This window comes from Dipteris shenzhenensis, chromosome 1, assembly GCF_047967505.1.
Source record: "Dipteris shenzhenensis isolate YYH24624 ecotype China chromosome 1, Dip_SZ_1.0, whole genome shotgun sequence".
NCBI lineage: Eukaryota > Viridiplantae > Streptophyta > Polypodiopsida > Gleicheniales > Dipteridaceae > Dipteris > Dipteris shenzhenensis.
Genome location: NC_141596.1, coordinates 51,652,636 through 51,724,724, shown reverse-complemented (window position 1 = coordinate 51,724,724; position 72,089 = coordinate 51,652,636). Strand labels below are relative to the sequence as shown.

The 72,089-nt window shown below is 41.1% G+C and overlaps 2 protein-coding genes across 2 annotated transcripts; both read right to left on the bottom strand.

Moving 5' to 3' along the window:
* Window positions 1-27,707: 27,707 nt before the first annotated feature.
* Window positions 27,708-42,374, bottom strand: LOC147906004 (peptidyl-prolyl cis-trans isomerase FKBP42-like). The gene is made up of 4 exons (XM_087382642.1): window positions 42,304-42,374; window positions 41,751-41,922; window positions 28,669-28,821; window positions 27,708-28,399 (listed from the first exon to the last, which is right to left on the bottom strand). The coding sequence occupies exons 3-4, from the start codon at window positions 28,807-28,809 to the stop codon at window positions 28,073-28,075; spliced, it is 468 nt and encodes a 155-aa protein (XP_087238768.1). The 5' UTR covers window positions 28,810-28,821; window positions 41,751-41,922; window positions 42,304-42,374; the 3' UTR covers window positions 27,708-28,072.
* LOC147906003 (peptidyl-prolyl cis-trans isomerase FKBP42-like) lies at window positions 41,737-43,533 on the bottom strand. Its single transcript, XM_087382912.1, has 5 exons — window positions 43,446-43,533; window positions 42,664-42,753; window positions 42,367-42,487; window positions 42,136-42,214; window positions 41,737-41,922 (listed from the first exon to the last, which is right to left on the bottom strand). Exons 2-5 carry the CDS (start codon window positions 42,728-42,730, stop codon window positions 41,737-41,739), a joined length of 453 nt encoding a protein of 150 aa, XP_087239038.1. The 5' UTR covers window positions 42,731-42,753; window positions 43,446-43,533.
* Window positions 43,534-72,089: the final 28,556 nt, after the last annotated feature.

The window sequence follows — 72,089 nt, the reverse complement described above, 5'->3', positions numbered from 1 at the left end:
CTATGGGTAATTAGCATAATAGACTATCAAGCAATAGATTGCTAGAGGAGGATACCCTAATGCAGACGATGAATTTATGTTCTTGTGAAAATGAGAGGATATCTACCTATGGATTAGTATGTCTCTCAAGAATTGGTGGCAAAAATATTCCATTTACCACTTATTCCACCTCCATCGATTAAAGCCGCAAGAGAATGTATAGATGACATGCTTGCTAAGGAATTTTGAGATCACGAGTGTTTGTTATGAATGCATAGCTACTATAAGAAATGGTGTTAGTGCCATGCCCATGAGGTTGCAAGTGGACGGAGGATTCAGTAGGAGATGGAGGAAGGAATAGGAAACCGAGGATATGAGGAAGAAGATGGACGAGCACAAGTGTGAGGTTTTCGGAGTGAACAAGGGGTATAACTATCCTTAGCTGATTCTAGGGCTCAGAGCTGCATGGCGACTGATGCTGAACTCAAGATATCACCAGCAGTTAAGTGACCATCACAACAAGGAGTGCACAATCTCGCCAGTGGATTCTGTGCACCTACCCCTATCCAAGGAATGAGTACCTCACGTGTGACTAGGAATGGGCATTTAAGGTGGCCTTCATGGTGATATCTTTGCAATTGGAACCCGTTCATTGGCAACGGTAATACCCACCATCCCTATAGATACGCCAAGTAGAAAGAAGTCGATTCACAATACTCAAAGATCCAAAAGGGTCTTGACCACTGCATCTTCAGCTTCCTTGCATGCGGCCCATGCAGATGTTGAAGAGTAGGACCAAGTGTCCCTTCTTAAAGAACTTATTATTTGATGCCAAGTCCAATCAAGTCTCTTTCTTTGTGCTTGCACTACCTATTTCAAGTAGTAACTTTCCATCCTATCTTCCTCCAACTTCTCCAGACCATCAAGTCAAAACTCCATGGACTCCTACAAAAGTAGCTTGTCTTCGATTGCAATGCAGAGGCTCAGAACAACATATTCCAATGGCATGATAGCCTCCATCCTGATTGCCAATTTGAATGGTGTGAGACCTATGGTGACTTTGAATGATGTGCGGTATGCCCATAATAACAAAGTGTATAACTTGGTTGTTCTGCCATATTGCAAGTGCCTTGAGCAAAAGGGACCTGCAATAAATTGCCACACCCGTGCAATTATTCCAAACACAACTTCAATAAATTCTCCCAAATACCACTTCAATCAATTTATGCATTCATGTGTAGTTAGGGCCATGAGAGGGTTGAGTGGGTGTTTCCAAATGGGAGAAATGGAATCTACAAGGGATTACCAGAATTTGAGCGACTACGTTTGAGCGAGACCAAAGTTGAGACCAAAGTTCGAATGGGCCTACACTTTCAAATTTAGCACTGGAGTTCATTTATCAATTTTGAAAAGTAGCAATCATTGATATCAAGCCCTTTTCTCTTGGGCAAAAAGTATAGCCATGTTTACACCTGCCTAGGAAGGACCTCGCTTTCGTTATTCGTGGATAGTGGTTTGGTGCAAAGCAGGTGTAAGTTTTTATGTATATCTTGCTTCATTATAACAAATGTTTGCTTGGAAAACTTGACCATTTCCAAAAATTCTCTATGAATTTGCAACTCTAGAGGTAAATAGCAATAGTTTCTTGCCCTACCTATTACATGTATACAAATCTTTGCTCTCAGACAAAAAGCACCATACTTGGACAAGAAGCCGATCAAAGGGATTTGCACATGTACAAGCAAATCAAAAGATTTATCTCACATCTTTATTGGACTGGAAACATCCTTAGTGGATATATTAGAACTATAGTATGGCTTCTATGAAGTAGTCTCCAAAAATTTGCTAATACACCCATGCACATATTCCAAATACCTACTACCAGCTTTGCAAAATGTCTCCTCTATGGTCTCCAAATTTAACCAAGTCCATTGCTAATACTTGGTTGGCTTTGATGATAAGCCAAGGCCTGGAGCAATTCAACCTTTGTAAGTGCAGCTTGGTGCATGAACTCATGCACTTTGTCACTCAATCCCAAAACATCCATGACGACAAAGTAGATGTGTTTGCACAGAATGTACATCCCTTTCTTTGCATCTTGTTGCATGAAGTCCTTGCAAGATGATCGTGGAAACTCTAATATTGTCATTGTGTATGTAAAGCCTTTAGCAAAAGAACTCTCTGTACGCACATGAAATAGATGCATTTCATTTGGAATAATTTTTTTCTCTTGTAGAATTTCAACATTCAAACACTGAGCCTTCTAAATCCTCTCTTGAAAATCTTTACTCAAATTTGATCTCCACTATACTATCTTGTTATCCCTTTGGCCTGCATAAACATGACTCATTGCTGCAACACTCCTTGGCACGTGTGCTCCCTCCACATGCAGACTATCATCCTCCTCAAGCACAAAACTTGCTTGTTGCAAGTGCTCCTTTTCATGTGTTTAATTGGAAGTCCCAATTGCGACCTTCCATACCCCAAGTGAATGACCAAGCACACCCAAGATAGACTAATCAACACACCAGGTATGGGCCACAGAGGTATTGCAAAACCACACAAATTGCTCTTTGATACAATTAGGATGTTGTCTTCTACCCTTGAAGCAAGGTGCGGGGAAACCTGCACTCCCTCTTCGACCCATTATGTTAAGGCATTAATAGTTTGTGGGGTTATCATGGGCTTACAACAGATTCATAGAGGCGCAAGTACCCACAACCCTTCGACCGATGATTGCGACCCCATTTTGTATATCCATGGGACCAAGTGTCTCTTGATCATTCTATGCAGGTTCACATATTCGGATTACACATTGTGTCTTTCCTGTCTTTCTAAGTGCTGAGTATGATTCACATGTGCATGAGTATGCATGCAGTTTATCTTTCCATAGCGCCTATAGCTTAGGGTATTACACACTGGCCACCACAACTAATCATTAGTTTCCTACATGTGGGTTGTGCATCAACCTTTATGGCGCACCATTTGTGTCAACATTGCCGGGCGGGATGGCAGGTGACATGACCACGACTTGAGGTTTCAGTGGTGGCTTACCTGCAAGCTCGTGTGACCCAGAAGTGACAATAGATCAGTGTTGTGCTCGAAGAACTATTTGCAAAGAATACACGACCACAACATGCCCTATTTGATGATCACCATTTTGACATTGAATTAGTTCGTTAGATTTTGTGGCTTCATGTGGAAGGAGACCGTCTGACCCATCAAATTGTAGAATTAACCCATAGCATAAATATGAATGAGGTCGCAAGGACCTTTGAACCCCTTAGTTGTGACAAGAGGCTGCCCCGTTAGCCTATCGGTCCCTCTCCACCGATGGAGCATTATGGGTGGAGCGAGATGTTTGGCAGACTCCACAAGATGCTAGCATGGGCATTCTGGGACCTAATGAAGCCCAATTTGAACTAGAGCACCCTGCAAGAGCATGCGAGGGCACCTTATTTAGTGTAAGCCGATAGATGAGTGCGAACGATGCCATTCGTCTCTTTCGAATGGGGTTGGTGCGTGCTGAGCGAGCCATCTTCACCAACAATAGGGCATGTCTCATCAGTGGTGCAAGGTTTGTTCATCACTCCGCCATCTCTGATGACAAGAGAGGGCTAATTCCATAGGTACTAATTGTTCTGGTTGCTCTGATCAATCCAGTCATGATGGTAGCATAGTAAACGTGAAGTACACCAAGTTTCAGGGGAGAGTTCGCAATGATCCAGATGCACATGTCTGACAATTTGATGACTAACTATACCGTAGATTTCGTTGAAAATATATAATATATACAAACCCTTTTAGGGTTAGGGTTAGGGCATCTAACCCTTTATTTTATAGCACTCTATGTGTTAGTGCTATGCACAATATTGAACACATGATGTTGAGATGGTTTCTCAACACGTTCCCTCAAGATCAACATCATGAAGTAGGCCTTCCCTCAAGATGATGATTCTGGGGGATCGAAGAAGGACTGAGCATTACATCCCATCACACCCCTTGAATGGGAATGTACTTCCTTTGCAGCAAACCAAGAGCTCCTCAGTGCTTCTCAAAAAGATATTTGCCAAGTGGTTTGGTAAAGATGTTTGCAACATTTCCTTTACTATCACAATGTTGTACTATGATGTCACCAAGTAACACTCTTTCTCTGATGAAGTGCTCTTTGACATCAATGTGCTTTGTCTTGGAGTGATATACTAGATTCTTGGCCAATACTTGAGCCGATTGATTATCATAGTATATTGTTATTGGCTTTGATTCATCAAAGTAATATGTTTCTGACAATAGTCTTCTGAGCCATATAGCTTCACATGCACCTGTAGTGAGTGCTCTATATTCTGCTTCTATTGAAGACCAAGAAACAGTTGGCCATTTGTTTAAAAACCATGATATAGCACCTTGACCGAGGAAAACTGCATATCCTTGTGTGGATCTCCTAGTCTCATGATCTCCCGTATAGTCATTGTCACTGTATCTATGCAACCTTGGATGACTTCTATGTATTCTATTCCAAACTATCTTGTACCTCTAAAGTATCTCAAGACTCTTTTGGCTATATTCCAGTGAGACTGTTTTGGATTTGCCATAAACTGTGCAAGTGAACTTATTGCATAACAAATATCTAGTCGTGTGATAGTCAGATATATAAGAGATTCGATGAGCTGTCTATAGTACTTGTCATTGATGGTAGGCTTTTAAAAACATTTTTTAAGTTTCAAACTCTGTTCCAGCATTCATTGGACACAAGCCACACATTGGTCATCTCCGCATATTTGGTTGCATAGAATATGCCCACATACATGATGATCATTGCAAAAAATTGGATGTGAAGTCATGCAAATGCATCATGGTTGGCTATAGTGAAGAAAGAAAAGTATATACGCTGTACGATCCCATCAACCACAAGGTCATTATCTCCAAAGATGTAATCTTTGATGAGGAATCAAAATGGAAAACATCAAATTCTCAGGATATCGACACATCGATTACTTAGTCACCTACAGAAAAGGTTGATGAAGAAGAGCAAGAATTGCCAGAGACACCCCGAGAAGGGAAACAACAATGTAGACAGTCTACTAGAGAAAGAGACCACCAGCCAGATTGACATATTCTTAGAAAGGCAAAGCAATTTAGATCAAAGCTACCAATGATTCTCTTATGAATACCATCATGGCTACCAAAGAGCCAATGTACTTCGAAGACGTAGTTGACAAGCCAGAATGGAAAACTACTATGAATGAAGAAATAGAAGCTTTGTACAAAAACAACACTTGGGAGTTATGCGACCTTCCACCAGGAAAGAAGGCCATAGCAAACAAATGGGTTTATAAAGTAAAGTACAATCCAGATGGAAGCATTGAGACTAGTTGCAAAAGGATTTGCATAGCAATATGGTCAAGACTATGATGAGACTTATGCTCTAGTAGCAAAGATGGATTCCATATGGTTCTTGATATCACTAGCGATACTCAATAGAAGGAATGTGTACCATGTACATGTCAAGAATTCTTTTCACAGTGGTTACCTAGATGAAGAAGTCTACATGCAACAACCAGCAAGTTATTTTGGACTAGGAAAAGACAATCAGGTTTGCAATCTCAAGAAAAGTCTCTATCGCTTAAAGCAAGCACCCAAAAGTTGGTACAACAGAATCGACAAGTATTTTGCTAATTTGGGATACATGAAATCCAATGCAGATCATACTCTCTACTACAAAGTTTAAGGGGAAGAAATTATTAATGCATTTTTGTACGTAGATGAACTAATTGTGATCGGAAGTAATGATAGCATCAAAAAGTTGAAACGAGACTTATCTTTAGAGTTCGACATAAAAGATCTTGGTCTTGGAATTGAGTTCTGAAGAGACTTAGACAGCACCTTCATGAATTAGCTAAACTATGTTGACAATCTCTTGAAGAATTTTCATGTGGCACATTGCAAGATTTCAGCCACTCCCTGAGCATTGCTCTAGCACTATTTGCTAGAGTACCATTCTTCCTTTTAGCTCTTGCATTTTGATGAGGAGTATCTCCATAAGTAAATTGTCTTTGAATGTCATTACTTCTGCAAAAATTCATGAATGCTGAAGATATGTATTCACCTCCTCTATCTGATCTCATGACTTTGATCTTTCTGCATGTCTGGTTTTCTACCATGGCTTTGAATTCTTAAAATTTGGAAAAGACTTCAGATTTCTCTTTCAGAAAGTAGACCCAATAATATCTACTGTGGTCATCGATGAAAGTCAAATAGTAAAGTGAACCATTGATGCTGCGGGTCTAGGCATGACCCCATATATTTGTCTGAATCAAATTAAGAATACCTCGTGCTCTAGAGGTGCTTCTACCAAAATTGGTTCGCTTTTGTTTACCAAAGTAGCATGCTTCGCAAACTTTTCCAAGAAACTAAAGTTTCAAAATTCCAATTGCCATATTCTCATTTTCGAGCTCTTTCAAGCTTTTGAAATTGACATGTCCATATCTCTTGTGCCATATTGCGGAAAGTGGCATCTATTGTTGCAATTGAACTGACATGGCATGCAAACTTGGTACTGAAGCTAGCATTCTGAACAAGCATCCTTCCTTGACTACTTTTCCTACTAGCTGATATCCTTTGAATTTGCCTCTAATCGTGCATTCATCTCCATAAAAGATGACTCAATAGTTGTGCTTTGTCATTTCACCAAATGATAAGAGGTTCTTGTTGAGCTTCGAAACCCTTTCGAAACATAGAGTAAATCTTTCACCAATCCTTTCGTACCACTGAAATTATTCATAGGGATAATGCCTTTCCCTTGAATTGGATTTGGTGTGTTATCTGTAGTGTAGATACCGTTCTTCTGTCCTCCTAATGGTTTCATCTCTGTGATCCATTCTTGATGTTTTGTCATATGAGATGATGCGCCACCTCGGGGGGGTCACTATGTGTAAACCCTCTATATCACGTGCGTTCAAGGCCTATTTGTAAAATCCCTTATTTGTAATTTTTCCATTAATAAAATATACCTTTTTTCTATACAAACCTGTCAATTTTTTCAAATTCATTTAAAAACTCCCTTATGTAAATTAATTTTTGTAAAATTTAGATATTAAAAATATCATTCTATTGAACTCATGTGATAGGGTTACATATGATGAATGATCCCCTCGAGTGTGGCACTATCTATATACCAAGGATTTTGATATTCTTGATTAACGTTATAACTGCATTCCCCTTTTGAATTGCAATCAATGTCAAGATATACTGTTTCAATCTTCTGCATGTCCTTTCTTGCAAGAAACATATTCTCACGTTCATTGGCATAATGATTGTGACTTGAATGTCCACCATGATGATTTTCTCTTCCTCAAAAATTCCCTCAATTGTTGCTAGATTGACCACCTTGGTCGTATTGCTTCTTGCAGCAATCTCTTTCATAGTGTCCAAACTTATGACAGTAATTGCATTGAATGCTTTATATGGTGGTGGATGCATTCCCTCATTCTTGGTATCTTCCTCTATTGGAATGAACTTGGATTTTAACGTTGATGTTGCTGAGGATGCTAACTTTGCTTATGACTTTATTGTTGATGAAGACCACTTTGCTGAAATTATCTACCTCTACTTGTGCCTCTGCCTCTGCTTCTATCTGAGGATGTGAATGCTTGATCATTGGAATGACCTTTGTGTACATGAATGGCTTGCCTCATGAGTTCTTCACCAAGTAACACTCATTGTAGCTCTTCAATTGTTGGAATTTGTCATTCAATGGTAATACTCTAGACTAGATTATTGTATCCCTTTCCTAGCCTATTTAGAATGACTTGAACTATTTCTATGGGATTCATGGTCTCTCCTCTTGCTTGTGCGAGTTGATTGTTGTAATCCTTGATCTTGAGTACATAAGCATGATCAGTTTCATTGCTGTTGTAGAAACTTTGGTTGATTTGGTTTCTCAGTGTGAGAATCCTGGAAGTGATCCTAGACAAATAAAGAGCTACAAACATATCCCATGCTACTTACAAACATCCCAGATGAAGCTAACAAATAACACATGTGAGGAGCCAAGTGCGTACATTTGAGGGCTCCATTCCTATGAAAAACTAAATGAGTTCATGAAATAGTGCAATCAACAACTACCAAAACAAGGATGACTCTGACCAATTCACAAACGGTAATGTCAAAAACTATCATGATAAATCATCTACAACAAGAGCAACAATAGAGTTTTATTAACAACTATCTAATGAAGTAATTTTCAAGGCTTGTGAAAAATATATTAAGGAAGCTAGACATCCTCCATGTGGGAAAAAATATTACTAATTACAACACTACCATTTATATAAACCATCCATGGTATTTTTGAAAAATGATTTTCCTTAAGTATCTCTTGTGACTACTGTAAATGATTGCTATCAAACCGTAGTTCTACTTTTTCCAATAATGTTTTAATAAAAAAATTATGCACTAGTTTTGTATATTTTAATAATAAATAAAAATAAACTTTGAAAGCTACTAAAAGAGAGCATGACTTTGAAAGTAAAGACTCTCATCATGCCAAATCACAAGAAGTATGTTAAGGTATAACTGTAAGAAAATAATACAACGTCTGTGCTCAACAGATAACAGGATCTTGTATGCAAGAGAGAAAACAAGATAGTATGGAGAATCAAAAATTTGATTATTGTAGAACTGATACAATAGATGGCGCTGCCTCCCAACCGTGCACTCCTGTGAAAGAAGCTTCGATGGCGTGCTGGAAATAGTAGAAGACGGAGGCTGGATGTTAAGGAATCAGGGTTGCTATAGCCAGTGATGAAATGGGCTTCACGGGCTTGCTCTTATATAGCCACCAGTCATAGTCGGTTAGGCTCAATTGGGTGACCGACCCAATCCGCCCAAAACGGTCGACTGGGGGTCGGTCCCGAAATAGGCCACCGACCATATGATAGAACCGGTGCGCAAAACAGAGGCACTAACCTACGGTCTCCGTTCGGCCGGGATCATCTGAGGCTCCAAACGGGCCCCGCAACCCGAGAGTGGGCTGCCTCGAGAAATGCTCTGTCTACTCTCAGTGCGGTCAATCAAGGGATGCCTTCCCGCACTTGCATGTAGCCTAGTTGGCAGTGTGCCAACTCTATCTGAAGCCATCTAGCCATCAGGCCACACATGGCCCCCATCTGGTGTCCAAACCAGGACCTACCGGGATAACCGAGCTACTCAAATGCCTTCTCCTCATATGGGGGGCTTACAAGTAGAGTTAGCTGGTTCCTGCATAGTTACACGACGAGAGTGGAGCATTGATATCTAACACCCCCCCTCAATGTCCACATGCAAGTGAACTTACTTTTTCAGCCCAATGCCAAGTCGATGAAGATGCCTCTCCAGCAAGTCTCTTCCAAGAGCCTTCGTGAAGATGTCCGCAGCATTCTCTGTAGTCGGACAGTACACTAAGTCGACCTCTCCATCCATGATGAGCTCGCATACAAAGTGATATTGAATCTCAATATGTTTTGTGCGAGCTTGGAACACCGGGTTCTTTGCAATCGCCATGCAACTCTGATTGTCACATGATAATTGCGTAGGCTTGTTCTGCACTGCACCCATGTCCCCCAAAATCCTCCTCAACCACATTGCCTCGCAAGAAGCAAAGCATGTAGATTTGTACTCGGCCTCGGTAGAAGAAAGAGCAACTGTGGGTTGCTTCTTGCTGACCCATGACACAACTCCAGATCCAAGTGAGAAACAGTACCCTATCACTGATCTCCTGCTGTCCACGTCTCCTGCCCACCAATCCGAGTCACAGAATCCGGTCAAGATGTTGCCCTTGGTATTTCAGCACCCGCATCCTTGCCCTCCAATGGTTCTCCCGGGGCTTATTGGAAAATCTGCTTAGTACACCAGTCGCAAAACTGATGTCCGGCCGTGTGTTGCACAGGTAAATCAAGCTGCCCACAAGCCTTCTGTACTTCGCTTCGTCCACCAGTGGTGATGAATCCTCGTTTAAGAGCTTCGTGTCAACCTCCATAGGGGTACCAACTGTCTTGCACTCAGCCATGCCAAATGCCTTCTCTCCAGCATACTTCAGCTGTGAAATGAAGATCTGTTTCGGCTCCTGCCAAACTTCAATCCCCAAACAGAAATGCATCAGTCTGAGGTCTGTCATTTCAAACTCTCTTCCTAGCAAATGCTTCGTCTGCGAGATCTTCTCTTCATGGTTCCCTGTTATGACAAGGTCGTCCACATAAAGGACCACGATCATACACCTGCCTCCTTCTCTGAAGATATACAAATTTGCAGTAGATGGGCTCCTCCTGAACCCGTTTTGCAGAAAGTAGGCATCAATTCACTAGTACCACACTCGTGGAGCCTATTTCAACCCGTAAAGTGCCTTCTTTAGTTTGCAGACTTTACCTTCTGAACCGAGGATCTCAAAACCTGGTGGTTGTTCCACGTATATCTCCTCCTTGAGATCTCCATTCAGAAAGGCAGATTTCACATCCATTTGAAACACGGGCCAACTTCCCTGGGCAGCTAAAGCCAAAACACTGCGAATTGTGGTTAGTCAAGCTGTGGGAGCAAAAGTATCTTGATAATCAAAACCATGTACCTGTGCAAATCCTTTTGCCACGAGCCGAGCCTTGTACTTATCCAACATGCCGTCAGACTTGTACTTAGTCTTGTACACCCACTTGGTTCCGATTACCTTGCGTTTTGGTGGTCGATCCACAAGGTCCCAAGTGTTGTTCTTCATTATGGATCCATACTCTGATTGCATAGCCTCCATCCACCTATCATCGCCCTGTGCCTCTTCAAGACACTTGGGTTCATCAACACGGATCACTTCTGTCATCAAAGCATAGTTGACCAAGTGTTCCTGCGCCCTTCTTTGCTCCTCTAATCTCTTGGACTAGCGGTGTTCAGATGGTTCCTCCTCAATGGTTGGAGGTTCTCTACCATCCAAAAGCTGCTTTACCCACTTCGAGAATGGCCGTTGCCGTTGTTGTTCTGTAGGCTCTTCTTCATCTTCTTTGTCTTGAATCCTCCCAAGCACCATTGTGGGATTTCGGTCTGCTATTGGTGGGGGTACTGGATATCCTGGTCGTGGTTATTTGGGAAGGAAGCATCCTCCTCCAATTGATGCGGCTGTTCTGAGAAGACCACAACACGACTTACAATTACCTTCTTGGTAATAGGGTTATAGAGACGGTAACCCTTCGCCTCTTCACTGTAGCCCAAGAAAATACACTTCCGGCTCTTCGGTTCCCATTTGGTCCTGGTAGCATCAGGGACATGCACAAAACAGTCACATCCAAAAACTCTGAAATGTGCAGCTGAAGGTTTCTTACCAGAAAAGGCTTGCAATGGAGTCATCCCATTCACAGCCTTCGTGTAGCTACGATTCAGGATGTAAACTGTAGTGTTACATGCTTCAGCCCAGAAAGTCTTTGGCAAATCTTTCCCTTTCATCATACTCCGGCCCATTTCACAGATGACGCGCATCTTGCGTTCTGCTACTCCCTCTTGATTCCGTGACTTTTGCAGTAACATTCGAATTCAGTCGATGTGAACTCTCCACCTCTGTCTGATCTCAACTTCTTCACCTTCCTCCATGTTTCTTTCTTCATTACATGCCATTCCTTGAACCTACTAAAAGCCTCATCTTTAGTCTTCAGGAAGTATATCCATATCCTTCTACTGTAGTCATCGATCAGCGTCATGAAGTAGTAGGAACCACCCAAAGCTTCTGTCTCCATCTTTCCACAGAGGTCCGTGTGAACGAGCTCTAGAGGAGCCTTTGCCCTGCTGGCCTCTTTAGCAAAGGGATGCCGATGCTGCTTGCCCATCATGCAAGCTTCACATACATTGGGCAGATCTGAAATTTCTGGTAGGTCTGCAATCATTCCACTTTTATGCATCTCCTTCAAAGAACTAAGATTTAGATGACCAAACCTCTCATGCCACAACTTAGTGTTCTTCACATCCGCTCGAGCACTGAAAGCTGAGAGTTCGTAAATGTTGTTGCGCCATGTACCTTTACCAATGACCTTTCCTTGAAGATCGAGGATCTGTGCACCATTCTTATCGAATTGAACTTTGAGGTCTCGATCCATGATCGTAGAAATGGACAACAAGTTCCTCTTGATATCTGGCACATAAAGAACATCGGACAACTGTTTTACAACTCCATTTGACTTGAGAGCAATCGTACCTTTTCCTTTTGTTGGACATTTTGCATCATTTCCGACTGCTACCAGGATGTCATTCCCTAGCAGCTGTAGAGAGGTATACCAATCCTTCTGACTGGTCATGTGGCACGATGCACCACTGTCGATGATCCACGGTTGATCCACGGTTCATCCGCAGGTACATGAACTGCATCCATGCAAATCTCCTCAATTGTGACGAAATATCACCAAAACTCAAAGCTCACAGCTCTACTGGTACTGCCTGCACGCTGTTGTTGGACTCTTTCTTTACTCCATTCTTCTCATCTGCAATCTTCTTTCGACACTCATTCTGCTTGTGCCCTGCCTTGTTGCAATAGAAGCACTTGATCTTCTTCTTTCTCTTTTTATCATCAGAAGAAGATGGGTTACCAGAGTCCTTACCCTTACCTTTCTTTGATCCGGTCTAGAAAGCCGAATCTTCTCTAGTCCTCGTCTTTTGATGCATCTCCTCCTCCAGAAGCATCGCGCTGAAATCCTCAAAGTTGAGGGGCGGATTTCTATTCTACGTATTCAACGCCGTAACAAGACCATCGTACTTTGGTGGGAGAATCCGTATGCACCTTCGTGCTAGATTCTTGCTAGTGATGGTGATGCCAATCATAGTCATCTGATCGCGCAGATTCTTCACCCTGGTGATGAACTTCTCTGCCGCTTCAGACTCAGACAACTTCTCGTTCGCGAGTTAAGTCTCTAGATTCTAAATCCGCGTCTGATTCGTGGTCTCGTACTGATTTTTCAAGACCGTCCATGCCTCCTCTGTTGTGGTGACATGTTAAATTAACACCATGATGGAATCACTAACACTGCAGACAATAGAACACAGCGCATCTGCATTTCTTCTTGTCCACGCGAGAATCTCATCCGCAGTTGGTACTATCTGTTGTCCTGCATTGGTTGGATCCGATCTCGCAACCAGCCTCACATCCACCCCAGTAGCAGTGTCCCAAAGCTCGTATGCGCTTAGGATGGTCTTCATCTTGAACTTCCAGAGTGGATAGTTAGAGCCGTCCAACTTTTTGCTTTCGCCGAACGGTGGGATTCGCAGTCTTGCAGGCTGGGCCATCTCTCACAATCTGCTCGCAAACAGAAACACACTACCAAATCTTCTTGCTAGAGTCCAGGCTCTGATACCATGTAAGAAAATAATACAATGTCTGTACTCAACAGATAACAGGATCTCGTACACAAGAGAGAAAACAAGATAGTATGGAGAATCAAAAATTTGATTACTGTAGAACTGATACAATAGATGCCGCTGCCTCCCAACCGTGCGCTCCTGTGAAAGAAGCTTCGATGGTGTGCTGGAAACAATAGAAGACGGAGGCTGGATGCTAAGGAATCAGGGTTGTTGTAGCTAATGATGAAATGGGCTTCACGAGCTTGCTCTTATATAGCCACCAGTCATAGTCGGTTAGGCTCAATTGCGTGACCGACTCAGTCCGCCCAAAACGGTCAACTGGGGGTCGGTCCCGAAATAGGCCACTGACCATATGATAGAACCGGTGAGCAAAATAGAGGAACTAACCTACGGGTCTCCGTTCGCCATCCGAGATCATCTGAGGTTCCAAACGGGCCTCGCAACGCGAGAGTGGGCTGCCTCCGAAAATGCTCCGTCTACCCTCAGTGCGGTCAGTCAAGGGATGCCTTCCCGCACTTGCATGTAGCCTAGTTGGTGGTGTGCCAACTCTATCTGAAGCCGTTCGGCCATTAGGCCACACATGGCCCCCATCTGGTGTCCAAACCAGGACCTACCAGATAACCGAGCTACTCAAATGCCTTCTCCTCATATGGGGGGCTTACAAGTAGAGTTAGCTGGTTCCTACGTAGTTACACGAGAGTGGAGCATTTATATCTAACAATAACCACATATCTTAATTTCTAGTCTCACATCAATCTTTTGTTATGCATGCTTTGATATACAATTTTGAAAAATGAGTTTACTTAAGTACTTCTAGTGGTATTCTTAGTAACTTTTGCAAACCTTAGTTTCATTTTTGTTAATAATACTTTATGCAATAATTTTGTTATTTATTATAATCAATAGAAATTCAATTTTAAAAGATTATGGATAGGCTGGTCATGCATTGTTAGTTCCTAGTACATGTATGTATTTTCTAAATTCATAAATAATTTATCTCATTTATCTATTAAGGAGAGGTTTTAGTTATTCAGAGGAGAAATTTGAAATGTTCAATTAGGATGCTTTTTTGAACGTGGCCTTCCAATTCTTTGTTTTAGTTTTAATTCATTTGCCTCCCAGGGAGTCCTCCTCTAATTTCATGTGTGCTCCACCTTCACTATGTGTCTCTTTGTCCTTTCTATCTTTAAAGGTATAAAGCTTGTACCTTTTGTAGTTATGCCTTCTAAATAAAACATTACTTAATATAGAGTGTCAGGTCAAATTTTCCTTGCCAGCATGACCATTAGGACAAAAAAATTGCCTCTCCAGATTGTTGACAGTTCAATTTTCCTGCATCTTCTAAAGCTCTTGTGTATAAGTTTGGATCACATTTTTCTAAAAGAGTATCTTATTGATGAGATATGATTTTTCAAAGCCCGAAAGTTTGAATTTTTTAGAAAGGGACTATAGGCACCATTGAAAAAAAATGCAGTGCTCGATTCACAATTCCATTATTATCAATCTGATTCCAATAATATATTCCCCAATATCCCTATCTCCCTTTGGCTTTGTCCCCCACATTGAAGCATCTATTTCCCATAGACTCAATGAGAATTTGAGTATAGATTGAGTCTATTGTTGCTGAGAAGTACCTTGTATCTTTCGCTTCTTGATTGGATGAGATATGACCAGCATTACGATATGTTACTGACTTTGCTTCAAGTTCATTCTTCATCACTCGCTTAGCATGAATGACATTACTTAACATTATCCATTAGGTAATTTTCTTTTAGCTCAACTTATATGAGCAAGATCTAGATTCGTATCAATAGGATACAAAAGATATCCATTGCTCTAGTTGTCATGCTTGAGAAATAATCTAAGAGCTAAGGAATGCATTGTATGAAATTTTAACCAAATGAAGAGATGCAACATACAAACAAGCTACCCTCATAAGAGTAAATGGATGTAGGAGCTATAGTTTGTAGCCCAATTATGAGTAGAAGCTAGATTTGTATCAGTAGGAAATGAAAGGTATCCATTGCATGAGTTTGCAGGTTTGAGAAGGAATCTAAGAGCAAGGAATGTAGTGTATAGAATTGTAGCCACATGAAGAAATGTAGCATACAAACAATATATCATTGCAAAGTCAAACAAATCTAGGAATTGAAGTCTGCAAGGAAATATGGGGGAATAAAGAGAAGGATAAAGCATAAAGCATATCTTGCAAACAAAGTCAAACTAATGTTTGACCTAAAATGTGCAAAGAATTTATCCTAAGAGGTATTTTACAATTTGCTAGTGTCAATAACAATTATCAAAATTGTCTCGAGATTTACTAGTGATATATTTTATATAATCATCTAGATATATTTTTTACATTGGTTTCATTATTAAGAAAAAGTTGAAAGTTTTTTCTTCTATAAAAACAAAAGCTCAGTATATATGCCAAGATTGGAACTAAATTTAGAAAAAGAGATAATATTAGGCTTTAAGATTCTAAATTTATAAATAATTTCCATGAAAGTTCACCAAATTTTTATTTAAAAAATCTAGATACTTTAAAATTTAGCCAGAATATATATTCATAAATAGCTTGAGTTTAGATTCTAGGCTCTAGCTAGTTGTTGGCATGTTACTTGTAGATAACCATAAAAAACTAAACATTCATTCAAGTTTGTCACTAGCAGTCATCATGATAATGTTTGAAAATTAGTGGTTCTATATTGTAGTTCTTATCTTCTTGAGTCTCAACTCTAGAATTTCAATTGCTCTCAAGTCTTGGCTCTCCACCCTCAAACTCGCACCAAGCCTCAAATATTACTCTTTAATCTCTCTAACATTTTGATATCACGAGCAACACCTCATACTACCTTGCAACTTGCTCTAGTAGCCAGTGTCCAACATCCAAAGGTATGGGAGAATTTTGTGAAAACTTTGAATTTTTTATGCCATGAGATGTCTTTAGATAATTTTAAAAATTTTGCATTAATGCACAATTGATGAGCATAAATTTTGCCTTAAAATAGCATGAATATTAAATGAAAATGTGATGATTGACAAGATTGCATTAGGAAGTGTAGGAGAAGCTACCACCAATAAATGTCATATTACCATCAAAATACATGACAAATATCAATTAAAAATGCTTGTGGGGATTCTTCATCATTTAAACTCGTCCAAATTCCCATGAATTTAATGGAACGTGTTATATTTCACATCTACCCAAATGCTCTAGTATGTAATAGTCTTGTTCTTCATTGATACCTTGATTACATATGGGTATTTGGTTAAGTCAAATAATCACCAAAAGCCTCTGACCATTTATGTAGTTAAACTAATTCTCCTTCACTAGTAGCTATTCTACCATCTATATCCTCCAATATAGAGAGAGCATTGAGAGAAATCCCACTAATATCTTGAATCCCTATTATTGGATCATTTATCCCACTAACCTCTTCATTTATTTTCCTTTGTGCTTTCTCAACATAGTTTTATACCGACCAGTAACGTTAAGTTGTACTCACATTCAACACAAGAAATCTCTTAAGTGTTAAGAACAATAAACTTACACATAAAAAATGTTCGTTCTCAATACCCATGACCATGTCAGTAATTTATGCTCTCCATACATGCTTGAATTTAATGATGCAGAGCCCTTTTGTGCAATCCTTTTCTTCTGGTAAATAACTACCTATGCCTAGGTGATGTCAAGAAAGCCCATTTAATAGTACTCTAAACATATAAATATGAACTATACTACATTGCAAATTTTGAGTGATGCCTTATCACATTAGCTTAATTACATCTACCATGGTCCATATAAAGAAAATTTTGAATATAGCCTTTGAATTCACCTATTGCTAACACTTCTCTCGAGCAAGGAAATGGCTCGAATTTTACTCCTTTAGATTTGGTTGTCTAATATCAAGTAGGTAAGCCTTGGGTATGATTTCATCTTGATCACAAATTGTTTTTTATACACAAATGGTTGGTAATTTTATCACTACAAAACTATTCTCATCACAAACAACATTAAAAATGGCACACAAGTATGAGAGCATCAATATGTATTCATCCAAAAGATGCCACTTCATTGCTTCCATATAATACCACATCTAAGCCCTCTTCTAGTGTGAATATATATAACAAGTTTAAAAATGTAAAAATATCTTCATCTAGTGCATAAACACAAATGGCAAGAGATGATCTATATGAGTAAATTATTTTTCATAACTATGATCAATGCATGTTATCAACACTTGAAATGTGTTAATTGATATGATTAGTTAACTTATAGCACTTTAACATATAAATATGATAATATATTATAATCTCAACACTAGAAAATAAGACATATCTATTTCACCTATGCATACATAAAAGAATCAAGGATTCTATATTGGTCTCTCATTGGTGGATAGACCTCCCTTGGGCCCCACTACCTTCCACTTGCATCCCTCTTGCTTGCACCACCTCTTGGGGCATTGACTCGTCCCCTTAAACTTTTGGATGGTCCCCCTACCCTCTTCCTTCTCCATGGTGGGCCCAAATTCGTGTGGAATTCCCCCGCCCCCCTCCCTCAAAAAACAAAAAACAAAATTTTGGAAAAGTGTCCCCACCCCCCCAAACACCTCCTAGGAGTCTTTCGAAACTATCCCCATTCACTCGCAACCTTCTTCTTAGCTTCTCCTCTTAACCTTCTCTCAGCCTCCTCCTCTCAAACTTTTTTCTCTTTGCTCCCTTTCTTTCTACAATGGTGGAGCACTCCCCTTCCCCTCCCCTAGACCGAATCGATCTCTTCAATCTTGTGTAGGTCACATTTTGAAGGATGACATAGATTTTTGGATTCTCAAGAGTTCAGGATAATATCTTGGGCTACAATGCAACATTATATGATAGGTCCGTTCAAGGTTTCAAGAAAGGACAGAGCAAATAAAGGGAATCTTTGGTAGGGTCGCATTGTTGGGTTTTGTAATACCAAAAGGGACTCAAGCTGAAGGTTTAACTTTTGTTCTAGCATGATAGACTGGGTTATTTGCCAAGTCTATACTACTCATGTTGTCACAATAAATGACAACTGGCCCATCTGTAGACTGATGCATATCATAAAGTAGCTTATGCAACCAAGCTACCTCACATGCAGCCATTGCTGCACCCCTGTACTCAACCTCTGTCCTCCACAAGGCAACTGTAGGCTGTTTCTTGTTCCTCCAAGTGACTGCAACACTCCCAATGGAGAACACGTATCCACTGGTAGATCTTCTATCAGAAATATACCAACCCAATCAGCATCAGTGTATCCATGCAACTGTATCTGAATCCCAGTCTCATAAAATAGTCCATACTGCAATGTAGACTTTACATACCTCAGTATGCATCTAGCCACATCCAAATGTGGTTTCCTTGGAGCCTGCATAAACTGACTTACCAACCCAATAGCATAGCTCAAATTTGGCCTGGTAATAGTCATATAAATCAAACTTCCTACTATGCGTCTATACATAGTAGGGTCTTCCAGAAGCTCACTTGCATATGTGCTCAACTTCACATTCTGCTCCAAAGGAACTGAAATAGGCTTATAGCTTGTCATCCCATATTTGGATAGCATGTCCAATCCATACTGCCTCTGTAAGAGCCATATCCCACTTGTGGATCTAATCAACTCAATGCCCAAGAAGTAACACAGCTCTCCCAAAACCTTCATCTCAAACTTCTGCTTCAATAGCATTTTCACATGAAGGATATCTTCATCACTATCACCTGTGATGATCAAATCATCAACATAAATGACAAGCAGCATAATGCCTTTCTCTCTTTTTCTCACATAAAGTGAGAAATCTACCTTGGAAATATGAAAGCCAATAGTGACAAGATACTGTCCTATCTTGTCAGACCATGCTCTGGGTTCTTGCTTCAAGCCATACAAGGCTTTCTTCAACCTGCAAACAAACTCAGGATGAACAACATGAACATAACCTGGTGGCTGCTCCATGTAGACCTCTTCTTGCAAATCACCATGCAAGAAAGCATTCTTTACATCCATCTAATATAAAGACCATCCCTTTGATGCAGCCATAGCAATGACTGCTCTTACGATTGCCATCCTTGCAACCGGACTGAATGTTTCTTCATAATCAATGCCATATGTCTGTGCATACCCCTTGACAACTAATCTTGCCTTGTATCTGTTCACCGAACCATCTGCATTGTGCTTCACCTTATAAACCCACTTGCAACCAATTGCATTCTTGTCTTTAGGCAAAGGCACCAATTTCCATGTAGCATTTGCTTCCAAGGCATCCATTTCTTCATCCATGGCTTTCTCCCATTTTTCTTTTCCCATGGCTTGCTTAAAAGAAGTGGGTTCTGGTTCATGTATCACTTTGACCATATAGGCATAGTGAATGGCTGTAAATCCATCATATTTTAGCTTATCCATAGGATACCTAGCTCTGGTAGACTTGCTTAAAATAGGCTCACTACCAGGTGCTCTCAAAACATCCCTTGTCTTCCTTACTCCAGGTGTAACAACAAAAGGAATACCCAACTCATCATCAAGGCTCTGTTCTGAGCCACTGGATTCACCATCCACATAAGAGGCATTCACATCAAACATGGGCTGATCTACTTTCTCTTTTCCTTTTCGTGATACTTGCATACCACCATCTGCATTGCTTTGAGGAGATCCTCCTGATCTCAATCTGCCTGTCCATGGCAAAGTATGTGAACCACTGCTAGAGGACACTACAGGTCCACTAATATTTTGTGATTGCTGCTGTGAATTCTGTGCAGCATTACCATTTTGTGCATCTACATCATCAATCACATTTACTGGTTCATACTAGCTGCTCATCTCATCAAAAACAACATCTCTGCTTACTGTAAACTTACGAGTAGAAGGGTTATAGCATCTATACCCTTTCTGCTGCAGAGAATAACCAATAAAGGTGCACTTTCCAGCTTTTGGATCCAACTTGGATCTCAACTCATCTGGCACATGAACATAGGCAATGCAACCAAAAACTTTCAAATGAGAAATATCTAGTTTCCTACTAGTATACCTCTCCTCTAGCGTCATGCCATGTATTGCCGCAGTGGGAATCCTGTTCATTATGTAGACTGCTGTAGCAACTGCTTCAGCCCAATAATAATATGGCAGGTCTTTTTCGTTAAGCATGGCACGAGATACCTCTCCAATATGCCTGTTTTTCCTTTCTGCAAGTCCATTTTGATGTGGGGTATGACTGCATGAATATTGATGCTTTATGCCATGCTCCTATAGTAACCTTGCAAACTCATTTGACAGGTACTCTCCCCCTCCATCTGACCTTAGGCATTTCATTTGCAGGCCTGTTTCTTTCTCAACCATAGCTTTAAAAGCTTTGAAATGCCCAAACACTTCACTTTTCTTTTTTATAAAATACACCCAAACTTTTCTGCTGTAGTCATCAATAAAAGTGCCAAAATAATGACAGCCTCCAATAGATGCAGCTTTAGTAGTCCACACATCAGAGTGGATTAATTCCAATGGCCTCTTACTCTCTTGAACATGTCTAGGAAATGGTTTCCTTGCCTATTTTCCAAATTGACAGGCTTCACATACCTTATGCATTTCTGCAACCTTGAACTTAGGCAATCTTGCAACAATATTTTGGGCCTACATTAATTTAAGTCACTATACATTAACATGACCAATGCGTTTATGCCAGATATTTATATCTACGACTACACCAGCCCCATGTGCAAACATTGCTGCACTCAATTCAGGCATGTCTGCATCCAACATAAACATCATGCCCTTCTTCTTCCCTTTTGCTATCAAGCGACCTTTATTTTTCATATCCTCAACAAAGCATCCATAAGGATTAAATCTGACCTGGAAGCCCTGCTCAACCATTTGATCAATAGAAACCAAGTTCTTGGTGATATTCGGGACATGAAATTTTTCAGACTGGTATTTCTTTTTCCCATCCTGCATAGACAAAGGAATTTTACCCATCTGCACAATAGGATGTGCAGTATCATCACCAGTCTCCACAAATCTTGGTCTTTCCATTTTCCTTGCATCTTGCATCCATTCTGCATGACCTGTCATGTGGTTTGATGCACCTGAGTCAACATACCACACATCATTGCTTTCTTCTGCACTTGTCACAGAATTGATCATGTGCTGCTCTATAAACAAATGCTCATTTCTGTCATCACACTATCTACTAGAGGATGCATAATTGCCTTGCTACAATTTTTCAGTCATGATGTCATTCTGCTTTTTATAGCAGTCTTTAACCATATGACCCATTTTACCACAGTAGTAGCATTCAACATTGTTGTTTGTGTTTTGGCCTCTCTGCCATCCACCATGACCTCTTTGGCTCCCCCTGCCTCTAAAGTTACGATGTCCTCCTCCATAGGACTAGTTTTCTTGAATTTGCTGCATATTTTGATTTCTGCCACGGCCTCTAGATCGGCTTGCCCTACCTCTGCCTCTACTCCAAACAATCCTTTGTCGTAATGCTGACCATTGCCACCCCATCCTTGCCATGTCATACTTCTCTCTCGATCTTCAACCCGCCAGCCTCTCCCTTCTCTACCCCTCTAACCTTCAGACCCTTGTTGGCCACCCCATCCTGCTCAACTTCCAAGCATGGCGTCGGGTCATCACAAAGTCCACCAATTACCCACAAGACGATGACGTGATGCAACTAGCCAAGCCTGATGAACTCATCCCATGGGTTTGCACTCCCGACGGCCTCCAAGCCGATATCAACTGGATGCAGACCTATGGCCAAGCCTCAGTAGCCCAAACGCAAAGTCACCTAGTTGCCTACCATCCCCTTGGCATAATCATTCTATATAACTGGGTGCTGTAAAGCTCTCCAGGACTCTCTCGAGTCCTTGGTCAACAATTTTAAAACAATCCACATAGCATATCCTGAAGAAGTCACTGAGGCAGAGGGGCAGGAATCCATAGCAATTTTTAAGTCCACCACCCACCCGTCAAAATCCCACAATCGCCTCCTATTGATCCCACCCAACCCCCCCCAGCAAACCACCCATGCCATCCCGCCCCAACTCCCCCGCACAAACCTCCCCGTGTACTCCTCCAATGCCTCCAACACAAGCTTTGCATAGCAGGGGACCTCCCAGTCCATCTCCTCCAACACTCATGTCGACCTTTCAGAGGAAGCACTCAACACGCTCCTCAAGCCGAAGAATTTTGTACATATGCCCACCATCGACTTGTCACCCACTGGGACTGTTGAAGAGGAACCCATGCCTATGGACAACAACGGTGTCCCTCCAACACCCCCCTCCTCCCCGCCCAAAGATGTTCAATGGTGACCCAATCTGCAGTCCTTCCAAGATCTACCCAACAGTGCCCTAATGCATCACTGGAAGAAGCAGATCGAAGGCTCTCGCCTCCACCTCTATTAAAGTATGGAAGTTCGCCCTCTTACCCAATTTATTACCCAGTCCTTCAACGATTGGCGGTGAACCCATCCAAAGCGCACTAATTAGTGTGACTGTAGGTGACAGTAATTAGTGTGATCACCCAGTGTGATCACCTACAGAAAAGGGTGATGAAGAAGAGCAAGAATTGCCAGAGACACCCCGAGACGAGCAGCAACTCAGACAGTCTACTAGGGAAAGTAGACCCCTAGGAAGATTGACATATGCTCAGAAAGGCAAAGCAATTCGGATTGAAACCACCAATTATGCTCTTATGACTACAACCATGGCTATAAAAGAGCCAGAGTACGCAGTTGACAAGCCAGAATGGCAAATTGCTATGAATGAAGGAATGGAAGCATTGTATAAAAACAATACTTGGGAATTATGCAACCTTCCACCAAGAAAGAAGGCCATTGCAAACAATTGGGTTTTCAGTAGCAAAGATGGATTCCATAAGATTTTTGGTATCACTAGCGACACTCAGTAGATGGGAATGCATATCAGCTAGATGTCAAAAATGCTTTTCTCAATGGCTAGCTAGACGAGGAAGTCTACATGCAGCAACCAACAGGGTATGTTAAACCATGGAAAGAGCATCACGTTTGCCATCTCAAGAAAAGTCTCTATAGCTTAAAGCAACCACCTAGAAGTTGGTACAACAAATTGACAAGTATTTTGTTAATCTTGGATACATGAAGTCCAATGCAAATCATACTCTCTACTACAAAGTTCAAGGGGAAGACATTACTATTGCACTTTTGTATGTAGATGATCTGGTTGTGATAGGAAGTAATGATAGCTTCATCAGTAAGTTGAAACAAGGCTTATCTGCAAAGTTTGATAGGAAAGATCTTGGACTTATGCACTATTGTCTTGGTATTGAGTTCTAAAGAGACTCAGACAGCACCTTCATGAGCCAATAGAAATATGTGAATAGTCTCCTAAAGAAGTTTCATATGGCAGATTGCAAGATTGCAGCCACTCCCATGGAACAAAGTTTGAAATTTACTAAAGATCCAAGCCTACAGTCAATGACAAGTACTATTGATATCGCATTGGATCTCTTATATAACAGACTGTCACAAGGCCAGATATTTGTTGTGCAGTAAGTTCACTTGCATAGTTTATGGCAAATCCAAAATAATCTCATTGAAATGCAGCCAAAATAGTCTTGAGATACATCAAAGATATAAGAATAGAATACAGGGAAGTCATCCAAGGTTGCATGGATAATGTGACATTGATTTGCAGGAGATCATGAGTAGGATATGCATTTTTCTTGGTTGAGATGGTTGTCAAACAAGCAACCAACTATTTCTTTGTCTTCAACAAAAGCAAAATATAGGGCACTCACAACATGTGCATGTGAGGCTATATGGCTCAAAAGACTATTGTGAGAGATAGATTACTTTGTCTCATCAAAGCCAACAACAATATACTGTGATAATCAGTCGGCTCAATCATTAGCCAAGAATCGAGTATATCACTCTAGGACAAAGCACATTGATGTCAGAGAGCACTTCATCAGAGAAAGAGTGTTAGTTGGGGACATCACATTGCAACATTTTGACAACAAAGAGAATGTTGCAGATATCTTTACAAAATCACTTGGGAAAGAGCTTTTTAAGAAACACCAACAAGCTCTTGGTTTGACCCAGAGAAGGGGTGTGATGGAATGTAATGCTCAATTCTTCTTCGATTTCCCAGAATCATCATCTTGAGGGAAGGCCTACTTCTTGATGTTGATCTTGAGAAAAGGTGTTGAGGAACCATCTCAACATCATGTTATCATATGTGCATAGCACTAACCCAAAAGAGTGTTAAAAAGGAAAGCGTTGGAGACCCTAACCCTAACCCTAAAGGGGTTTTTATATATCCTTTATTTCAACTAAATCTAGTATACAGTTAGTCATGAAGGAGTTGAATAGTTGAATGCAGCCTTCAATGGTCTCCCTTGGAAGAAGGTGGTCAAGTTATTGGAAATGAACCAAATAGCGTGATTAAACCAAAGTGGTTGTGCTGTCTAGGGGAGAGGGAGGAGATGGGGGAAACCCTAGAGGAGGGATTAGAGGAAGTATGGGAGGATTAGTGTGCTTGGTGTGTGGGGTGCTTAAAAATAGAGTGTAAAGGAAAAATTACATGGGGGGTACATAAAGGAATAATTCACAGTTGGGAAAGTATACGTGTGTGTGTGCATGCATGCATGTGTATGTGTGTATGCACGTGTGTGTGTGTGTAAAGAAGTAAGTCTTTGTATGTAAGAGATGCATTTACTAATCAAAATTATTGGGTGTGTGCGCGCGCATGCGTGCATGCATGTGTGTGTGTGTGTAAAGAAATAATTGTTTGTGTGTAAGAGATGCATTCACTAATCAAAATTATTGTGTGTGTGTGTATGGCCCACCCCAACCAAAGGGTAAGACCACATGGTGGGAGTAAGCCCACCATGTGGAACTTACTCCCAACCTACTGACAATAAGTGAATAAAAGTGGATCTATATGATAAGTGTCAAAATGAAAAAAACTTATGTCTGTACCTATGGCATTGGTTTCCTTGCTTAATAATCATCTTGATTTGTACTCTTGCTTAAGTTATTGTTCAATAATGGTTGTATAGGCAAGGGTTGGGATTACTTTGTCATGGAAGGCTTAGGTAGTTGATTTTTTGTTCCTTTATGTTAAGCCACACATACACACACGAGCATATTGTGACTTTAATAATTGCAAAAATGAAAATGTTAAAGTAAAGAATAGTAGTGTTATGATACATGTATATACTTACAATGTGAAGGAAACAAACTAAATTTACAAGATCAACCATGTACAGACGCTGAACCCTCACCTCCAAGCTTTTTTTGTCTTTAGAAACCCACCTTTTCAATGCCTCTCTTTCTTTTCTCTAACGTGTGATTGCATTAGCCTAAACCCTTGAGCAATGCAAACATCATTGTCATCCTTCAAATATTGTCATACACAAGATTGAAGTGATAGCTTTGGGCTAGGAGAAAGTGATTGCTTGATTGGATGCAGCCACACTATACCTCAATTGTGAGTTTATCATAGCAACTTTCTCTCTCTTTTTTGGTACCTTTGAGTAAGGCAAATACAAATGTAGATTCAGTCCGATCTAGTGTCCTTGAAGCCCATCTTCTTTGCCAATCAATTCGAATGAATCCTTGCATATGTAAAGAGTCTACTGGACACAAAATTAATGAAACAAATATCATCCCATAAATCTAGCCATTCTTCAACTTCGAGCTATTGATATCATGTATTGGGTCTAATCGGTGCAATCCTCTTTTTCACCATGTTCTGATCTGCAACCACAAATTAGACAAAAACCCTTTGCATTTTCATAGCCATGAGATGACTTTCCTTATCCCTAGTGCACCACTTGGCAACACCATATCAAGGGCGACGCTCATTGCACCTATCCAAGGGATATGCATGAAGCAAACTAAGCCCTTCAAACCCTTGCAATACCAAGATTTACGATTCTTTTTCTCTAAAGGGTAAATACATGAGATTGAACCTCTTGATTAACCTGGAGATAGCCTTTGTTTACCCGTATCTAGTAATACTCACATTCGACAAACAAACAAAGCATTGCATAAGAACTTGCAAAGTATCACCATTCTTGCATAAGAACTTGCAAAGTATCACCATTCTTGTTTCTTGTCAACCTCATCCAAGGAGTCATCAACAAGAGACCTTCTCTTATGTTTATCTTTCCAATTGCCAATTTCTTTTTTCCCCTTTTGCTTTTGTTTTCCACGTCCATTTGGTTGCCATTACAAGATTTCACCACAGTTAAGTTTCAAATTGAATTGGCATGGCTTAGACACTCACTTAGCTTCCAAATCTTCCCTGATATGTTTCTCTCTATGCCCATATGAGCATTCAAAATCTTTACAATAACATGTAAGGAACTACCCAAGCAAACTGGTGAAGGATCCCTTGTCAATGCGCAATTGCCACGTATCCTCGTACCTTTGCCACATACAAATATCTGTTTCTTCTTGGGACCTGGTAGAAAGCACATCATAGCTTTCGAGAATAGCAAAGGATTATTCCTCGGCCTCAAAGACCCACTCAACTCAATAAATGTGCTACCTTTGTCTTGAAATCACCACTCCACTAACCACCCAACGTTTCTACACCTTGCAGAGTCTTCATGGCCTGCATTGACACATTCTTATTAAGATGAGCTCGAGTTGGTGAGCCATCCTACACCAGCTCCCTCGAGGCAAGCATGCAAGACTCTCTCTTATCACGCTTCTTCAACACCCAACGAATCAGTCCATCACAAAGGCTCCCTTCAGGAGCAACAAGATTAGTGTATTGACTCATGCATCTAGGAGTTACACACCTATCACATTTACTCACAACTGCACATGCAAGAAAGCTGTAAAAATAAGTAACTTCATGAACGGTGACGTGAGGTGACTTTCTTGGTTCACTCTAAAGAGCCTTGTTTTATGCTTAAGATGTAGATCAAACAACCGGATAAACTGCTCTCTCCATAGTTTGAACAAGAATATTTCTCATGTTTAGCCATATGCCTTCTTAAGATACGTTATTCTTTTAAGGTTATTAATTTCATACAAATGCAAATTTTCAACTCAAGACTTGCCCTAGCTTTATCCAACACTTTAGAATTAAAAAAGGGTACAAATTCAGCGTGTCTCAGTTTTTTAGGGCCATTAAGCAGTACATAAATTTGGTGTGTGCATAATTCAGGCGTGTCTTAGTACAGAACGTTCAGATATTCCATTCTGCAGAGAGAGATCAATAGTTGTTTCAAAGCACGTGCATCTGCTATTACAACAGACAATGAATGAACAGAATCATAACACTATTACGGTTTCTACTTTTAATGTGATTCTTGGGAACTTGAGAACATTTAATGGCAATAACTGAATCGTTTTTTATTCTTTTAGCATAAAGTTCCTCCTTAATGGAGACCTTTTTCTCTTTGAACAGTCCTTCCATGTACATATATAGCTTTTAGGAAAACAGTTCGCCGGCCTCTCTTTCATAAGACAAGTTACTATCTTAAAGACTCACAAAATCCGCTCAGAGCTTGCCGCAACTAGAACTAAGGCATTAGCCATAAATTACTATCATGCCTACAACAAATGGACAGGTCACTCTTTCCAAACTAGCACCTCAAGTCCAAATATATGCAAACTGCCAAATAGGTAACGATCAGTGTAGGACACAAATCTTCCCTGGGGGGGCGAGAGTTAACACTCCTTGGAAGTTAATCTGGCAATTTGCAGGTTCTCTCTTACTCGGAATGCTAATCATCCTTATTATTGCAAATTCTAAAAATTGATCTAATCTTTGACGTAATCCAGCTCCACAATATCTGATACCAGTACAATTTTCTTGTCTTTGCAGCACGAGGAGGACCAAATAATCCCTTGTACAGTTCCTTCTGCTTCTCATATACTTGTTTGTCCTGTTCAGCAAGTAGACGCAGCTCTTTAACAACAACTTTGTCTTCCGGAGATAGCTTCTTAACTTTCTTGAAATCCTCTCTGGCTTCATCTGTCCGACCAAGAGCAGCACGAGCCTTGCCTCGTCTAAACAAAGCTTTGACATTTGTCTCATCCTCCTGCAAAACCTGATGAAGTTCCAAGCATATTTGGAGCAATCAGAAAATCTGCTTGTTTGCATTCTAGCCCAATACTCAAGTGATGCCTCAATAATCTTCAAACGTTTTGTCAAGCTAAGGCAAGCAAGCACACTAGAAAAGCTTTTTGGATCCTGGAAATCTTATATCCCTAGGGCATCTGACGCAGAAATTAAACGACTCGATTGAGTGGTTTTTACAAAGATTTGAGCCAGTCATTGTAAATTGACCTTAATCAAGCTTTGACAAATTCAACATACCATACTGCACTGTGCAATTGCATCATCATAACGATCCAATCTCAACATACAGGCTGCCATGTTCAAATGGCATGGATGTTTTACAGCATTCGCCATGTCCTTGTATTTTCCAAATAACTGAAACATGAACTCATCATTCATATACGCCAGAGCCTGATCCAAACACAGAAAAATAATAATGTCATGATCTGATGCTGTGCATGCAAACAAATTGGGACCCACCAAGGTTGAAAACAACCTATACTTTCAAAAGATTAAATATATCAAATCTTACAAAAAGATGGCCAGTTTTCTCTTTCAATGCCTCACAGAGAGGTAATTCTTTGTATTGTTTTCAAAGTCCTCATAGAAGTTACCTTTTTCACGCAGGGAGGGAGAGGAGCAGGGGATACCTGGCTCCCTCCCCAGGGAGAGTGTTAATTGCAGCTATATCTGTAAACGTAGTACTGCATCAAGACTGGAGGACACTTTATACCAATGTTCAAGAAGAGTTAAATCATCCTAAACTCCTGACTATTCTAGTTGGCTGGCTAGCCAGACTGAGGCTAGGTTGGCTGGCTCCTTGTCCAGTTGGCCATTGGCTGGCCTGTGTGGGTGGCCTTTTGGCTAGCTTATGGTGCCGCTAAATGGGCTGTCTCAGGCCCTGTGTTCTTGTCTGCTACCCTTCCCATTCTTGTTGCCTCAATGCGAACCTCTACCATTACTGACTCCTCATGGTCATGCAAAGAAGTGAGATCCACGTCGACGGATGTATCTCACCTCACCATAATTGCAGAGTGCTCAATAACGGGGGTGATGAAGAGAAGCCGACCACCAAGGAATCAAGGTGATGACTCTTCCTGCACTGAAAATGAGCTTTTCCACTTGAATGTGGAAAAATAAACTTGGTGGAGCCAGCCTTACGATGGAAGAGCCAGATCCTTCCCACTAAACGATGGAGACAACTAAAGATCAACTGGTTAAGGAGCCACACTAGACTTCGATAATTGAAAGAACCTGCTGATGGAGAATGAGGGTCAATTCCCCACATGTAAGGCGTACATACGAGGAGAGCATGGAGGATTGACACCGGTAGAAAGACAGGGGGAATGATGAGGGAGAAAGGGGCTGCCAAAAGGCAGCACATTGAACTGAGCATGTGGACAGCATGCATATATTTTTCCTACTTCAAAAAAAAAAAGTTTCTGTCTTTACCCTGTTAACCAAATCGATAAATACATGTCCAAAACTATTGCAACAACAGCTAGCATACATTAAAGATAATATACTAGCTAATAATAATCTGTCTTTAAAGATGATATGCGTGGTGTAGAGCAGGCATTTGCTGCTAAGTACAAAGGAAAGGCAAAGTTTGCTGGTTTTCAGCCAAAGCATGATGCAGCAGAGCCATCTGGAAAGGACAAGAAGAATGCAAATAAGCCCAAGAAAAGGGGCAGATGCTATCACTACAGATCACCACATCTCAGTGTGTCCAAAGAGGATTGCAAGGGAGAGGGAGAAAAATAAAGAGTCTGGCATGGCAGTTGCAGATTCTTCATTCCATTGGTCCTGAGCACTCCAGAGCACTCCTGCAGTAACCTGCTGGAGAGCAACGTGGAGGGCAGAAGCACAGCAATGTTCCAGAGTTCCATACACGGTTCAACCTGCAGATCATTCTTAAAGGTGAAGAACAGAGGGAACTTGAGAGTTGAAGGAGTTCTTGCAGGAGCAACAGTCCCAGACTTCTACATGTCAGAGGGATCTTTGTCTGCAGAGAACTAAAGAGCTTATTTGGCAGGAGTTGAGAGGCTGGTTGGGCAGGCAGCCAACCAGGCCTTATATAAGGCAGACCTAGGGGCTGGGCCCTTGCCTTGATGTGAGGGGCAAAGCCCTAGTTTTGTGGGCCAAAGGTCCCTAGTTTTGAGCCCCAGAAGGGGCACTTTAAGGAGATTCCGCTGCGTGGGAGTTGACCTTTAGCAAGCAACTCCCTAATGACACCCGACAAATGATATAAGACACATAACATGACATGATAGGAACTTCCTGATACATGGTGGTTCTTTCCTATGGTTCCTAGTTTCATAAGTAGTCTTTTCTTAGTTTCATCAGTCTTGGAGATGTGAGATAGACACCTCTAGTTCCGCATGGGGGATGTACTTGTTAGAATTTAGAGCATCTCATGCATGCAGAGTGAGGACTTCTATGTGGGTGTGCCCACCCTGGAAAGGAGTAGTTTTCTCAGTTAGTTTGCGGCCTGTTTACCAAGGCATTTGGCCAGGGTTAGAGGCAGGTTAGAAGGCTGGTAGAGGGCCTATTACAGGCTGGTTTTGTGCCAGCTGGCTGGGGCTAACCAGGCCAGCAGTGTGGCTGACCAGGGTTGGGTCAGTCAGCTGACCAAGTTCGTGTCAGGTAAAGCAGACCTAGGTCGGCTATCTGCAGACCCTACCCCCACACTATAAATAGGGCTTCCTTGCCACATCTGGATAAATCCATTTCCTCCCATATCTCTGGTTGGCACTGTTTCCCATGCTATAAACGAAGTTATCTTGCCTCATTCAATCTCTCTCTCTCTCTCTCTCTCTCTCTCTCTCTCTCTCTCATGTATGCTTCCGCAATGTGCAACATTTACATGGTATCAGAGCCGCAAGTCGTCTAGAAGCTGGCCTTGGACCTGGAGAGTGTGGGGCTCATGAAATTTACCACTGGCAGGCGTGACACACGTCAGAGGGTGCTGGTCAGGGTGCTGGTCACTGAAAAATTTTCAATTTCTTCACTTTAAAATTAATACAAGTTTGACGTTTGAAGTTTGAAGTTGAAAGTTTTGTAGCTCTCTGTCAATTAAATGTGTACAATGTATATTTTCCTGGTTGTTTAAATTGTAAAATTAGGGTCACGAATGATTCAGCCCTAGGGGCTGATCCATACTTCCGTACCCATATACCGTATGCGTATGTTAACGTATGGAAAAAACTATGATTGCAGGCATGGACCCCAAGGGATTTGGAATTTTTTGAAGAAGGCGCCTTAGCAGCTTCTTCTGCCTTCCTACTTTCCCATCCGGCCCCCCTTCTCTTCTTTCCCCAGCCACCCTCCTTATCTCTTCTTCTTTCCCACCCATCCTCCCCTTCATCAGGGCTGTTCCTCCGATTTTCAACACGTGTGTGTGAGTGATTGGAGTGGATCCATGGCACACCCGTGTATGAGCAAGGAGGACAAATTCAATGGATCCAATATGCTCATTGGAAGCTGAACATGAAAATCTAGTTCATTCACAAAAGCCTCTAGGAAATCATTCAAGGGTATGAAAGGAAGCCCAAACATCCAAAGAACTCGATATGTTGGGATTGACCGGGATGAAGCTTTCCTGGAGGAACTCCAAGATTGGGAGGACCGTGATTCTAAGGCACATTCGGCGTTGGTGCGGACCATTACGAACGAGGTCTCCCCAGCAGTGCAAACCTTGGCTAGTGCCTCTAAAGTCTGATCCAGGTTGAGGATCTCTATGCCTGGGATTCTTCATACGGGGGTTGTCACTTTGCAAGGTCAGCTCTACAGTCTTGAATTTCCTGCAAGTAGCTTGATGCAGCCGTTTATAATGAAGGCCAAGGTAATCCATGACCAGCTACAGGCAATGGGTGCTTCCTTATCCTCTCCTCAGTTGGCTGCATTTATCCTCACGAAGCTTCCAACAGCGTATGATGTCGTTTCCCAAGCATTGCGGTGCCAAGTTTCGACAAATCAGTTGGATTTTGATGACATCTGCTCCCTTCTCTTGGAGGAGGAATCTATTCTTCTGTCCCAGGTAAGTTGAAAGTGTCTCATGGTGGTGATCAGGGACTTTTGATAGTGTAGAAGAAAGGAAGAAGCTGGTGCTATGCCCGTGGGAAGAGAAGTCACTTTGCAAATGATTGTCGGTCCAAGCACAAGACGAAATCCAAGGACTAGGACACAACTTCATCAGGCAGGCTCTTCTTCGGACAAGTCTGGTGATCCGAGGCAGCTCTTGCTCAAGAACTCCAGATTGCACCTGCTTTCTAGCAAAAAGGTAGGGATGCCACAGCCAGAGAGGGCTTATGGGCGGAAGAGCGGGCTGAGCTATGGACTTGATGTGTTCGAAGTTCATTGCTTGGTGTAGCAAAGACTATGGACAGGACGTTTTCGAGTTTATTGTTCGGGGTTCCTAGATGTTATGTGTTCGCCAATGGATATTGGGCATGGTTTGCTCTACAGCTCAGCATTCTTTACTTGGAATTCACTGCACACTGGTATGGAAAACCAAAAGCCAAGCAGATCTCTTTGCTGTTCATGGTGGCATTGTGTTTCGAGGATCCAGATTGACAGCTGCTCTCTCCAAAGTGATTCCAATATTCAGGTGCTGGAGGGTCCATGGTTGCATCTTCATTTAGAGCATCTCATGTGTGGAGAGTGAAGGGCTTCTATGTGAGTGTGCCTGCCCTGAAAAGGAGTAGTTTTCGCAGTTAGTTTGGGGGCTGTTTACCAGGGCATTTAGCCAGGGTTAGGGGCAGGTTAGAAGGCTGGTCAAGGGCCTGTTACAGGCTGGTTTTGTGCCAGCTGGCTGGGGCTAACCAGGTCAGCAGTGTGGCTGACCAGGGGCGGGTCAGTCGGCTGACCAAGGGCAGGTCAGTCGGCTGACCAAGGTCGGGGCAGCTGAGCTGACCTGGGTCGGGTTAAGCGGACCTGGGTTGGCTATTTGCAGCCCCTATCCCAACACTATAGATAAGGCTTCCTTGCCACATATGGATTGTTCCATTGCGCTTGCCACGTATTCATTCTTCCATTTCCTCCTCACAAACACCTCTGGTTGGCACTGTTTTGCATGCTATAAACGAGGCTATCTTGCCCCTCTCTCTCTCTCTTGTGTACGCAATGTGCAACATTGACAGTACTCTCATGATGATTTCAGTTTTCTTTCTCATTGACTTTTTAGACCTTTTTCAGGCATTTCACATTTGATGAGTCCCCTGTTGAGGTAGTTTCATCATACACTTATCTGGGGGTCGTCTTTTCCGGACTCACCTTCACCATGAGACCCGCAATGCAGGCGCGCCTGAGCAGAGGATATGCTTCATTGGCTAGACTAGAGGGACAGTGCTGCCGCTCTCATTTTCAGGATCCACGGACCAAAGGGTTGGCTTTTTGACTCCTTGGTCCGCCCTGCAGGGATGTATGGCAGCCCATGCTGGGGGGGCAGATTTGTCAGATACAGAGTGGGCCAAGGTGGAGCGGCTACAGGTTCTCATGTTATCACGGATGATCCGTGGTAAGCCATCTGTCCCTCACCAGATCATTCGGGTGGAGTTTGGGTCACCCCCATTACAGCTAGATGCTGCATTTCAGGTCATTACATATCTGTACCGAGTCAGGGAGTATGGGGATTACACATCCGGGCGTAGCAGGATACCATGGCTAGCACTGTCCTCTTCTATGGCACTTTTAACAGGGCAAGATCAGAGGTGTTGGTATGCACGCACAGAGAGATGGTTTGCAGGACTAGGGCTCCACATGGACAGACTACCTCCTTTCCAATACAGCATGGATGCTCCTTTCTCTCCCCTCCTATCACACGAGGTCAACCAGGTTATTCGTGAGGATCTACTACAACTACACATATTCCGGACTTGGTTGACCCCGAGTGATCTTCCAGTGAAGATGAGTTCTACAAAGATCACTTCCTACATATCACAGTGGAGGGTTTCATTGATCCACCAAGACACATGCAGATTCACCTACCCCACTCGCTGAGGATCTCCCTTGGGCAGTTCCGGGTCTCTTCACACAGACTTCGTATCGAGAGCGGCCGAGCAGAGCGGTTACCTAGGGAGAGGCGCATATGCACACTGTGTGACATGCAGGAGGTTGAGACGGAGGAGCACTTTATCTTCAGGTGTCCTGTTTACTATGAGATCCGAGGGCGTTTCTACTGCCTCTTCAGAGATAGTTATGGGATGTTGGCCCATGTCCTCTCCTACCCAGACTAGCGATGCTTGGCTGGTTTCATTCATGAGATGCTCAGACACCGAGATAGGATACTCCGAGCACAGAGACAGGAGTAGCCTTCTTCCTCGACTGATCCCTCTCAGAGCTCTATCACGGAGTTCTTTCAGCCAGATCACATAGACTCCCTCGAGGCGAGACCCCGACATGACCGTGACCCAGAGCATGTGACCCGACAGCTCAAACAGAGGGTTGACTCACATATCACACTTGGGGACATCCCCTCCTTGTTTAGAGTCGGAGCCCGACCGACGAGGGTCACAGTGGCCTTGGTTAGACGCAGAGCTACGACCAAGAGACGTATCAGGACTGCACCCTTGAGGAGGCAACAACGTTCTATTGCTGACCTCATGCCTCCACTTCCACAGCCTCATACATCCCGATATTGTGTTGCTGACGATGATGATGATGATGACGATGATGGTTATGGTGATGCCGACGATGATGCTGAGATGGATATATATATACATATAGTCGGGATATGACTATGTTGTACTTAGGACTTAGTACTGCCATTTTGCATTTTTTTGCATTCTGCATTGGTATGGATGCTCGTTTAGTAGCTCCACTACCACAGCTCATTGTATCAGGTTTTTCAGTCTCATAGACCCATCGGTCTTCCGAAGACTTTAATAAACTCTCTCTCTCTCTCTCTCTCTCTCTCTCTCTCTCTCTCTCTCTCTCACACACACACACTTTTTTTTTTAATAGTAATATCCAGTGCAATATATTTATATGCTCATGAATTTACATGATGGGAGGTCTCTGAAATGGAGTATCCCAAAGATCAGAAAACTAAAAAGAAAAGCTCTATGCAAGAAGCATCCATATCACCCTCATGGCAGGCATCATACAAGGATTGCCGCAATGAGGCTCGGAAAGATTCATATGACTTGTGAATCTGCCGACCCAAGTATGCCAAATTATGCTCACTCCAGATTGTCCAAAGAGCCCAATATCTCACCCAAGAGAGAAATAGTGAGTATTGAGACAAAGACCTCATAAATCTGCCAAAGAGCCAGAAATGTTTCCCAAATCTGTGACTCGGGAAACGGAGCCGAAGATGATCTGAAATTCTCCTGAGAAGGATCCTAGAACACGGGCAATGCCAAAGCAAATGAAGAACAGTCTCTGAAGGAGCCTAACATCTTAAACATGTGGATGGTGCAATGCGACGTTTAGCAAGTGTGACCCCCACTGACAATATGCCTGTCATACATCTCCAAAGAAAAAGTCTTTGTTTCAAAGGCATTTTACACTTCCATAATATCCCGAGATTCTTCCGCCACCATGAGAGAGGCTTCCTTATATGCCACAGAGAATTAGCATATTGCTGAATCCATGGAGCAGGCTGAAGAAGCCTGTAGGCTTTGATGGAGGTTAAGGCAGAAAGAGGAACAGGATGAGTGCATGTAGCAGAGGGTTGCAATTGCCAATCCGTAAGCATGTCTGTGTCAGCCACAGGAGGAACAGGTAGAAAAGGATGTAACAAATCAACAATTTTCTTCCATATAGACCTATGATGCATTCCCAATGCATAGGAAGCAGTGGCCTGATAAAAAGATAAAACATAGCCCTGATCATCTACCACATCATGTATGTATCTAATTCCCAATTTCATGAGATTGTATGCCCGAACAGGTTCCTGTAAAGCTAGTGGAATGTCAAAGATGGCACTCCAATGAATACTTTCTTTCCTCATTGAGTTTGTCCCCGAGCAATTATCAGGAGCCCATTTGACCTTAGAAAGTACTTGTTTCCAGTCAAGTATCAGAGCAGTAGAGAAAGGACAACCAGGTATCTTCCCTACAAATCTCCCAATGACAACCTCCCAATGATCAATAGTCCAATGACCATAAGCACAAGTCCTCATGTTGACACACATGGATGCTAGCATACAAGTCCATGGCTGTTGTTGGCGGAAAAAAGTATGCAGCATAGTTGCCTTCCTTGCAAGTACATGATATCTTATATTGAGGACATTAAGTCCACCATGCATCCTAGGAGAGCACACCATTTCCATCTTCATCAGTCTCAATGCTTTCACAGTAGTTTTTGTCCTCCATAACATCTCCATAGCTTGAGACATAAAGGCTGAAATATCCCTGGAGGACCAATGCAGCAAAGGCAAATAGAACTGGACATAGGACATTACAATGGACTGTACTATTCTGAGCCTGACATGAAGAGGCCAAGTAGAAATCTTCCAGTATTCCAGTTTATGTTGAAGTCTTTGGAAGATCCATTTTAGCTGCTGCTTCCTGGTGATATGCCATCCTATGGGATATCCCAAATGCCTGACTACATCTTTGGAATGCACCACCTGACCTGGCCAAAGAATAGAATGCCAGTCACATTGTTTCAGGGAAAGTAATTTAGATTTGTCAAAATTGACATGCAATCCCACTGCCAAACCATACAATGAAAGAGTGGTCATAAGCATGTGAACTTCCCGGGGAGAATTCTGTGGCATAAAGAAGGAATCATCAGCATATGCTTGTGCCAAAAAAGATGCAGCCCCAGGGATTTTAAGACCAGTCATCTATCCTGTGTTTGTAAGAAAATCAAGATACATTAAAAGGGGATGGGTCGCAATGGCATAGAAGAGAGCACTGAGAGGGCAGCCCTGTCTAACTGATCGACCCAATGTCCATGACCAAGACAAATGACCCCCAAGAATGCACTGAGAAGTAGAGCTAGAGTAAAGCCAATAAACTGCATTTGCTATCTTGGGACCAAAGCCCAACTTTGTCATGATTTGAGAGATAAAATCCCATTGAACAGTGTCAAATGCCTTAGCAATTATCCACCTGCAATATGAGCACATCTTGATGCGAATACTTAGCATATTCAATTGCAGTTAAGGCATTGGATATATTGTCATGGATTTGTCTTCGCGGCACAAACCCATACTGATGAGGATGAAGTCCCGCATCCAGTATCCTGTGAAGCCTATGCACAATCATTTTGGCAATGAGTTTATAAACTACAGGCATCAAAGTAATAGGCCTCCAATCTGACATATGGTCACACAGATGTTTTTTGGGCACAAGTTTGACTATGCCATGCTTCCAAGAGTGCGGCAACTGATTTTCTTGCCAGGCAACATTGATCATTTGCAAGAGGACTTCTTTCAAATCATCCCAAAAAGAAATATAAAATTCCACCGTAAGGCCATCATGAGTTTTTCTTTCGAGTAGCATGCAAGCCCTAGAAGAAGGCTTTTGATGAGCAGCCCTTATCCATGAAGGGCTTCATTCTTGCCCTAATCTGCCATTTGTGCAATTTCCTCTAATCATTATCAGTCAATTTAATCTGAGCATGTGAAAGGAAATCGTTTTCTGAATCAGAGACAGGCCTTAACTGAGAAAATTCAGTCAATTGTTGTGCTGTCCTTTTTGCCCATTTAACCTCATTCCTCCATTCAGTCATATGCAACCTGCAAAGGCAAGGGATGAATTGCAAGTCTGATCATTTGCTGGAAATAGTGATGTCGGAAATAAGCCTGATTAACATGCAATAATCTACTGGAAAGGGGTGGCAAATCATCCAGAGGCATGCCAAGCTGCAAATTCATCCACAATGGGGCATGATCTGACAAGCCCAATGAAAAATCTATAAGGAGATGAGGGCTAAAATCTGCAAATTGTTGTGGGTAAAACAAATACCATCTGTCAAGCCTTGCCCAGTATGTAGTAAGAGCATTATGATGAAAAGTATATCCAAGCACTGACCCTTGGAGAAGCAGCCATAAATCTTCAGCCTGCACAAAAAGAAGCATGCTATCCCATTTCTGTCTTTCCAATGATAGCATATGAGATCTTGAAGTGGTGTTATCTCTTGGTAGAGGGGAATTATTAAAATCTCCACAGATGAATACATTGGATCTCCATGGATATCTGCATAAAGAATCCCATAATGAAGCCCTCATGGCAGAGGTCTGGGAAGCATAGACTGATGCAAACTCAAGAATATCACCATTGACATTACATTGTATGACCATCATCTGCCACTGTTGTCATTGAAGGCTAACTGAGGTTCAATGTCTAACCAGTATGCATACACCTGAGTAGGTAGTGGTACCAGCATAATATATATCATAACCGCCAAAATAATCATGATGACCAACCATGGAGTGTTGATTATGCTCTTGCAAACAAACAATATCTGGCTGCATTTTATGTACATAATTCCATAAAAGCCTCCACTTGGAGACATTGCAGAGGCTCTGTACATTGTATGTAAAGCACTTAAGTGTTTGAGGCATGAAAGAGGTATATACAGCAAGGTATCAGAATAAAACAAGACATCAGAGAGGCAAAGCCTCTGCCTGCATGGGCTGCATTCCTTCATGATCCATGAAAGACATAGCATTTTCCCCTTCTTCTGAATCACATATGGGGATGCCCTTCTTCAATACCCCCACCCAATTTTGAAGGATAGGAGCTGAAGTAGAAGCCTGTCCGGGTGAAGGAGAGGAAGCATCCCATTGACGAGATTGAAGGGGGCGTTGCTTCAATACAACCACCTTCTTAGGTTGTTGAAAACCATCCTGATCATTCCCCGCAAATTCCTTCATCTTCTCTTTTCCTTTATCTTTTCCTTTTCCAGCAAGTGACTGCACCTGATTGATTGGTTTGGCATTCTTTGCTCCATTTCTATTTGCTGTCTTAGCTTGCAAATTCTCATTCATTTCCCGTGTCTGGAGCGGCAAGGCATTGGGAGGGGGCTGATGCAGAAACATTGGGCATTCAGAGGCTAGATGCCTAAACTTGTGGCAGGCAAAACAAGCTCCTGCAAACACGCCCCACTTCAATTCAAAATACTTTTTTCCCAATTGCACTCCCTCAACTTCCACTGCAATAGAAGGAGGGGTAGGTGTATCAGTGTCCCAGAGAATGCAGAACCTGTTACGGTTTCCCATGAGGCGTGGAGGACAAATGACCTGTCCCAAAGAAGCAGCCAGGCCAGGCAACTCTTCACGCATATAGTCCGGGAAGTTAACAACCTCAACCCATACAAGACAATGATGTCGTATAAGACTTTGATAATCCTTGTTTGGGGACCAGGGCATGGCATGTACCATCTACTTCTCGTAAAACAGGGGAGAGAACTCGAGAAGCCTCTGCTTGCACGAAGCATCTGATAAATGCACCTCATAAAAGCCTCTGGAAGCAAAATACACTCCCTCTACAAAGCATCCTCCAAGGATGGCCTTAATCCACTGCGCGACATCACTGGCCACTGGGATTCTTCCTAGAAAGAAAATTATAACCGCAGTTTGAGAAAACTTCCTAAGAGGATTCACGAGGGACGGCAATTTCAATTTGTACGTGACCTCTGGAACCAGTTTGCCCCATTCCTGTCGTGACTGCTGAAAGTCATCCTTAAGGGTGTCAAACACGTACTGAGCTTCCATAGTAAGTTCATCATCTTGTGATGCAGGCTCTGATAGGCGGCGCTTAGCATCTGCGGGCCTTTCTTTTCGAGCATATGTACAAACATCCAAACCTGAAGCCATGATTGAACTACGACAAGACAAGAAGGAAAAAAAGAGTGTACAGACACAGGACTGTACGGAGAAGTACAGAAACAACAAACGTGTACGGAGCTGCAGACGGGACTGTACGGAGATGCAGACGGAGCTGTACGGACGTACGAAGCGTGGTCTTCCTGAAATCTGTACGGAGATGCAGACGGGACTGTACGGAACTGCGTGCAGAACTGCACGGAGGTACGTCCACCTAACCTATCTGTGTGTACGGACGTACGAACAGCGTGCGAACGCTGTATGGGGACCGTACAGGTGTATGGACAGAAGGGGGAGGCTGTACGGAAACCTTGACGAGGCTGAACAGCAGAGGTCACACTCTCTCTCTCTCTCACACACACACACACACTCTCTCTCTCTCTCTCTCTCTCTCTCTCTCTCACACACACACACACACAAGTTCGCACACCCGGCATGCACATTAGTTCCTTCACTCATTTTCTCATTCCTTTTGTCCCCTCCTGCTATTTCTAGCATCTAGTAGACTAGGGAGATATGAAGGTCATATCAAACTTGATGTATTGTGCACTACAAAGTTGACTTGTATAGCCCTTCCTATAATGCCCCCTATTGCACTATTTGGCTAGAACAGTCCTACCCATATTACTCGTACTGAGTTTTTGTCACAACTCCAAAGGTCAACAGCAGACCCAGCTGTGCTGACACCTAGCATTGAAGGAGAAGGCAAATGAAGAAGTAGGCTCACTCTCCTCAGTCAAGCTTTAACTGCTTTAGAAGACTCTCCCACACAAGCAAAGCACAAAAGCCTAGAAAGAAGGTGCAGCGGTTATGCAAGTTCATTCCCAATATGGAACATCTTTTTTTTTCATTTAAAAGCCTTGATGAGCCCATGAAGCATATAAGAAACATAAGGCAACAACAGTTTCAACACAGATTAAGTCATCCACATAATCATATACAGGTGAGCAAGCACAGACGGTTGAGGTGTTTCAGCCCACAAGTTGGGAAAGTATGGTTAGGGATATTCCTCGTTAAATATTCTGCCATGATTGACAATCTGAATGACACATACATATGATAGTCGTATGGCTAATATTGAGATAGTTCTTTCTAAAGACTCGTTTTAGCAGTGTGTTATCATCCTAACTCTGACAGCTGCTAATGGTAAGGGAGTTTGATGATACGGACGTAGCATCACACACATATGAGCACAAAGTGCTGCCCAGAACTACATCTCACGCACCCCTGCTATGGAGCACGTCCCATGTTTAAGCCAGCAAGAGTCAAACTTGACACCTCCATCTCTAGGACAAAAAGATGGATTATAGTGACTTGCTGTTTCCAAGGTTCTTTTCTGCTGTATTTCTTGTCTTGCAGGCTGCACATTATATGCTTTCAGCAGGAGCACACCTTTGAGGGATTATCAATGTGCACAAATATAATTTTTCCAAACTAGCAATCTTAGCTTTTGCCAGAATAGCTCATAAAAAGTGAGTATAGAATTGTGTGGCATTTCATTTCTACAGTTGTATTGATTAGAAAAGGAATTGACAGCCCTCTTGTTAACTCTGATAACCTTTTAGTTGTTTTGGGACGAAAATCAGGTTTTGGCAAGGATTAGGTAACATCTCGTACTGCTGTATGGCTTCCTCAATCTTGTCATCTTTGAAAAGCTGGTTTCCATCTGCCTTTCTCCTATCTGCTGCTTCAATACGCTCCTCAACAGTCATCTGAGAACGAGGCTTTCCCTACATGCATAATTTCAGCATAAGCTTCGTTAATCGTGACAAATTTCTCGTGAAAAAGTAGATTTTTAAAAACATTTGCATGCACAGGTACTCTGCCAAGTTACACGTGCAGTGTTTGATGTTGTCATCTACATGCTCTATAAAATATGCACATCACACACTATAAAAAGCTACTCTCAAGCTCCACATCAGAGATCGTCTTTCAATCCTCACCAACAAACAGTCATGCATTAAAACATAAACTGGAATTGGGAAAAAAGCTGGTGTACTTGGTCGAATCATGACAAATCCACTGCAGAACTGTACATGAATCAAAAAGGACACCAAGGAGAGATTGCATGAATTCCGAGCACAGTTGGAAAGGTACACTTGCACACTCACTTCTTTCCCATCCTCAAACCCAATCATCTCAACTTCATAGATAAGGTCCGCCTTTGGTGGCACGTTAGGGAGGAAAAATTCCCTTCTTCACCATAACCAAGTTGCCAACCAACGTGAAAGAGAGCACTTTCACCAGCTTTCATGCTTCCAACTGCTATAGCGAGACCTCGATGTACTGTCTTCTCTGGTAGAAAAAATAGATAAGGTTGTAAAAGTCACATCTGAAATTTAAGAGAATTTTGGCAGCATACATAAGAAAGTAAAAGGTGAATGCACCCATCCAAATAAGCGAAATACATGTAGTTCTAACAATTCTGGGCAGAATACTAGAGGGATAGGAAGCTAAGGCTGATGATTCACCATGCCCCAGGACCAGTTCCATCGGTTGCTGTTCCTGGAAAGTATCCTGAAATTTGTGCATGGTCATCTCAGTCCATGCTCGATAATGTACTGCCAGTTCAAAAAACAAGAGACGTAAAGGCAAGTTATCAAAAGTTATCAATTCACAACAAGTAGAACCCAAGTTCATTTACACTGCAAATGGAAACAAAGCATCAGTGTAAAAATGGCAATATTCTTATCATAGCACAGTAAAATCTGTCCTTGGGTTGTTACGCTGGCATGATGTTTCACCTCTATGTTTCATAATAGGCTGTATTTTATATAATGGTCCCGAAAGTTTAAACTTTTGACAAGAACTAAAGATATGGGAAGACCCAGTCTCCGAGAATGATAGTTTCCATGCAAAGCCTTGACAAGTCCACAAAGCATTCAGCCGATTGCTCAACTACCTTGGCAAATTATAGTACCTCTTAAAGCAAGCTTGCCATGTCAATTATTTTATCGCTGCATTGTTGTGATGCGTTGGAGATGTTATATTGTTCCAGGGAAAAGAAGTCACAGATGGACACACATTGATTGAGAAAGAGAGTTGTTGGCCTCTGTCGTATACAAGAAATATCAATTTTGCCAGTCTTAAGTATCTATTCCCAACAGCGAAGCACGCTTACTCCTATAAGACTCGGTCATAACATTCCCTGGACAAAGATCCTGTCTGTACGTTGATCTATAGAGGTACCCTCTTGTTGAAATAGTTTCACAATGAAGTAAATCTCACTGCATAAACCTCAACGTACACTCACAAAAGCAAGTGGAATGTTGCGAAGGAGGCTTTCCATGACCCTCCTTTACGATTTGTTTTGTCACTCCCTCATGCAGCACTTCCAGTTCCGACGCGACTTTGGGTGGCAATGCTTCGTCTCGCTCGAGAGCGGCGCTTTTAAAAACGGAGCCCTCAACTTGGACTGCGTCGTCATTGCCTGAAACACAAGCGAAAACTGTCATGGGCGTTCATGCAACTCGGGAAGTGTCCAATCAGCTGCGTGCAGGCCGGCAGAAACGCTCAAAGCGCACAGGTAGAGGCAGGATGGACAAAATTTGAAGAGAAAATCAAGGAACTGTGAGCAGGCAAAGGAGCTTGGAGAGAGAGAGAGAGAGAGAGAGAGAGAGAGCAAACCATCGGAGGACTCTGATTCATCTTGCTGGATTTCTGGGCGAGTGGCTTGCTGGTTCATGGTGAAGTGCAGAGCAATGGATGCTAAGGGGGAAGGGAGTTAGGCAAGAGGAGGATGAAGATGCAAGGTCAGAGAGCCATGGCTGCAACACAAGCTCACAGAGCATCTTCAATCCACATTACTCTCTTGAGACATTTAAGTACTTGCTTGTTAGACCATCACATCATAACCCACCTCTCACTTGAGTGCTCACATCACAACCCAACCTTGGTTTGCGCCCGTCAACATGACCTTCGGAGCCCCGTGGCCATCATCACCCGGCTCTCATTCAGAGTGGACACTTGCTAACCCAACTTTGGCCCAACGTGGACAAGCCCCAGTTCACTTGAGCAAGCAAGTTGACCAGGCAAAAAAGGACTTGCTTGAGAGGACGTGATGCCCTCTAGTTCATCAACCCACATGAATCAACCTCATAACCCAACTCTGGTTCGGAGCGAACATGTGCAAACGTGGTAGCTCTTGAGTTTCACCATGATAGCTTCACTCAGATCGTGATAACTTCGCTCGGGTTTGGAGCAAACGAGATGTAGGAGGGAGGTGGAAGCACCCCACCCAAGCTTTGGACCAGCACGAGAGATAGAAGATAACAAATTGCCGAAATTAACGGATTCAACAAAATGCTAGGCAGATATATATGTAGATATATGGGAAGGTGCCACACCATAATGAAGTGGCGATGTACTTTGCAAAATTCTTGTACGTGCACTTCATAAAGGGTATCTAGGTGGATTTCTCATCTTATAAAGGACAAGGGTAAGAGATTACAATGTACATTTACGTCCAATAACAGGTTATTAAGATTGAACAGAGGATCTTACATTTATAAAACTCGACAATGAGAGCCTTAAAGTCCAAAAGATTACAACTATCGGCCCATAACCATTCAAATATAAAAGTTAACAATAGTGCATATTGAGAGCCTTAAATTGAACAAAAAGAGATTACATAAATGTAATAAAAACTCAGCAATTGTTGAGAGCCTTAGAGACCAAAGCATTACATCCAGTGAGCCAAAAGATTATTGAGAGCCTTAGAGGCCAAAAGATTACATCCAGCCATTGCTTGTTGAGAGCCTTGTCTAAAAAAGAGGGAATTTGTACAACTTAGTATTTCTGCTAGTCTAGCTTGTTGCATTAAAAATTTTTAGGGAGCCAAAGGAGGAGACAATGGAGAGATTGAAGACCATGCACATTGTCAGGACTCAAATTATATTGCAGTTCTACCTTCATCGATAGTTTAAATTTCACTTGCTACAGTCAGTGTTTTGTAGTTGATTCAGACAATGTTTTTCACGACACTTTGAGTACATTTCTTGCACCATGTCTACGACTAGCAACTTCAATCTGGAGGCATTTGTTAGGCTAGACAACTCCAATTATGGCACATGGAAATGCTGAATGGATACCATTCTTGTACTTCAGGACAAATGGGAGTATGTTGATGGATCTACACCTAGACCATTGGATGATCCAGCCAGCAGTAGCTCTATACTCCACCTGTTGTCACAGCACGAGCAACGGGATCTATAGTGGGATATCCAACTACACAATTAGTTTCTGCGCCTGTAGCAGATCCTGCCATTGCCTGAGCTTAGGTAGAATGGGATAAGAAAGATAAGTATGCATATCATCTGATCAGGCAAAATGTGCAAGATGTCATGCTAGGACAGCTCAAAATCGTCAAGACATCGAAAGAAGCATGGGATATGTTCGCAGCTCTCTACGAGTCCAAGAACACATCCAAGATTTGTCACACTGAGAAACCAAATCAACCAGAGTTTTCACAACATCAACAAAACAGGTCATGCTTACATACTCATAATTAAAAACTACAATAATCAACTTGTAGCAGTGGCAAGAGAGACTATGAATCCAGCAAAAATTATTCAAGTCATCCTGAATGGACTACGAGAGGGATACAAGAATCTAGTCTAGAGTATTGCCATCCTATGGCAAATTCCGACATTGGAAGAACTTCAATCAATCATACTTAGTGAAGAACTCAGGACTCAGGCCACTCAAGCACCCAAAGGTCATCCTAATGATCAGGAATTCACAGCTTCAGACAGAAGTAGAGGCAGAGGTAGATCATTCCAAAGAAGTGGTCATCATCAATAAAGTCAGAATCAACATCAGCAGCATCCTCAGCAATATCAAAATCAACAAAGAGGAAATCATTCCAATTGAGGAAGATTTTAAGGATGAGGGAATGCATCCACCAACGTGTCAAACATCTAGGCAACTACTATCATAAGTTTGGACACTATGAAAGAGATTGCCACAAAAAGCAGTACGACCAAGGCGGTCAATCCAACAGTAATCGAGGGAATTTTTATGGCAGAGGAAATCATTGTGGTGGACATTCTAGTCACAATCATTTTGCAAATGAACATGGGAATATGTTTCTTGCAAACAAAGAAATGCATAATACTGATACAGTGCACCTAGACATGGATTGTAATCCAAAAGATGATTTCAGCTATCAAGTCAACCAAGGAGACCAAGATCCTTAGTACATCGACAGCAATGCATCATCTCACATGACAAATCATTAGGAATGGTTCACAGAGATGAAACCATTAGAAGGACAAAAGAATGTCATCTAGACAATAGATAATACACTGAATCCATTTCAAGGGACATGCATTATCCCTATGAACAATTTCACTGGTATGAAAGGCTTGGTAAAAGATGTACTTTATATTCTAAAACGTAGCAAGAACCTCCTGTCAATAGGTCAAATGACAAAACACAACTATAGAGTCATCTTCGACGGAGGTGAACGCACTGTCAGAGACAAATCCAGAAGATATCAGCTATAGTAGGAAAAGGTATCAAGGAAGGACGCTTGTACAGAATGCTAGCTATAGTACCAAAAAAGCATGCCATGTTAGCTCAACCACAATAGATGCCACTATCTGCAAAATGGCACAAGAGATATGATCATGTCAATTTCAAGAGCTTGTTAGATCTCAGGAATCAGAATATGGCAATCAGGATACCAAAGCTATAGTTTCTTGGAAAAGTTTGCAAAGCATGCTGCTTCAGCAAACAAAAGCGAACCAACTTCAGCAGAAGCACCTCTCGAGCATGAGGTATTCTTGATTTGATACACACAGATGTATGGGGTTATGCCTAGACCCGCAGCATCAATGGTTCACTTTACTACTTGACTTTCATCGATGACTACAATAGATATTGTTGGGTCTACTTTCTGAATGAGAAATCTGAAGTGTTTTCCAAATTTCAAGAATTCAAAGCCATGGTAGAAAACCAGACAGGCAGAAAGATCAAAGTCATGAGATCAAACAAAGGAGGTGAATATATGTCTTCAACATTCATGAACTTTTGCAAAAGTCACGGCATTTAAAGACAATTCACTTGTGCAGATACTCCTCAACAGAATGCAAGAACTGAAACAAAGAATGATACTTTAGCAGACATGCTTAGTGAGAAGCATCTTTCGAATCAGTATTGGGTAGAAGTAATAGCCACTGCAAACTATTTGCTTAATCAGCTTCCTATCAAACTGATACAAGGTATGACACCTTATGAAGCACTCACTAGACACAAGCCACACATTGGGCATCTCCACATATTTGGTTGCATAGCGTATGCCCACATTTATGATGATCATCGCAGGAAATTTGTTGCAAAGTCATGCAAATGCATCATGGTTGGCTACAGTGAAGAAAGCAAAGCATACAAGTTGTATGGTCCCCTCAACCGCAAGGTCATTATCTCCAGAGATGTAATCTTTGATGAGGAATCAGAATGGAAAACCTCAAATACACAGGACATAGAAGCATTGACTTCACAGTCATCTACAGAAATGGTTGATGAAGAAGAGCAAGAATTGCCAAAAACACCCCAAGCAGAGCCATAGCAGCTCAAACGGTCTACTAGGGAAAGCAAACCTCCAACCAAATTGACATATGCTCAGAAAGGCAAAGCAATTCAGGTTGAAACCACCAACTATGCTCTTATGACTACCATCATGGCTACAGAAGAGCCAGTGTACTTCAAAAATGCAGTAGACAAGCTAGAATGGCAAACTACTATGAATGAAGAAATGGATGCTTTGTATCATAATAATACTTAAGAATTATGCGACATTCCACTAGGAAAGAAGGCCATAGCAAATAAATGGGTATACAAAATGAAGTACAATCAGATGGAAGTATTCAAAGATACAAAGCCAGACTAGTTGCAAAAGGATTTGCACAGCAATATGGTCAAGACTATGATGAGACTTATGCTCCAATAGCAAAGATGGATTCCATACAATTCTTGATATCACTAGCGACACTCAATAGATGGAATGTGTACCAACTCGATGTCAATAATGCATTGCTCAATGGTTACCTAGATGAGGAAGTCTACATGCAACAACCAGGAGGTTATGTTGAACTAGGAAAGGAGAATAAGTTTTGCCATCTCAAGAAGAGTCTCTATGGCTTAAAGCAAGCACCCAAAAGTTGGTACAGCAAAATCGACAAGTATTTTGCTGATCTGGGATACATGAAATCCAATGTAGATCATACTCTTTACTATAAAGTTCAAGGGGAAGACATTACTATTGCACTTTTGTACGTAGATGATCTGATTGTGACAGGAAGCAAGGATAGCTCCATCAAAAAGTTAAAACAAGACTTATCTGCAGAGTTTGACATGAAAGATCTTGGACTTATGCACTATTGTCTTGGAATTGAGTTCTGGAGAGATTCAAACAACACTTTCATGAGTCAGCTCAAGTATGTTGACAGCCTTCTGAAGAAGTTTCATATGGCAAATTGCAAGATTGTAACCACTCCCATGGAACAGAGTTTGAAACTTACTAAAGATTCAAAAAAGCCTACAGTCAATGATAGGTACTACAGGTAGCTCATCAAATCTCTTATATATCTGACTATCACACAACTAGAGATTTGTTATGTAGTAAGCTCACTAGCACAGTTTATGGAAAATACAAAACAGTCTCATTGGAATGCAGCCAAAAGAGTCTTGAGATACATCAGAGGTACAAGATAGTTTGGGATAGAATACACAGGAAGTCATCCAAGGTTGCATGGATACTGTGACAATGACTATGCTAGAGATCATGATACCAGGAGATCCACACAAGGATATGCATTTTTCCTTGGTCAAGGTGCTATATCATGGTTTTCAAACAAACAACCAATTGTTTCTTTGTGTTCGACTGAAGCAATCATTACAAGTGCATGTGAGGCTATATGGCTCAGAAAGCATTGGCCAAGAATCCAGTATATCACTCCAAGACAAAGCACATTGATGTCAAAGAGCACTTCATCAGAGAAAGAGTGTTACTTGGTGACATCACACTGCAGCTTTGTAATAGCAAAGAGAATGTTGCAAATATCTTTACCAAACCGAGAATGTTGCAAATATCTTTACCAAACCACTCGGTAAAGAGCTATTCGAGAAACACCAACTAGCTCTTGGTTTGACGCATAGGAAGGACATTCCCATTAAAGGGGTGTGATGGAATGTAATGTTCAGTCCTTCTTCGATTCCCCAGAATCATCATCTTGAGGGAAGGATGTTGATCTTGAGGGAAGGTGTTAAGAGATCACGCTCAACATCATGTGATCCTATGTGAGTAGCACTAACCCAATAGAGTGCTATAAAGGAAAGGGTTAGATGCCCTAACCCTAGCCCTAAAATAGTTTCTATATTTTCAACTAAATCTAGTGTACAATTAGTCATTTGTGGTGGAAATTAATATTCACCGTCTATGCCGACTCCAAGAAATACACCCACCATTGAAGCATGTCCTCCTTGTAGCTATTTTCCTCCTTCTTCTCTGGGTCTATTTCTGTGAGTAGGTCATCCAACCTCATTTTCACATAGAACAAAATCATTCCAAAGTCTTTTGGGTATGCCATAGATTCGCAGTAGGTGGATTGGTGTACAAAGTTTTGGGGCTACATTTCATAATGGGCTCTTAGTTGTGTCTGCACTGCACTTAAATAAGAAGAGAGTTCATTGAGCCCGACCTTATCATTCTTAAGTCTCATGTTAGTTGTCTAATCGAAATCTTTTGTCTCACATTAGTTGTCTAATAGAAATCTTTCATCTCACATTAGTTGACTAATCGAAATCTTTCAGTCTCACATTAGTGATCTAATCAAAATCTATCATCTCATATTAGTTGTCAAATCAAAATCTTTCATCTCACATTATGGTCCTTGGCATGTCAAAGGACACTATCTAGTCACATAACTGAGAAAACATTGCCCAAGTAAACTCTAGAGAAGATTAATAATTCAATAGATTACACACAGATTACATCTCAAAGGCTCCTTTCCTTCAGATTACATCTCAAGGACTCCTTTCCTTCAGGGGGATGGTTCCACATTGCTTTGAGTAGGTCACCTTGTCGAGCTCCCTTATTATAGGCTCGGCCCTCCTTGCTCCTTTCCTTACTCCTTTCCATAATGGGGCTGGTTCCTTCCTTCATGGGCCCGACCCCTCCCTTCATGCCGCTTTCTCTTTCCTTGATTTGAGCTTCCTGTTTGCAGGTTCGTCGGCCCCTCTTGCTCCTTTCTTGAAGGGGCCTGGTTTCTCCCTTTAGGCTCCTTTTCCTCGTAGTCAATCTTGGCCTTCTTCAATTTAAGCTCCTTGTTTTTTGCATCTTTTGCCCAAATGGCAAATTGAGCTGCAGCATCTACTTTCTCATCGTAGATACCTATAGCAAGAAGGCACATTTGATCCTGTGACCTGGGCAATGGCAAATGGCATTCTCTACATAGCGATTTTGCATATATGCAAACACCCCAAAGCAAAAAACATGTACAAGGTGGTAGCACGCAAGACATTGGATCATGCAGTCATCTATGATGGGGGTATGGCAGACCAAGGATTTTGGACCCTACTGCATAGCAGGATAGGCATCCAATTTAACTATTGTGGCTGCCGTCAATAGCACAGTCTTGCTCTGTATATGATGAAGTTGCTTCTTGATTCCTTCCTCCCTCATCCTAAGGTTGCAGATGTTCTCCTTCATCTTCTCCACTCTTTGCTCACTCTGTGCAACAACTTCATCTGAATCCCTCAGCATCTGTTGAAGCTGCTTAAATTTCTCAAAAACATCAACATGGGCCATTTCCAAGACTTCCACTCTAGTTTGGAAATCTCTCAAGATGACAGACTGCTTTTCATAAGTGTCGAAAGCCACGGCAAGCTCATGCACATCCCTATCGTAATCTTGTTGCAGGGTCTTGTAGCTTACTCTTTGGACTTCCAATAGTGTAACAGTTTTGAAAAAACAACCCTCACCATGGCTACTGCAACTTGCTCCACCATGGCTACTGCAACTTGCTCCATCGTGGTTGCTCTCTACATCCTTCTTGGCTTGGAGAGCTACCTCGCTTTCTTCTCCACCCCGGCTGCTCTCTGCCCCATCCTTCCTGGCCTTGAAGCTCTCTCACAGTTCCTGCATCACCTTTTTGGTTTCTGCATTCTCCCTTTTTAGGTCCTCCATCATCTAGTCTTTTTCAATGTTCAATGCGTTTTTACATAAAAGTTTTAAAATCTAGCGAATGTTTCAAATATTTATTTTTATTAAGGCATACAAACTTTTGATAGCAATATAAAATTTTTGCTTCTTAATGAAACTAAGATGGAAAAATCATCCATGTACTATACACACATTGCTATACCCAAGCCACATGTATGTGTACTTCGCATGTATTTTGCATCATGTGTTGTCTTTTAAAAAGGTAAAAAGTCAACATAGTCCTTGTGGAGTACCCCTTTAGGGGCAACTTGGGCCATATTTGACAAGCCGTATAGGCAAGGGCCATATTGAGAAGCCATATATAACCTAGGATATGGTACATTTGGATAGCATATTTGCACATTGCTATTTTTCTTATGGTAGTGAATGGATTCTAGATGAAACCATATGTTGGGATCATGGAAATACTGTAAAAAATAGTCAACAACTAGTTAAGAATGGTGAACAACTGGTTGATAACTGTACTTGAGGTAGTAGAAGCAATACAAATAATATAGGATCTTTGTAGTTGCATGAATAACACTTGTCATGTGTGGCAATCATTGTTCAATCACTTGAATTTAAAGCTACTCAAAACTTGTGTGAGTCTAAGATATTCTTGGTACACACCCTGAACTTTATTGTGCAAAAAGTATCCCTTCAAAGTTTCAAGCTATTAACATGCGAGGCACAATCAAAGTTTCTCAAATGGAGATAGAAAAATGGAGATAGAAAATATTCCTATGGAAGCCAAAAGATCAATGTCTACATCAAAAAAATGATTTATGATACTGTATCTACATTGATGGCACTTAAGCATATAGTCTCTTTTATCTCTCCACATAACCTGCAATCAAGATGGATAAAGTAATGGCAATGCAAAAGAAGTAGAAGAAGCAACTGAATCAAAGCTAGTGGGGTAGAATAGGTAGCTTCATGGTTACTTTTTGGAATCTCACATTTTTTAGATTTCAAATTCTATTTAGATGATCAAGGACCACAAAACCAAGCCTATCTATGGGTAATTGGTGTAATAGACTATCAAGCAATAGATTGCTAGAGGAGGATACCCTAATGCAGATGATGAATTTATGTTCTTGTGAAAATGAGAGGATATCTACCCATAGATTAGTATGTCTCTCAAGACTTGGTGGCAAAAATATTCCATTTACCACTTATTCCACCTCCATTGATTAAAGCCGCAAGAGAATGTACAGATGACATGCTTGCTAAGGAATTTGGAGACCACGAGTGTTTGTTATGAATGCACATCTACTATGAGAAATGGTGTTAGTGCCATGCCCATGAGGTTGCAAGTGGAAGGAGGATTCGGTAGGAGATGAAGGAATAGGAAACCGAGGATATGAGGAAGAAGATGGACGAGCACAAGTATGAGGTATTGGGAATGAACAAGGGGTATAACTATCCTTAGCTGATTCTAGAGCTTAGAGCTGCATGACGACTGATGCTGAACTCAAGATATCACCAGCAGTTAAGTGACCATCACAACAAGGAGTGCATGATCTCGCCATTGGTGGATTCTGTGCACCTACCCCTATCCAAGGAATGAGTACCTCACGTGTGACTAGGAATGGGCATTTAAGGTGGTCTTCATGGTGATATCTCTGCAATTGGAACTCGTTCATTGGCCATGGTAATACCCACCATCCCTATAGATATGCAAAGTAGAAAGAAGTCAATTCACAATACTCAAAGATCCAAAAGGGTCCTGACCACTGCATCTTCAGCTTCCTTGCATGCAGCCCATGCAGTTGTTGAAGAGTAGGACCAAGTGTCCCTTCTTAAAGAACTTCTTCTTTGATGCCAAGTCCCATCAAGTCTCTTTCTTTGTGCTTGGACTACCTATGTCAAGTAGTAACTTTCCATCCTATCCTCCTCCAACTTCTCTAGACTGTCAAGTCAAAACTCCATGGACTCTTGCAAAAGTAGCCTGTCTTCGATTGCAATGCAGAGGCTTGGAACAACATATTCCACTGGCATGATAGCCTCTATCCTGATTGCCAATTTGAATGGTGTGAGCTCGGGGGGTTCACTCATCATATGTAACCCTATCACGTGAGTTCAACAGAAGGATTTTTTTTATTTCTAAAATTTACAGAAATAAATATACATAAGGGACTATTTAAAATAGTTTTGAAAAAAATTTACAGATTTGTATAGAAAAGGGGTACATCTTATTAATGAATTTTTTTACAGATAAAGGACTTTAAATATAGGCCTTGAACGCACGTGATATAGAGGGTTTATACATAGTGACCCCCCCGAGGGTGTGAGACCTATGGTGACTTTGAATGATGTGCGGTATGCCCATAATAACAAAGTGTATTACTTGGTTGTTCTGCCATATTGCAAGCACCTTGAGCAAAAGGGACCTGCGATAAATTGCCACAACTGTGCAATTCTTCCAAACACAACTTCAATCAATTCTTCCAAATACCACTTCAATCAATTTATGCGTTCATGTGTAGCTAGGGCCATGAGAGGGTTGAGTGGATGTTTCCAAATGGGAGAAATGAATTCTACAAGGGATTACCAGAATTCGAGGGACTACGTTCGAGCGAGACTAAAGTTTGAATGGGCCTACACTTTCAAATTCAGCACTGGAGTTCATTTATCAATTTTGAAAAGTAGCAATCATTGATGTCAAGCCCTTTTCTCTTGGGCAAAAAGTATAGCCATGTTTACACCTGCCCAGGAAGGACCTCGCTTTCATTATTGGTGGATAGTGGTTTGGTGCAAAGCAGGTGTAAGTTTTTATGTATATCTTGCTTCATTATAACAAATGTTTGCTTGGAAAACTTGACCATTTCCAAAAATTCTCTATGAATTTGCAACTCTAGAGGTAAATAGCAATAGTTTCTTGCCCTACCTATTACATGTATACAAATCTTTTCTCTCAGACAAAAAGCACCATACTTGGACAAGAAGCCGATCAAAGGGATTTGCACATGTACAAGCAAATCAAAAGATTTATCTCACATCTTTATTGGACTGGAAACATCCTTAGTGGATATATTAGAACTATAGTGTGGCTTTTGTGAAGTAGTCTCCAAAAATTTGCTAATACACCCATGCACATATTCCAAATACCTACTACCAACTTTGCAAAATGTCTCCTCTATGGTCTCCAAATTTAACCAAGTCCATTGCTAATACTTGGTTGGCTTTGACGATAAGCCAAGGCCTGGAGCAATTCAACCTTTGTAAGTGCAGCTTGGTACATGAGCTCATGCACTTTGTCACTCAATCCCAAAACATCCATGATGACAAAGTAGATGTGTTTGCACAGAATGTACATCCCTTTCTTTGCATCTTGTTGCATGAAGTCCTTGCAAGATGATCATGGAAACTCTGAGATTGTCATTGTGTATGTAAAGCCTTTAGCACAAGAACTCTCTATACGCACATGAAATAGATGCATTTCATTTGGAATAATTTTTTTCGCTTGCAGAATTTCAACATTCAAGCACTGAGCCTTCTAAATCCTCACTTGAAAATCTTTACTCAAATTTGATCTCCACTATACTATCCTATTATCCCTTTGGCCTGCATAAACATGACTCATTGCTACAACACTCCTTGGCACGTGTGCTCCCTCCACATGTAGACTATCATCCTCCTCAAGCACAAAACTTGCTTGTTGCAAGTGCTCCTTTTCATGTGTTTAATTGGAAGTCCCAATTGCGACCTTCCATACCCCAAGTGAATGACCAAGCCCACCCAAGATAGACTAATCAACACACCAGGTATGGGCCACAGAGGTATTGCAAAACCACACAAATTGCTCTTTGATACAATTAGGATGTTGTCTTCTACCCTTGAAGCAAGGTTCGGGGACACCTGCACTCCCTCTTCGACCCATTATGTTAAGGCATTAATAGTTTGTGGGGTTATCACGGGCTTAGAATAGATTCATAGAGGCGCAAGTACCCACAACCCTTCGGCCAACGATTGCAACCCCATTTTGTATATCCATGAGACCAAGCATGTCTCTTGATCATTCTATGTAGGTTCACGTATTCGGATTACACATTGTGTCTTTCCTATCTTTCTAAGTGCTGAGGGTGATTCACATGTGCATGAGTATGCATGCAGTTTATCTTTCCATAGCACCTATAGCTTAGGGTATTACACATTGGCCACCACAACTAATCATTAGTTTCATACATGTGGGTTGTGCATCAACCTTTATGGTGCACCATTTGTGTTAGCATTGCCGGGCGGGATGGCAGGTGACATGATCGCGACTTGAGGTTTTAGTGGTGGCTAACCTGCAAGCTCGTGTGACCCAGAAGTGACAATAGATCAGCATTGTGCAAGAAGAACTATTTACAAAGAATACACGGCCACAACATGCCCTATTTGATGATCACCATTTTGACATTGAATTAGTTCGTTAGATTTTGTGGCTTCATGTGGAAGGAGACCGTCTGACCCATCAAATTGTAGAATTAACCCACAGCATAAATCCGAATGAGGCTGCAAGGACATTTGAACCCCTTAGTTCTGACAACGAGGCTGCCCCGTTAGCCTAGCGGTCTCTCTCCACCGACGGAGAATTATGGGTGGAGCAAGATGTTTGACAGACTCCACAAGATGCTTGTCGGTGCTTCTTGAAAAGATATTTGCCAAGTGGTTTGGTAAAGATGTTTGCAACATTTTCTTTACTATCACAATGTTGTACTATGATGTCACCAAGTAATACTCTTTCTCTGATGAAGTGCTCTTTGACATCAATGTGCTTTGTTTTGGAGTGATATACTCGATTCTTTGCCAATACTTGAGCCAATTGATTATCATAGTATATTGTTATTGGCTTTGAATCATCAAAGTAATATGTTTCTGACAATAGTCTTCTGAGCCATATAGCTTCACATGCACCTGTAGTGAGTGCTCTATATTCTGCTTTTATTGAAGACAAAGAAATAGTTGGCCATTTGTTTGAAAACCATGATATAGCACCTTGACCGAGGAAAACTGCATATCCCTGTGTGGATCTCCTGGTCTCATGATCTCCGGTATAGTCATTGTCACTGTATCTATGCAACCTTGGATGACTTCTCTGTATTCTATTCCAAACTATCTTGTACCTCTGATGTATTTGAAGACTCTTTTGGCTATATTCCAGTGAGACTGTTTTGGATTTGCCATAAACTGTGCAAGTGAACTTATTGCATAACAAATATCTAGCTGTGTGATAGTCAGATATATAAGAGATTCGATGAGTTGCCTATAGTACTTGTCATTGATGGTAGGCTTTTAAAAATATTTTTTAAGTTTCAAACTCTGTTCTAGCATTCAGTGGACACAAGCCATGCATTGGTCATCTCTGCATATTTGGTTGCATAGAATATGCCCACATACATGATGATCATTACAAAAAATTGGATGTGAAGTCATGGAAATGCATCATTGTTGGCCATAGTGAAGAAAGAAAAGTATACAAGCTGTATGATCCCATCAACCACAAGGTCATTATCTCCAAAGATGTAATCTTTAATGAGGAATCAAAATGAAAAACATCAAATTCTCAGGATATCGACACATGTCGATTACTTAGTCACCTACAGAAAAGGTTGATGAAGAAGAGCAAGAATTGCCAGAGACACCCCGAGAAGGGCAACAACAATGCAGATAGTATACTAGAGAAAGAGACCACCAGCAAAATTGACATATTCTTATAAAGGAAAAGCAATTTAGATCAAAGCTACCAATTATTCTCTTATGAATACCATCATGGCTACCGAAGAGCCAATGTACTTTGAAGACGCAGTTGACAAGCCATAATGGCAAACTACTATGAATGAAGAAATAGAAGCTTTGTACAAAAACAACACTTGGGAGTTATGCGACCTTCCACCAGGAAAGAAGGCCATAGCAAACAAATGGGTTTACAAAGTAAAGTACAATCCAGATGAAAGCATTGAGACTAGTTGCAAAAGGATTTGCATAGCAATATGGTTAAGACTATGATGAGACTTATGCTCTAGTAGCAAAGATGGATTCCATATGGTTCTTGCTATCACTAGCGATACTCAACAGAAGGAATGTGTACCATGTACATGTCAAGAATTGTTTTATCAATGGTTACCTAGATGAAGAAGTCTACATGCAACAACCAGCAGGTTATTTTGGACCAAGAAAAGACAATCAGGTTTGCAATCTCAAGAAAAGCCTCTATGGCTTAAAGCAAGCACCCAGAAGTTGGTACAATAGAATCGACAAGTATTTTGCTAATTTGGGATACATGAAATCCAATGTAGATCATACTCTCTACTACAAAGTTTAAGGGGAAGAAATTATTAATGCATTTTTGTACGTAGATGAACTAATTGTGATCGGAAGTAATGATAGCATCAAAAAATTGAAACAAGACTTATTTGTAGAGTTTGACATGAAAGATCTTGGTCTTGGAATTGAGTTCTGGAGAGACTTAGATAGCACCTTCATGAATCAGCTAAAGTATGTTGACAGTCTCTTGAAGAATTTTCATGTGGCAGATTGCAAGAGTGCAGCCACTCCCTGAGCATTGCTCTAGCAGTACTTGCTAAAGTACCATTCTTCCTTTTAGCTCTTGCATTTTGATGAGGAGTATCTCCACAAGTAAATTGTCTTTGAATGTCATTACTTCTGCAAAAATTCATGAATGTTGAAGATATATATTCACCTCCTCTATCTGATCTCATGTCTTTGATCTTTCTGCATGTCTGGTTTTCTACCATGGCTTTGAATTCTTAAAATCTGGAAAAGACTTCAGATTTCTCTTTCAAAAATTAGACCCAATAATATCTACTGTGGTCATCGATGAAAGTCAAATAGTAAAGTGAACCATTGATGCTGCGGGTCTAGGCATGACCCCATATATTTGTCTAAATCAAATCAAGAATACCTCGTACTCTAGAGGTTCTTCTACCAAAATTGGTTTGCTTTTGTTTACCAAAGCAGCATGCTTCGCAAACGTTTCCAAGAACTAAAGTTTCAAAATTCCAATTGCCATATTCTAATTTTCGAGCTCTTTCAATCTTTTGAAATTGACATGTCCATATCTCTTGTGCCATATTGCGAAAAGTGGCATCTGTTGTTGCAGTTGAACTGACATGGCATGCAAATTCTGTACTGAAGCTAGCATTTTGAACAAGCATCTTTCCTTGACTTCTTTTCCTACTAGATGATATCCTTTGAGTTTGCCTCTAATCCTACATTCATCTCCATAAAAGATGACTCAATAGTTGTGTTTTGTCATTTCACCAAATGATAAGAGGTTCTTGTTGAGCTTCGAAACCCTTTCGGAACATAGAGAATACCTCGTACTCTAGAGGTGCTTCTACCAAAATCAAGAATACCTCGTACTCTAGAGGTGCTTCTACCAAAATTGAATCAAGAATGCCTCGTACTCTAGAGGTGCTTCTACCAAAATTGGTTCGCTTTTGTTTACCAAAGCAGCATGCTTCGCAAACGTTTCCAAGAACTAAAGTTTCAAAATTCCAATTGCCATATTCTAATTTTCGAGCTCTTTCAATCTTTTGAAATTGACATGTCCATATCTCTTGTGCCATATTGCGAAAAGTGGCATCTGTTGTTGCAGTTGAACTGACATGGCATGCAAATTCGGTACTGAAGCTAGCATTTTGAACAAGCATCTTTCCTTGACTTCTTTTCCTACTAGATGATATCCTTTGAGTTTGCCTCTAATCCTACATTCATCTCCATAAAAGATGACTCAATAGTTGTGTTTTGTCATTTCACCAAATGATAAGAGGTTCTTGTTGAGCTTCGAAACCCTTTCGGAACATAGAGTACATCTTTCACCAATCCTTTCATTATTCATAGGGACAATGCCTTTCCCTTGGATTGGATTTGTTGTGTTATCTGTAGTGTATATACCGTTCTTCTATCCTTCTAATGGTTTCATCTCTGTGAACCATTCTTGATGTTTTGTCATATGAGATGATGCACCACTTTGGGGGGGTCACTATGTGTAAACCCTCTATATCACGTGTGTTCAAGGCCTATTTGTAAAATCCCTTATTTGTAATTTTTCCATTAATAAAATATACCCTTTTTCTATACAAACCTATCAATTTTTTCAAAATCATTTAAAAACTTCCTTATGTAAATTAATTTCTATAAAATTTAGATATTAAAAATATCATTCTATTGAACTCATGTGATAGGGTTACATATGATGAATGACCCCCTCGAGTGCGCCACTATCTATGTATCAAGGATTTTGATATGCTTGATCAACGTTATAACTGCATTCCCCTTTTGAATTGCAATCAATGTCAAGATATACTGTTTCAGTCTTCTGCATGTCCTTGCTTGCAAGAAACATATTCTCACGTTCATTAGCATAATGACTGTGACTTGAATATCCACCACGATGATTTTCTCTTGCTCAAAAATTCCCTCAATTGTTGCTAGATTGACCGCCTTGGTCGTATTGCTTCTTGCAACAATCTCTTTCATAGTGTCCAAACTTATGACAGTAATTGCATTGAATGCTTTATATGGTGGTGGATGCATTCCCTCATCCTTGGAATCTTCCTCTATTGGAATGATTTCCTCTTGGATTTTAACGTTGATGTTGCTGAGGATGCTAACTTTGCTGACTTCTTTGTTGTTGATGACGACCACTTTGCTGAAATGATCTACCTCTACTCATGCCTCTGCCTCTACTTCTATCTGAGGATGTGAATGCTTGATCATTGGAATGACCTTTGTGTGCATGAATGGCTTGCATCTTGAGTTCTTCACCAAGTAACACTCATTGTAGCTCTTCAATGGTTGGAATTTGTCATTGAATGGTAATACTCTAGACTAGATCCTTATATCCCTTTCCTAGCCTATTTAGAATGACTTGAACTATTTCTATGGGATTCATGGTCTCTCCTCTTGCTTGTGCGAGTTGATTATTGTAATCCTTGATCTTGAGTACATAAGCATGATAAGTTTCATTGCGGTTGTAGAAACTTTGGTTGATTTGGTTTCTCAGTGTGAGAATCCTAGAAGTGTTCCTAGACACATAAAGAGCTACAAGCATATCCCATGCTACTTACAAACATCCCAAATGAAGCTAACAAATAACGCACGTGAGGAGCCAAGTGCGTACATTTGAGGGCTCCATTCCTATGAAAAACTAAATGACTTCATGAAATAGTGCAATCAACAACTAGCAAAACAAGGATGACTTTGACCAATTCACAAACGGTAATGTCAAAAACTATCATGATAAATCATCTACAACAAGAGCAACAATAGAGTTTTATTAACAACTATCTAATGAAGTAATTTTCAAGGCTTGTGAAAAATATATTAAGGAAGCTAGACACCCTCCATGTGGGAAAAAATATTACTAATTACAACACTACCATTTATATAAACCATCCATGGTATTTTTGAAAAATGATTTTCCTTAAGTATCTCTTGTGACTACTGTAAATGATTGCTATCAAACCGTAGTTCTACTTTTTCCAATAATGTTTTAATAAAATAAATACGCACTAGTTTTGTAGATTTTAATAATCAATAAAAATAAACTTTGAAAGCTACTAAAAGAGAGCATGACTTTGAAAGAAAAGACTCTCATCATGCCAAATCACAAGAAGTATGTTAAGGTATAACCACATATCTTAATTTCTAGTTCAATCTTTCTTATGCATGCTTTGATATACTTCTAGTGTGTATTCTTAGTAACTTTTGCAAACCTTAGTTTCATTTGTCTTGGCTCTCCACCCTCAAACTCGCACCAAGCCTCAAATATTACTCTTTAATCTCTCTAACATTTTGATATCATGAGCAACACCTCATACTACCTTGCAGCTTGCTCTAGTAGCCAGTGTCCAACATCCAAAGGTATGGGAGAATTTTGTGAAAACTTTGGATTTTTTATGCCATGAGATGTCTTTAGATAATTTTAAAAATTTTGCATTAATGCACAATTGATGAGAATAAATTTTGCCTTAAAATAGCATGAATATTAAATGAAAATGTGATGATTGACAAGATTGCATTAGGAAGTGTAGGAGAAGCTATCACCAATAAATGTCATATTACCATCAAAATACATGACAAATATCAATTAAAAATGCTTGTGGGGATTCTTCATCATTTAAACTCATCCAAATTCCCATGAATTTAATGGAACATGTTATATTTCACATCTACCCAAATGCTCTAGTATGTAATAGTCTTGTTCTTCATTGATACCTTGATTACATATGGGTATTTGGTTAAGTCAAATAATCACCAAAAGCCTCTGACCATTTATGTGGTTAAACTAATTCTCCTTCACTAGTAGCTATTCTACCATCTATATCCTCCAATATAGAGAGAGCATTGAGAGCAATCCCACTAATATCTTGAATCCCTATTATTGCATCATTTGTCCCACTAACCTCTTCATTTATTTTCATTTATGCTTTCTCAACATAGTTTTATACCAACCAGTAACGTTAAGTTGTACTTACATTCAACATAAGAAATCTCTTAAGCGTTAAGAACAATAAACTTACACATAAAAAATGTTCATCCTCAATACCCATGACCATGTCAGTAATTTATGCTCTCCATACAATCCTTTTCTTCTGGTAAATAACTACCTATGCCTAGGTGATGTCAAGAAAGCCCATTTAATAGTACTCTAAACATATAAATATGAACTATACTGCATTGCAAATTTTGAGTGATGCCTTATCACATTAGCTTGATTACATCTACCATGGTCCATATAAAGAAAATTTTGAATATAGCCTTTGAATGCACCTATTGCTAACACTTCTCTAGAGCAAGGAAATGGCTCGAATTTTACTCCTTTAGATTTGGTTGTCTAATATCATGTAGGTAAGCCTTGGGTATGATTTCATCTTGATCACAAATTGTTTTTTATACTCAAATGGTTGGTAATTTTATCACTACAAAACTATTCTCATCACAAACAACATTAAAAATGGCACACAAGTATGAGAGCATCAATATGTCTTCATCCAAAAGATACCACTTCATTGCTTCCATATAATACCACATCTAAGCCCTCTTCTAGTGTGAATATATATAACAAGTTTTAAAATGTAAAAATATCTTCATCTAGTGCATAAACACAAATGGCAAGAGATGATCTATATGAGTAAATTATTTTTCATAACTATGATCAATACATGTTATCAACACTTGAAATGTGTTAATTGATATGATTAGTTAACTTATAGCACTTTAACATATAAATATGATAATATATTATAATCTCAACACTAGAAAATAAGACATATCTATTTCACCTATGCATACATAAAAGAATCAAGGATTCTATATTGGTCTCTCATTGGCGGAGAGACCTCCCTTGGGCCCCACTGCCTTCCACTTGCATCCCTCTTGCCTGCACCACCTCTTGGGGCATTGACTCATCCCCTTAAACTTTTGGATGGTCCCCCTACCATCTTCCTTCTCCATGGTGGGCCCAAATTCGTGTGGAATCCCCACCTCCCCCACTCCCTCAAAAATTTTTTTTTTTTTTGGGGAAAAGTGTCCCCACCCCCCCAAACACCTCCTAGGAGTCTTCCCAAACTATCCCCATTCACTCACAACCTTCTTCTTAGCTTCTCCTCTCAACCTTCTCTCAGCCTCCTCCTCTCAAACTTTTTTCTCTTTGCTCCCTTTCTTTCTACAATGGTGGAGCACTCCCCTTCCCCTCCCCTAGACCGAATCTATCTCTTCAATCTTGTGTAGGCCACATTTTGAAGGACGACATAGATTTTTGGATTCTCAAGAGTTCAGGATAATATCCTGGGCTACAATGCAACATTATATGATAGGTCCACCATTCAAGGTTTCAAGAAAGGACATAGTAAATAAAGAGAATCTTTGGCAGGGTCGCATTGTTGGGTTTTGTAATACCAAAAGGGACTCAAGCTGAAGGTTTAGCAAGTATAAATGGCTCGAGATATGACCTTGCATCCTACAAACCGAACTTCCTTTTCTTCAAATTGTATATACCACTTATATTGTCATGTTTGCATTATGACAACTTCATTTGTCCATTGTGTTGTGTTTGTTTGTGTGTGTTTAGTGGGGTGCCCGGTGGCCTTATTGAGAGAGAGAGAGAGAGAGAGAGAGAGAGAGAGAGAGAGAGAGAGAGACCACCGAGGGCTTCTCTAGTTCTCCACCTAGCCATCACAAAGTGCTCTCCTAGAGCCGTCCTATTAACTCCCTTGTTTCTCCAATTTCCTTTGTGGAGCCTCTCTTTGGAAGTGTCCCTTGAACCCAGTGCATGCCACGTGGACTCCTTATGATGCCAAGTGTCATTTCCAAGGCCCTTACCCTCTTACCCTCTCTTGGCATCCCTCTAAATGCTAGATCTATTTTGCCTAGGCATTAATTTGCATGTCCACCGTTGCACTGTCAAGCCCTCTTGGTCTCCTACCTTAGCTTTACGCAATTATGGTTGACATAACATTCCCTTCCCCTTAAGAAAGGTTTACGTCCTCGAAATGGCCCTACCAAGTATCAACATTGTCCTCGAGCCTCTGTTCTAACAATAAGATCCACAACATAATGTCATGGCACACCAACTTGAAGGTGCCACACTCTCTAGCATTCTAAGTTGCCCGATGTCCATTCCCATCAGAATCCTCTTACAAAATTGTCCCAATCTTTTGGGGAGTTTCAAAGGATGGATTGAACTAGCAAAGCCCCCTCCCCCTATAGAAGACATCAAACATATCCTTGTGCAGGTGGGTGAGAGAGATGACATATGCAACATCACCGTCCCTTTGATCCATAAAGCATATGATGAAGTCCAAGCCATAGTGGATGGTGAAGCAGGTGTGAATGTCCTATCCAATGAGCTCTATGATGAATGGGGTCTCCCACCAATGCAAAAGGCTAATTTCAACATATGCCTTGCAGATGATTCACCTGCAAAGCCCTTGGGAATAGTGAATGGAGTGTCCACAAAAGTCGCAAGAGTTCGCTTTACTCTTCAATTCACAATCTTGGATCTCCCCAAGAAATCTTATCAAATCTTGCTTGGACATCCTTGGTTGGGTGAGGCATCATTCCTCCATGATTGGCGAACTAATAGATTGACAATCCAAAATCACAACACCACAGTAAGAGTCAATGTGGGGATAGGAGCAATAAAACCAATTGTGCCTAGAGCATTGGATGAAACCTCTTCAATGATGATCTCAAGCAAATAAGCCCCTCTGCAAATAGTATGCCTTAGCGGGCAATACACAAAGTAATGTCAACAGTTGGATCCAAGCATTAGCGACCATTGAAAACTGCCATACACTAGATCCCATCTTTTCGCAAATTGATGCTAAGGTCATGTAGGTAAAACCTCCACTCACAAAAGAAGAACCACCCAATCTAGAAGTGCCATTCTTTATTGTTGACCTTGAATGGAATAGTGAAACAAAAGAAGGTACCCATTCTAATAAGGACTCGAATTTTCCTTGGGACCTTGAAACATAGACTAAAAATGCTCAATTAGAAGACCATGTCTTTGATAATGATTTAGAATATCTTGCAAGAAAATCAAAGGATGACGTCGTTCGCAAAGCCAAGGCCGACCACTTCAATGAGTTCGAACGAGTCCAACTGAGGATTTGTAGAGTTGTATCTTACCAAGCCAACTCTCCCAAAATTTAAGCGACCTCCTCTTGAATGGTATCCCATTGGACTTGAAGGAGTATGCCAGCAAATAAACCCTTACTTGGGAATACTTTGACAGTGGAAAAGTTACCCCACAATTCCCAACATAAGAAGTTTCATAAGTTTAAGCCACATGTGCGGATGAAGCTTGATAATGAGACTTTAGAAAAAGAAAGTCCACAAGAGCCTTAAAAATTGGTTAAGGATCCTATGCCACCCAATGCCCATAGCCCATGTAAGGCTAGTTCAACACCATTAAAGCATGATCTTTGAGAAGTGCCTGAGTACTTCAAGAACTACACTAGTGGCAGTGTCCCCATAGCAATGCCAAGACCAGTAAGAGAATCTAAAGTGCAAGAAACCAATAACATTGGAAAGACTCCAATCTATGAGGGACCAGCCAAAACTCACACAATAAACCTCACCCTTGAAGGGGAGGAAGAGAAATTGGTATTCATTAGGAAACAGCTCATACGCTAATGGAATACCGAGACTACCTAGCATGGCCATACAAGGAAATGAAGGAAATTTCACCCATAAGTGGCGGTACACACGATACCTATTAGAGAAGGTGTCCACCCTAAGGTATGTAGACCTTATCGAACAAATCCAAAATATGGCACCATGGTCTATGACGAACTAAAAAAACTCTTAGATGCAGGATTCATCTATGAGATAGAACACGCTGATTGGGTTTGTCATTGTCCTTAAATACAACAAGAAGCTAAGGATATGTGTTAACTTAAAGAATGCGAATGCTGCCACAATCAAGGATCACTATCCCCTACCCTTAATAGAAACTGTGTTGGAAAAGGTGGCTGGATCACAGATATACAGCTTCTTGGATGGCTTTATTGGCTGTCACGTCACAGTGGACTCTCAGGGACGTACACCTATTGGTCATGGAGGATGGCATGTCTGAGTCCTTTCACTTTACCTTAAATGGTGAAAAGGTAGGAAAGCGTGCAGAGAAGCTCGTGCATAGTGCCACTTTTATCCCTTTTGCAATATTGAAGATTATAAACAATGCAGGGTGGAACCATTGTGGATTTTGACATTTTCCAATTAATAGTGGTGCAATTAATTTTGATGTTTTGAATGGTTTTGTTTCATGTCAATGTCAAGTTTTTTCCAAAAATTTTATTCTTTTTAGTTTTTATATTTAGAACATTTGGGTATATATAGGTTATGAAGTTACTTTAGCTTCAAAGTTTCACTATCATAGCCATAGTTCTCCTAGCTACCAAACTACCATGGATTCTGCTAGGTCTGCCTTCCATGATTTCATCTCCCATACTCCATTAATTGATAGAGAGGAGGAGTTATTTCCAGTCTTTGATAAGAGTATAGATGTCCTAGGCACCTACTTGGGAGCTCGAGACAATTTTGAAGACCTCATCAAGTACATGCAAGACTACATCACGAGTTTTGCATATCAACTTAATGAGTCTACAAAAAGATGGGTCCTAATTGATTATTTAAGTACTTGTTCAATCAAGAACTCAGGTTCGTGAAGCGTTTAGATCGCTTTCGAGCCTAGCTCACACCCCTAGGGTTTAGGGAGGTGGACACTGATGACCTCCTAGCATGTGGAGTCATCGGAAACACAGGAAATAGGTTCCTATCCTAGGAAATGACCTTTATTTTCCTTCTCCAGGAGGGACAAATGGAAGAGGAGGCCTTGACCTCAAGCCCTAACCCTGCCCCTACCCTTTCCAATCCTCTTATTTCTGTAGATGAGCCCAACATCTACAATGAAGAGCCCATCGATGAAGAAGCTGAGGAGCGGGAAGCTACATTAGCCCTGGAAGTGCTCTAGTGACCTCCTGAACCCCATTCTACTTCTCAAATTCCATCCACCTCGGGCACCACCTCTATTGACCCTGCAACAATGATATGGTTTCTTGCTCCCCTTCTTGTCAATGGAGAACAATACCTCTTTCTCCATGACATAGAGATTATGTTTGGTCTCTGAGAGGATGAAGCTCTTGGTATCCTGTGTGGACACGAGGTGGAACGATTGGTTTTTGGGAACAGATGATTCAATAGAAGAGGTTCTTGCTTTAACACTGGCCCAAATCAAAGATGTAAAGACATCAATCCACTCCAACCTACCTGATGTTCCAGAAAAAGCCTCCACATCTCACTCCAAACAGCAGGAAGCCTCTAGATCCATCCTCATTGACAAAGACGAAGGGATTGAGCATGACGACTCCATAGTGGTAAGAAACTATGAGCTTTGAATTTCTTCTCTCTTGGTATACTTTTGCTTTAATGGAATTCTAATGTAATGGTGGACTATTACAGGAGGCATTTGAGGTCGACCTATTCTCATCTTGGCAATGCCTTGTTCGCAGTAGCTTTAGCCGAGATCACTCAATGGCACATTACCTTGGCCAAGCAAAAGGGCACTTTGTGGTTATCCACAAAAAGTTTTCTCCACATGGCACTGATGACCTCCTGAAGTGCAAGGCCTTGTTAAGAGTGATTGGTCATACTGACATCAATCACAATGCTTACAAGGTCATTTTGGTGAACCGCATGGCTGCCCTCAATGCCTTTGGAACCAATTTTCAAGGTATGGCATTGACGACAGCAGCCATGTCCCTGGCCAGCAATGACAATAGCGTTGACTCTCTATCGACTAGGTTTAGAGCTAGGAGTGTATTTGGGAATTCAAAGCCCAATGTTCTCAATGTTTTAGAGAAGTGAGAAAGGTTCTGAAGCCTTATTGTATAGAAAATTTATTTTATATGAATACAGATATAGTTTTTATACAATGCCCCATTTTGTGTTCTTTTACAAAATTTATTTTATATTGTCATTGTATTTTGTAACTTTAATGTTGTTGGCATCAATATTTTCATTCACTATTCTGTTCAAAAGCATGCTATCAGATAAATATTTGCACTATAATGGTCATTTCTGAGCAATCTTTTACAAAATTTATTTTATACTGTCATTGTATTTTGTAACTTTAATGTTGTTGGCATCAATATTTTCATTCACTATTCTGTTCAAAAGCATGCTATCAGATAAATATTTGCACTATAATGGTCATTTCTGAGCAATCTAGTAAGAATCTCACTGCGCGGCAAAAGGCAAATGTGTTCGGCATCATGCGGGGAGCCCAGAAATGCCAAAACCTGCTATGGCGCGTATGGGGCTTGTTTGACTTGGCCCCAATGCCATGCCCCATATGCGCCATAGCGGGTTTTGGCATTTCTGGGATCCCCGTACATTGCCGAACACATTGGCCTTCTGCGCCATGCTGAAAAAACATCATTTGACCACTTAAATTCACACTGAACTTACATAAACTGATGGAAAGCATCACGTAACATGTATAATAACATGGGAACAGTAATAGAACATAAAAATATCTTTTATTCATTGGCCTCAAAGGGCAGAGATTTACAAAATGATTCAGGTTACACCAAATGAACCTAAACAACATCTAGGGCCTAAGGGAGGGATTGAAGCCGATGCGCTTGGCGAGTGCAAGGTCATTGTCCATCACTATTACTCTTTTGGCATGGATAGCACATAATTTCGCATCTTCAAAAAGACCTACTGTCATCTGCTCCGTTGCCTCCTGAATTGCTCCCATAACGACTGAAGTGAAATGCACATCATCCTTGTAATGTTGTGCTATTTCATGTACATCATGCTAGAAGGGTGTACAGGGAATGAGATTGTCCATAGTGGTTTGAAACTTGTGGATCTCTTGAAGTGCCTTCACGCCTAATTTTTTATGCCTCTTAATCTTTGGGGGACCCTGCACTGGCCTCTGGACATGGCTCCATGGCCGCTTGTCCGCTTTGAACTTCTTTCGCCTCTCCTCCCTTGCAACCACCTCTTCAGACTCCTCTTCCTGTGTCTGGTGGGTCCTTTGAGGTGGCTTATCGGGCCTAGGGGTCTACTTTGTCCTTTGTCTCTTTTCCTTGTCATGAGGCTGTGAGACAACAGGCTGAGGCTCTTGCTCAACTCGTACTAGAGGCTCCTCATATTCGATAATATCGAGGCACAGCTCTTTCGTGCGGTCTGCTTGGTTGGAGGATTGGGGCCAAGGTTCATTATATCTGTGAGCCCTAATCTCTCCATCTCCTCTCTTTGCCTTTCTTGCTCCCCTTGTTGGTCTAGATGCTCCATGCCAGGACCCCACGGAGGACGAAGGGGCAGTTGATCATGATTGATTGGACTATTTTGTCCCTCTTGGGAGACCTCTCTACTTCCACGATTAGTTGTGTGGAAGGACTGAGAGGACCCCTGATCATGCTTGGATCTTCATCGTGCTGGGATTCCTCATGGTGCTGAGATCCCTAGGATCACCCATGAGAGTTGGATGGTGGGGACTCGGTTACTTAGACTCTTGATGATGAGAACCGCCTTCAGATCCTTGCTGATCATTGCCGTCTTGGCCACTGGGGCTTGCAGGAGAATGTGTAGCATCTAAATGGTGTCCAGTGGGTCTAGTAGTTTGTTTAACTCGTGCCATAGAAATGAGGGATTTTAGGGTTTTGAAGTGCTTTATATAGTCTTTTTTAAAGCACTTTAGGGTTTTTCTTTTAAATTAGGGTTTTTTGAGTGCACCCCCTCCCCCCCCAGTCTTTTGTCACCAGTTCGGTAATACTTAATCTTCACCACCCTCGCTCCCAACCCACTCCGCCCTGCCATGTCACACATGCAATTATGCAATTTTGAAACAAATTTGTGAATTTTGGAATCAATAATTGACTTAAAATAGTGTTAACTTTATTCATCAAACATTTTACATTTGGGGCTCTCTCAGGACCCAACGCCTCCCGTACATTGCAACCAAAGCGCAACCCCTTGGCTCCCTGTTGAGGACTTCCAAGCAGTACATCTCCTTGTCTTCTTGACATGTTGAACTGCTTTTGCGAGACTTGAGATCTCTACCTTATTGCACTTGAGAGTCCTGGCCTCTAGACATCTATAAAACCAATCGAACATTTCGTGTAGTGCATTGCTTCGCGCAATACCACCCCCATGTCTTGTATTCTTGAAGTATGTTGCCTTTTCTCTGTAGTGTGATTTCTCCATTCCTTGAGTATTCCAAATGGACAGAGGGCCCCATTGCTCCACAAACCATGGTGCATGTGCGTAAAGAATATGCTATAAAGAAAAACATTGTATTAGAAACATAAACTGACTCAAGTTTAAAGCACAAAATTTCAACCTAAGGAGGATTACCATGTAATGAGTAATATGTGACTCCTCCCATGCTTCTACCATCAATGATATGAATTCTCCCAATGATGTCCTGAATCTCTCATAATAAAGCTCATCTGTTTGACCTTGTCTAAGTAACTTTATAAATGCATCAAGCTTTGTCCACAGTTTTACTCTCAAAGTAGCAATTCGCGGATGTGAAGCTTGATTTGTAGTGCACTTACACAAAGCTTTCCAGTACTCCCAACCTAGGGTGATTTGAGCCAATGTATGTTTTTCTTTATCAGCATTGTGGTTGGACAAGAACCTCCTTGCCTTTCCTCCACCCATGGACACTTTAGCAGGAAGATTTTGTGTCTTTCTTGATTGTTTCTTGTCCTGCTTAAGCTTCACATTGCCTTGTGAAGTCCCATTAGTGAGAGTAGTTCTTCAACTTTTGCAATGCATTGTGCAAATATTTGCTGTGGCCTCAAATTCCAAGCATAAATTAGATGGAGATAGACTAACTTATCAAGTATAAGCAGTTCAACATGCAAAATACACACGTGTATCCGCTCTAATGGAATTGGTAGAATGGGGTCCCATTTAGGATCCTTTTTGTGACGATCAGGGGCTGCACTTTGGTTGCAAGAAAGGATGCCATTTTTCCATTGTAGACTTCTCTTTTGCATCTTCTGAGAGTGAGTGCAATACAAGCATGTCCATTTTGCATCTGCACCTGTATCACAACCACACAAGCACTTAAGGGTCTTCAAATCACCAGTTAGATGCCATTCAATTTGAAACATTCCATGCCCATCCACTATTAATGTTTGCCTTGCCTCTTATCTTCGAATAATTGACGGGATGCCGGTTCTCTCCAAAACCCACTTCAATGTCTTGTGGCACTCCTTTGGGGTCTCAAAGGCTGCAAGCCACCATATGTCCTTCTTAGATTGGATTGAGAAACCCTACTCAACTTCCTTATCCCCTTGAGCAAAATGCAATGCATCATTCGTAATACAAATGCTCACCCTCTCTAGCTTGTGCTCTTTTACCAATTGAGGTTCATCCATTTTTATAACAAATACTAGCTTGCCATTTGTACAATGAAAGAGAAATATAGTAAGGATATAGAAATGAAAAGAAATAAAGTTGAATGCAAAGAGGGAATTTCTCTTACCTTCTTCTCTCATCCCATAGAACTTGACCATGGCTCGCATTCATCTCAAACGTTTGGATGCCAAATTTCTTTTTACTCTTCCAAGTCATTGTGCCACTTACACAATGGTATCCTCCAAGCTTTTCTCTAGCACATTGGTTTGTTTATTGACATGCAAGCCTTACAGACCATGGTGTTGGCAATGGCATTGTAGATATCTTATACTTTTCCTCCATAGCAGACTTGAAAATTTTAAAAACAGAGTTGTAAGTTTCACGACTTACACCAATAGCATCACAAGCTCCAAGCACCTCCTTTGCTTGCATGAGGCCCTTGAAGTACTTCATTACCTCTCTAGCAACTTGTTTACATAGCCCTTTTTGTCTAGGGTCCTTTAACACTTCCATGAGATCAGTTGGCTTTATTAAACTTCTTAGAACATATGAAGGATCTCTATCATCCATTTCCATTGTTCCCATCACATCCTCCATGAAATTCCTAAAGTAGAGTATAAATGAGTCTTAGTGGAAACAATGCAACACCACAAATATTTTAGAGTAAGAAAATTCATTGAAAATTTGGGAAATTAAACGTGCAGCCCGTATTCTCCTCTTTCGGGCACCACTATTAGTTGATAATGCATCCATAGATTGCAATTGTCTTTTCCTCTCCTTCAGTCCCAAAGG

Bases quoted from the DNA above. Each gene is read 5' to 3' on its own strand.
- LOC147906004 (XM_087382642.1), bottom strand. From the start codon at position 28,809: ATGAATGATGAGTTCATGTTTCAGTTATTTGGAAAATACAAGGACATG. The intron at 28,400-28,668 runs GTATGTTGAATT...GAACTTCATCAG, and splicing joins CAATTGCACAGTGCAGTATG to GTTTTGCAGGAGGATGAGAC.
- LOC147906003 (XM_087382912.1), bottom strand. From the start codon at position 42,730: ATGACCATGCACAAATTTCAGGATACTTTCCAGGAACAGCAACCGATG. The intron at 42,488-42,663 runs GTGAATCATCAG...TTTTTCTACCAG, and splicing joins GGAACTGGTCCTGGGGCATG to AGAAGACAGTACATCGAGGT. The intron at 41,923-42,135 runs GTGAGGATTGAA...TTATGCATGTAG, and splicing joins TAATGCATGACTGTTTGTTG to GGAAAGCCTCGTTCTCAGAT.